This window comes from Chrysochloris asiatica, unplaced genomic scaffold, assembly GCF_000296735.1.
Source record: "Chrysochloris asiatica unplaced genomic scaffold, ChrAsi1.0 scaffold00010, whole genome shotgun sequence".
NCBI lineage: Eukaryota > Metazoa > Chordata > Mammalia > Afrosoricida > Chrysochloridae > Chrysochloris > Chrysochloris asiatica.
Genome location: NW_006408528.1, coordinates 4,333,934 through 4,406,022, shown reverse-complemented (window position 1 = coordinate 4,406,022; position 72,089 = coordinate 4,333,934).

Genomic DNA, 72,089 nt, shown 5'->3' with positions numbered 1-72,089 from the left:
TGATGAATTACACTATATCATGCATTAAAACAATGGATTGTCCTTCAGAATACCAAAGACTTTTTTTGTAAACATGATGGAAAATATATAGCCCTTTATCATTTAGCAAAAAGTGAGAGTTACAATGATAATTTTGAGAATTCTTAAGTCTCAGAGGATATTGTGGTGCCAGCACTGATGAGAATGTACACAACTTGTCCTTGCTAACAGGTTCAGCTTATTTTATTGTTCTTTTACTCTGCAGTACTGTTCTGTACTGACCTGTAAGCGTTTTGAACTCTGGGTACTTTAGCTTGAAGTGGACCAAGAACTCTTCTACCCTTGGGGGTATTAGTGGGATTCTAAAGATTCTGTTTGATCTACCATGTTAAACGCAAATGAAATAAATCAGGGGAAATACACATAGTGAGTATATCAAAGAGTTATTTCGACTTCTGGGCAGAAGGCAGTTGCTAAGCAACCTGTATCAGGCTTCTTGGTCATCTGTTAAGAAAGACACAAAGTCAATGCTCACTCAAGACATATAAGATCGTAAATGAAAAAACTATTTTGCTGGATTTTTAAAAAGGTTTCTTCAATGAACGTGTAATGCTTTCAGGATATAAGACATCTGTTTGCAGGTGTGTGCAGAGGAACAATGATATTGAGGGGAAATTTCAATCTACAATTAATTCAAACAGGCTGGGAGGGCAAAGAAAATCAATTAAACTTAATAAGAATTGTTCCTAGGTCTCAGGACCTAGCTTTAGAATATTGTGTTCATCAGTGGAGTGGACTAGCCTCAGTAGGCCATGCTATGACCCTTCGAACAGCAGGAGACTCCACAGCACACCTTTGGAATTTGGAATTTTATTGATATCACTTACCGTCTTTTCTCATACCTTTCTTTAATGCCACAATTTAAGACATGAACTCAGTAGCCTAGAAGAGCTTTTTCAAAGAAAGTGATATGAGATGGGTTTGAACTGAGGTTACCCAGTGCAAAAAGGGTGAAGAAAACTGGTTTTTGCTTGTTGAACCTACATATTTCAGAATCTTATAACTGAAGATTTTTCTTCCTGATTATTTTTCTAGATAAAGTTTTTTTTTCTGATATTGAAATAGTCCTTGACCAATCAAAGCATTTTATTTCATAGTGGCATGCTCACCTGCAAGGTATTTGTCAATGTTATTTATAGCTGTAAGGTCTTGTTGTTGTTGTTAGGAAGTATCATCCTGTTGGTTCTGACTCATAAAAACTCTATACATACAGAAGACTGAAGCACTGCCCAGTCCTGAGTCATCCCCACAATTGTTTTTATGTTAGAGTCCATTGTTGCAGCCACTACTAGGTCAATCCATTTTGTTGAGGCTCTTCTTTTTCATTGACCTTCTACTTTATTAACCATGTCCTTTTCCAGGAACTGGACCCGCCTGACATCATGCCCAGAGTCCCTGAGACAATGTTTTGCCATCCTTACTTCTAAAAAACATTCTGGCTGTACGTCTCCTGAAAGATTTGTTATATTTTCTATATGGTATTAGCCAAAAGTTACTTAACCCCTTTGAACCTCAAGTTTCTCAAATGTAATGTTAAGTCATCTCTTGGAACTTGTGAGTATTAAATGATATAACATATTTTTAACATACTAGTAAATTATATGCACTCATTTATGATAGCTGTTATAGACTACTAAGATATTATTGCAGTTATCAAATATTTCATTTTACTTTGATCCACAATCAATACTCATAGATAGAGCAATCTAGAAGTCAAACAGCATCCTGCATGCAAAAGACCTCTTTAAAGTGTTAAGGAGCAAGCCAGGGTATTTTCAAACGCCTCATATGCATTCAAAAGCTGAACAATAAATAAGGAAGGTTAGAGGAGAATTGTTTAATTTAAAATGTGATTTTTTTTTTGAAGGGGGGGAGAAGGGGGAAGAATATTGAAATTACCATGGACTGCCAGAATAACAAATAAATGTGTCCTAGAAAAAGTCCAGTTAGAATGCTTCTTAGAAGTGAAAATGGCAAGACTTCACCTCACATACTTTCGACACATTGTCAGGAGGGACCAGACCCTAGAAAAGTATATCATGCTTGGTAAAGTAGAGGGTTCGTATAAAAGAGAGAAAGACCCTCAACAAGATGGCTTGACACAGTGGCTGTGACAATAGTCTCAAACATATCTATGGTGTAGGACTGAGCAGTGTTTCCTTCTGTTGTACATAGGGTGGTTCTGAGACAAAACTGACTCAATGGCACCTAAGAGCAACAACAACTAGGATACACTCTAAGGATATTGTTGTATTTTTCTACTAAACGAATAGACAAATATTTCCAATGTGAAAGTACATTATGCTTTCTATTGAAATTTTTTTTAATTTTTTTAATTAATCATATTTCATTAGGATCAAAATTATTACTACACTGAATTTTTTTTTAAATATTGCATCTGTGTTTGAAGTATCAATGGTAGTACATTTTCTTTTTGCAAGTATAAACTACATAAGACTTGCCAATAAGTGAATATTTCCTTCTGTTACATTATTTGGAGTTCCTCGGTGGCACTATAGCTAAGTACTCAACCACTAAGCAAAAGGTTGGCAGTTTGAGCATACACATGACACATGAGGTCATCCTGAGTCGAAATCACCTCCACAGCAGCTAACAACAATACTATACTTCACTGGAGGTCCTCGGTGGTACAACCAGTTAAGCACTCCATTGTCAGACCAAAATAAACCGAAACCACTCACAGGTGCTTACAAGATAGCCTGAAGATCTGTTTCCAAAGATCACAGCCTTGAAAACAGTATAAAGCAAATCTACTCTGCACACTTGGGGTCATCATAAGTCAGAATCAGCTTGACAACAATAAACAACAACAACACTTCATTGATCCCATTATAAAAAGCACTGTTTTAAAAATATCAAGTCAAATTGATGATATGTCCAATGGGGGAAGACAAGCATCTTACCAATGAATCAATAATACTACTAATAAGAGGTTATAATTAAAAGGATTAAACTTACTTGTCTGCTCTAGTTATTAAGTTAGTTTATACCCATTGTCATTGAGTCTGTTATGAATCATAGCAACCCTACAAGACAGAGAAGAACTGCCCCATAGGGTTTCAGAGGAACCAAGCCAATGACTGTGCATTCAAACTGCTGACCTTTGATTACCAACCTAGTGTTTAACCACTACATCACCAGAATGCCATAAATTATTTAATAAGGCATTGCAATGAGTTTCCAAAGATAATTAGCCTACTCCTATATCAAACCCTATCAAACTATTCCATTTTGTTTTCATAATTTGCTGTTGTTAGGTGCCATCAGCACAGTTTCAACTCATAGTAACTCTATGCAAGGCAGAACAAAACACTGTCTGGTCCTGCACCATCCTCACACTCATTGTTTTGTTTGAGCGTATTGTTGCTGCCACTGTGTCAATCCATCAAATTAGCGGTCATCCTCTTTTTCACTGACCCTCCACTTTTCCAAGCATGATGTCTTTCTCCAGGAACCGGTCCCATCTAACAACATATCCAAAGTAGAACAGGTGAACTCTCACTATCCTCACTTCTAAGTAGCATTCTGGCTTTATTTTTTCCAAAAAATATTTGTTCTGCCAATTTTCTTCCCAAACACCATAATTCAAATGCATCAATTCTTCCATGGTCTTTCTTATTCATTGTAACTTTCAAATTCATATAAAGTAATTGAAAATATGATGAATTAGTGAGGTGTATCTGTCTTCAAACTTTGCTCTTTAACATTTCTAAGAGGTCTTTTGCATCAGATTTACCTAATGCAAATACATCCTTTGATTTCTTGACTGCTGCTTCCTTAAGTGTTGATTGTAAATCCAAGCTAAATGAAGTATTTGACAACTTCAATCTTCTCTCCATTTATCATGAAGTTAGTTACTGTTGCAGTTGTGAGATGCAATCCATAATGAAAGCTGTAGTCTTTGATCTTCATCAGTATTTCAAGCTCTCTTCCCCTTTAAGCAAGCAAGGCTATGTCATCTGCATATCACAGGTTGTTAATGAATCTTCCTCCAATCCTGATGTCACATTCTTTTTCAAATAACCCAACTTCTTGGATTACTTACTCAGCAGACAACTTGAATAAGTATGGTGAAAGAATACAGGCCTGGCACATACCTTTACTGATTATAAACCATTCAGTATCCCCTTGTTCTATTTGAACAACTATCTCTTGGTCTATGTACAAATTCCTCATGAGCACAATTGAGTGTTATATCAATTATTATATCAATATCCATTCTTCCTAATGTTATGGATAGTTCATTATGATCCAAACAGTTCAATGCCTTTGCATAGTCAATACAGCACATGTAACTATCTTTCTGCTACTATCTGCTTTCAGCCAAGATCCATCTGATATCAGCAATGCTATTCCTTTGTTCCATATCCTCTTCTGAATCCAGTTTAAATTTCTGGCAGCTCCCTGTCAATGTACTACTGCAACCACTTTTGAATTATCTTAAGCAAAAATTTATTTGCATGTGATGTTATCTGATGATTTCCACATTCCATTGGGTCAAACTTCTTTGGAGTAGGCAAAACATGAATGTCTTTCAATGTATTGGCCAGGTAGTTGTCTTCCAAATTTCATGACATAGACAATGAGTACTTCCAGCGCAATATCAGTTTGTTGAAAGATTTCAAATATTCGACATAAATTCCTGGAGCCTTGTTTTTTGCCAGGGCCTTTAATGCAACTTAGATTTCTTCCTTCAATACCATGGGCTCTTGAGCATATTTGTGAAATGACTGAACTTCAACTTGTGTCCTCCATTTTCTTTTGATGCTTCCTGAGTCATTCAATATTTTGACCATAGACTCTTACAGTATTGCAATCCTAGGCTTGAATTTTAATTCCATTTTTTTCAGCTGGAGAAAACCATGTTCTTCCCTTTGGATTCCTAACTCCAGATCTTTGAACATTTCATTATAATACCCAACTTTGTCTTCTCCAGTTATCCTTTGAAATTTCCTATTTAGCTCTTTTACCTCTTCATTTCTCCCATTTGCTTTAGCGTCTCTATGTGTGAGAACATGTTTCATAGATTCTTCTGGCATAGATTTTGGTGTTGTTTTTTTTCTTTCCTGTCTTCCTAATGAATGATCTTTTGCTTTCTTCCTGTATGATATTCTTGTTGTCATCCCATAGCTCTTCTGGTCTTTAGTCATTAATGTCTAATGCATCAAATCTATTCTTGAGGTGATCTCTAAATTCAGATGATACATATTCAAGGTCATATTTTGGCTCTAGTGGATTTGTTTTAATTGTCTCAGCTTCAACCTGAACTTGCATGTGAGCAATGGATGGTCTGTTCCACAGCCAGCCCTGGACCTTGTTTTGACTGATGACATTTAGTTTCTCCATCATTTCTTCTAATAGTTGTAGTAAATTTTATCCCTGTGTATTCCATATGGTGAGGTCTATGTGTATAGTCACCATTTATATTGTTGAAAAAAGGCTTGGCAATTTAGAAGTCATTGGTCTTGCAAAATTCTATCATGTAATCTCCATTATCATTTCACTCACCAAATCTATATTTTCCAGCTACGATCCTTTCTCTTTTTTTTTTTTTTTTTTGGATACTACTCAGTGGAGATTCTACCTTCCTCCATGCCCTCTGGCTCTAGGCTCCCTCTTGAAAGTTTGTAACCCAGTCATTTCTTGCCTTTGTAGCTCTCTCTCCCTGCCACCCCATTTTGGGTAGCCAATGTCTGATCCTTTCTCTTTGTTTCCAACTTTCACATTCCAATTATCAGTAATTACCAATACAACTTGAATGCATGTTTGATCAATTTCAGATTGAAGAAGATGGTAGAGTTCTTCAATTTCATCATCACTGGCTTTTGTGATTGGTACATGAATTTGAATAATAATGGTATTACCTTGTCTCCTTGTAGGTGTATGGATATTATCCTATCATAGACAGCATTGTACTTCAAGATAGACCTTGAAATGTTCTTTTGGCAATGAATGTGACACTATTCCTCTTCAATTTAATATTTCTAGCACAATAAACTACATGATTGTCTGATTCAAAATAACTAATACCGGACAATCTCAGCTAACTAATGCCTGGGATAGCTACTGAGGATATCATTTTTGACAACTTTCAATTTTCTAGATGCATACTTTGTACATTCCACATTCTGATTATTAATGGACGTTTGCAGGTATTTATTCTCATTTTGAATGGTACCACACCAGCAAATGAAGGCCCCGAAAGCTTTGCTCCATTCATGTCATTATGGTTGACCCCATTGTGAAGAGGCAGCTCTTCCCAAGATGCATTTGGAGTGCCTTCCAATATGAGGGACTCATCATCTGACAGTGTATCTGACAATGTTCAACTGTTATTCAAAAGGTTTTCAGTGACTAATCATTCAGAATCGGTCCTTCTTTCTTCCCAGTCTTACTTAGTCTGCAAATTTAGCTGAAACCTGTCCACCATGGGTGACCCTGCTAGCTGGTATTTAAAATACCAGTGACATAACTTCCAGCTCTCAGCAACACACAAGCTACTGCAGTCTGACAAACTGACAGAAGAGTGGTGGCAGAGATGACTCATCAAAGGTTTATGCACCAGGAGTCCCTGGATGGTGCAAAAGGCTGTTTGTTAACTGTAAGGTAGGTGATTTGAGTTCAGCCATAAGTGCCTTGTAAGAAAAGTCTGACTAAAGCTGGATAAAGGCATGGGAAAGCCCTAAAGACTAAATCTGTGCCACTTTCACCTATGCTTACTTATTTGAATGAGATATGTGAAATTTATGTGAATATTTATATATGTGTATGTATATGTGTCTTTGTTATCCATGGTGAAACTACTTTTTAAATACAACTCTAATTTTAGAAATTAAACACAAAATTGGCATATGCTATTTTAACACAATGAGATTAATTAACTCTTTCATGGAATCAATATACTAAAATCTTTACTATATACCACATTTCTACAAAAAGGATTGTTCCACATATTCTACAACAGAGTAAATGAATCAGTGAACTTAATTGTTTGAACAATCAATATAAAATTCTGTTGATCTAACTGAGGTGAGATGCACAAGGCCCAAACTTGTAGATAGTACTCATTCAACCTAGCCTCGATAGCTTGATGATCAGATCATGACTAGAGAAAGATTAAAAATTTTTTGATAAAGGAAACAGGTGCAAATTGCTAAAATTTGATGAGCATGACCTATACTTATGGCTGTAGTAGCTCAAAATACCAACTGAGAGGGAAGGAGTCTTCACAACAAGTATCATTCCTATCCCCTTTGTATACAGGGTTGATAGGGACAGGCAACTTAGACACTGGCAACCTAAAATTGGGAGGCAATAAAGGCATGAAGTGACTGGTTTACAAATTTTCAAGAGGGAATTTAGTTTAAGAGTGTGTGGGGAGGTAGAACCCCCACTGAATAGTTTTCATCTTGTCTAGACGGGTCTGGTGAAAGGAGATGGGGATAAGATTCTTGTGATTCAATAGTGAATAATTGTTATCATGACTAATTGTGACTGTCACAACTATAAAAGTAGAAGTTTTGTAACAAAAAGGGGGGAGTGGTTAATTTTACAGTCCAGGAACTGATGACCTTAGAATCATCAAGGCAGAAGAGCACTAGCAGAATGTGGGACCCTAACCAGAGAAGTAGCAACACCAGAGATGGAGACAGAGATAAGGACATGGAGAAAAAGAGGAGCTGAGGACTCTAGACAAAAGACTGTGACCAGGAAGCAGGATTTCAAAATGTGCCCTTGGATTGTGTAAATGATTATATATTTCTGAATGTTTTTGTGTACCCCCACCGGCCCCCCAAAAAAAACAGAGGGAATAGAAGCAAATACTGTTGAATGATGATGCACAAAGGAAATTGTAATCATTGCAAAGGAACAATGATAGAAAAAGCGATATTCTCCCATGTAAACTATCACTCAATGAACAATAAAAACTTATTTAAAAAAAAAAAAAAAAAAGCATTCTAACTAACTTAGAAATGCTATCAGAGTCCCAATTGAGTTACTTCAACATGGTGATTTCAGTCAGCAATTTGTTATCTCTGAGTTGAATTCAGATGTCCAAAGAGTAACAACATCAAGTGAGCGAAATAAAATAAGCTCTAAAATGTATTGGTGAAAACCAATTTGATCTGTAAACTTTTACCCAAAACACAATAATTTTTTTTTTAATTCTGTTGATCCATTACAACAAAAATTGACCTTACACAATTTCACATTAAGGAGCTCTAGTAGCGTTGTTGTTGTTGTTGTTATGTGCCGTGGAGTCGGTTCCGACCCATAGCGACCCTGAACAGGGTTTCCGAGGCTGTAAATCTTTACGGGAGCAGATCGCCTCATCTTTCTCCCGCGGAGCAGCTGGTAGTTTCGAACTGCTGACCTTGTGGTTCACAGCCCGATTCGAGTGGTTACAAATTAAGCTGCAAACCGCAAGATCAGCAGTTCGAAACTACCAGCTGCTCCATAGGAGAAAGATGAGGCTTTCTGCTCCTATAAAGATTTACAGCCTAGGAAACCCTGTTCAGGGTCTGTATGGGTCGGAACCTACTCGACTGCACTTAACAACAACAATAATAACAATTATACATTAAATAGTTTATATTTAATTTTAATGCTTATTTTTTAAAAAAATAATGCTATAATTATAAAGGGATAAATGTTGTTGTTGTTATGTGCCATGGTGTCAGTTCTGACCCATAGTGACCCTGTACAGGGTTTCCAAGGCTATAAATCTTTATAGGAGCAGAAAGCCTCATCTTTCTCCCATGGAACAGCTGGTAGTTTTGAACTGCTAACCCTGAGGTTAACAGCCCAATTTGTAACCACTAAATAAAAATACACAATTAAAATTTTCATGTTCAGGCAGCAAAAATTCATACAAATATTATAATAAATTGTTATAAAGTATACATCTGCTATACAGTGACTTTAGTGGTTGGTGCATAAATTTGAATAATAGTGCCATTAACTAGTCTTCTTTGTAGGCTTATGGATTGTACTTCAAGATAGATCGTAAATGCTCTTTTTGACAATAAATGTGATGCCATTTCTCTGCATAGAAAGCCATATTACTGTTTGATTCAAAATGCCCAATACAAATCCATTTCAGCTAACTAATGCCTAGGATATCAATCTTTATGTGTCCCATTTCATTTTTAATGAATTCCAAGTGTTCTAAAGTCATACTTCATACATTCACGTTATTTAACGGATGCTTGAAGCTGTTTCTTTCCACTTTAAGTTGTGTCCCACCAGCAAATGAAGGGTCAAAAGGTTTATTCCAGCAACTTAATTAAGTTCAACTAAACTTTGAGAAGGCAGCTCTTCTCAGTTTTATTTTGAGTGTCTGCAAACCTTATGGGTTCATCTTCCATCACAGTATCTGACAATGCTATGCTGCTATTCATAGGTTTCCAGGGTTTAACCATTGCATATGAGGTGATTGAAAATACTATAGCTTGGGTCAGGTGCACCTGAGTCCTCAAACTGACATCTTTGCTCATGGACACTTTAAAGAGGTGTTGTGCATCAGATTTCCCTAATACCATTCATTCTATGATTTCTTGACTGCTGTATCCATGAGTGCTGATAGTGAATCCAAGCAAAATGAAGTCTGATAACATTAATCTTTTCCCCATTTATCATGATGTTATTTGCTGGTCCAGTGGTGAAGATTTTTGTTTTCTTTACATTGAGGGGCAACCCATAATGAAGTCTGTGAGCTTTGATCTTCATTAGTAATTATTTTAAGTCATGTTTGTTTTCAGCAGGCAAGGTTGTATCATGTACATTTTGCAAGATGTTAATGAGTCTTCCTCCAATCCTGAAGCCATGATCTTCTTCAAATAATGAAGTTACACAAATACAGATTGAATAAGTATGATGAAAGAATATAACCTTGGTGCACACTTTTTCTGATTTTAAACCATTCAGTGTCCCCTTGGTCTGTTCAAATGATTGCCTCTTGACCTATGTACAGATTCCTCATGGACATAATTTAGTGTTCTGGGATGCCCATTCTTCGCAATGTTATCCATAGCCTTTCATGGACTTTTTAAAATTTTCTTCAGTTTCATCCTGAACTTGCATATGAGCAGTTGATGTTCTCCACAGTTACAGACAGCATGTTTTTATTTCAAGATACATCTTAAATGCTGCCTTTGACAATTAATATGACATCAAATCTCTTCAGTTTGTCATTCCCTACATAGCAAACCATATTACTGTCCTATTCAATATGGCCAATGTCAGTTCATTTCAGCTGACAGCACTCAACCGCAAGGTTGGTTTGAATTGCAGAGTCGGTGGTTCAAACTTACCAGCCGCTCCTCAGAACCCCTATACAGAGTCACTGTGGGTCAGAACTGGCTCAATGGCACTTAACAACAACAACAACAACCCTGTGATATCTATTCTTATGTGTTCAATTTCATTTTTGATGACTCCCACATTATTAATGCATGTTTGTAACTGTTTCTTCTCATTTTGAGTTGTATCCCATCAACAAATAAATGTACAGAAGTCTTTACTCCATTCATGTCATCGCTGTCAACTCTTCTTTGAGGAAGGAACTCTTCTCCAGTCGCATTTTGAGTGCCTTCCATGCCAAGGGGCTCATCTTCTGGCACTATATATGACAATATTCTGGTGCTTGTCATAATATTTCAATATTCGATATTATGGTGCTAACTGACAGTGTTCCATTGCTATTCATAATGTTTTCAGTGAGTAAGCATTCAGAACTAGTCTGCCACTCCTTCTGCTTATTCTATCATAGTCTGGCAGCTCCACTGAAACCTGCTCACTGAAGGTGTACCCTGATGGTATTTAAAATACCAGTGGCACAGTTTCCAGCATCATAGCAACATGCAACCCACCACAGTAAGACAAACTGCCAGACAAGGACAAGTGGCACGTCTTCATCAAAGAAGACATTAAAGAGTCATTTACCATATTTTTCAGAGATATTAATATGTTGCTAACAAGACTTTGTAAATTTACTAGGATCAGCTGTAACATTTTTTAAAATTAACCTTCAAACTGTTTTTCACAGAACATGCATTATTCACTGGATACCAGCACTCCCAACTGGTATTTGGGAAGCACAACTTGGGAAGAATTAGACTAAAAGTTCTTGCTTAATATAAACATGAATACACATTCTTACCTCACCAAAGAGCACAAACAAATTCTCAAGATAGATCAACTAGAAAGTGAGTGGAGGCAAAGCTACTGATACCCAGAGGCTAAATTTATATTAATCTATCTTTTACCTTTGCTTCTGGGTGTGGAACATGCTTTGTTGTGCCAATCTTGTTTTTGCTTGAGGGTCCCTAATATGTTCTAATGTTTTCAGCAGTTAGCTGTATGGTTTTAGATAAGGTCTAAACCTGGGCTCTCATCTTCAGATTTTTTTATCCTATGGTCAGCTTGGAACTGCCGCCATTCTTGTCTTCCAGCTAGCTTATCTTGCAAAGATCTAAGTTAACATTCCTTAGGACAGCATTTTTAGTCAATGAGACTTCAAAGGATAAAAGAGAATTTTACCATGATCAAAAGACTAAAGTTATAGTAAAAGAAATAAAATCTAAAGGTCTTTCACCTAACAAGTCTCTACAAAAATGGAAAGGACTAATGGCTGATTTTTGATGTTGTTTAAAGGAAAAGAATTTTTATTTAAACATAGATCAAGACAAAATTAGAATCCCAAGGGCCAATAAAGCCACCTACTGACAGAAAGATGGGGAAGTAGCAATGGTGATGAATTAAAGCACCGCAGGCTAGAAGAGTGAAAGCACGGGCTCTGGAACACAGCAAAACTGTGATTTGTTTTTAACACACTACCATATGTGGCACTATAAGGTAATGCACTGGACCACAAAATCATTTTTAATCATAAGGTCAGTAGTTCAAACTCACCAAACCCTGTGCAGGGTTGCTATGAGTCACAACCGACTCAAAGGCACTTAACAACAACAACCATAAGGTTGGAGTCATAGTGTGGCACTATAGGAGAAGTACTAAATTACTAACTGCAGGTTAGTGGTTCAAACCCACCAGTCACTCATTAGAAACTCTATACAGGATCACTATGAGTCAAAACTGACTCAACGACACTTAACAAGAAGAGGAAGGTTATAGTCCTAATGTGGCACTATAGGATAATCAATAGACTGCTAACCACAAGGTTGACAGTTCAACTCCACTAGCTGCTCCTCAGAAACCCTATGCAGGGTCGCTATGAGTCTGAACAGACTTGACAACACTTAACAACAATAACTACAAGTTTGGCATCTCAAACTCATACCAACCACTCTTTGGAAATCTTTTATAGGGTTACTATGAATTAGAACCAACTGGATGACACTTAACAGTAACAACAACAACCTCTTGGTGGGTTACTTGATGGACTGCTAACTGCAAGGTCAGTAGTTCAAATCTACCAGCTGTTCCATGGGGAAAAGATGAGGCTTTCTGTTCCCATAAAGATTTACAGCCTCAGAAACCCTGTATAGTGTCACTAGTGAGTTGGAGTTGACTCAATGGCACATAACCACCACCACCATATTTGTAATTGGTAAAGAAATTGCGATCACTCGTTTTAGCCAGGATAAGAGAATGTTTGATAACTATGGTACTGTGAAGAGTGTTCTTTTTATCTGTTTGTTGTTGTTGTTGTTAAGTGCCATGGAGTCGGTTCTGACTCATAGCGACCCTGTACAGGATTTCCAAGGTTGTAAATCTTTATGGGAGCAGAAAGCCTCATCTATCCCCCACGGAACAACTGGTAGTTTCGAACTGCTGACCTTGCGGTTTACAGCCCAACCAGTATCTGTGTTTAGACATGATTGAAGTGTTGTCTTGTTTTTGTCTTGTTCATCTTAATCAAAGTGGTCTTGTCTTATATTGATGTTTTATGACAATATTTATGCTTGACAGGAAAGCACCATGACTGGGTTATCAGTGCCACATTAATTCCTAGCAATCCAGCAGAAGGAGCTAGCAGATCCTGGCTGTCGGGGATTGTATTTCTCTTTCTGCTCTTTTTATAACTCAGAAATGATTAGATTTAGAACGCATCCTACTCTGGTATAAGCTCATTAACACACACACACAAATAAAGTACCGTATCCAAACAGGGACCAGGAATTCAATATACATTTTTGAGAGGTACAATATAACCCATAAGAGTTGAGATACACGTAATAGTACTTATCCTCATCTTAAAGATGCAGAAACTAAGGCAAGTCAGCCATAAAACACCAAGTATAAAATTTGAATCCAAACAGGTCTTGATGAACCAGTGATCCTGATCTCTGTTCTATTCCACCTTTTAGTGTGGTGTGGTGCTGTAAGACTGCTAATCACAAGGTCAGTGGTTAAAACCCACCAGCTGCTCTTTGGAAACCCTGTACTGGGTCAAAACTGACTCAGTGGCACTTAAAGATGTTTAAGGACAGCTGGTGGCACTGTAGAAAAAGCACTGGGCTGTTAACCACAGAATGTTGGTGGTTCAAACCCACTAGTCACTCCTTGGAAACTCTATACTGGGTCGCTATGAATCCAAATTGACTTGATGACACTTAGCAAAATCACACCCACAAGGTATTCTTAAGATTGGATCTGATGCATGCCTAGTTCAAATGCCTGGTTTTTTGTCAAGACGTGGACAAAAAAAGTGTTATCTATTACTATCATATAAAGAAGCTAAAACATTTTTAATTTAGTTACTTTTTAGTTCCTCAGAAACCTTTGCCTTATGAATTGAGCATCTCAGGGGGAAAAGGAAACTTGCTTCTAGATCATATTTGCCACTGATGAATTGTTATAGATTAAATGTGTCTCTCAAAGTCCTGGCCCCTTTTTGTGATCCTGTTTGGACATAGGACTTTTTTGTGTGTGTGTTAATGGGGTTATACCAGAGTAGGATGGGTTCTAAATCTAATCACTTCTGAGTTATAAAAAAAAGCAGAATAGACACGGACACACACAGGGGGAAGACAGATGCCCTGTGAGGACTCATCACAAGCAAAGGAATGGCAGACATCAGCAACTTTTACTCCACAGAACTGTGAGAAAGTAAGTCTCTGTTCTTTAATATTATCCACTAGTTCTGTTACAGCAGCACTAGGTAACTGAGACATTAGCCATGCAAATACGAACTACACAATTCTGTAAAACCCAGTAATGTTCTGTTTCCTTTGGAGTTCTAAGTGTTTTTATTCAAAATTATTTTAATTCTGTTTTTAATGATGCTCTTCTCTAAATATTCTCTGGATACAAACATAAAATAGAAATATAATGAGTTTTTTCATACATAAGACCAAAGTATTTTTTTAATTGTTTATCCCTTAAGAAACATAAAATTACAATTTCATTTTATTCTAGTGGTGATTGCTATATTAAAAGCAAAGTCTAGCAATAAACAGTGAGAGCCCATCAGTGCAAGAAGTAGGTACAAAATTATAGCTCTTTCAAATAATGTTGCTAGAGGCTTGATCATCCTCAAAATACTAAATATGAAACAGCTGTTGTTATTCTTAAATGCCATTGAGTCAACTCCAACTCATAACAACCCTGTATTGAGTTTCCAAGGAACACATAGATGGTGGGTTCGAACTGTTGATGCTGCAGTTAGCAGTTCAGTACTTATCCTACAGTGTCACACCAAGATTCACATATGGAACTAGCTTGAGAAAAATTATGAGGAAGAAAACTGCTTTCTGTATCATTCCTCATAAACAAGAAGTTTTCAAAAAATTTGTGGAAAAATTAAAATGTAATTTAATTTTTCCATGAACTTTTTGAAGTCCCTTGTATTCTCTGACTCCAACTTTAAGCTCCTGGTGTCTTCACAGTAACTCTGCCATTATTGGTCATTGGGGTAGTCTGAGTTCCATTATCCTTCATCCTACCACTCTCAAATTCAATTGTTCCTATTTCTCATCCCTACTCTCTGCTAGTTAACTTTGTTAACTAAATAGTTCATGTTAATTTTGTCATATTTATAATAAAGCATTGTGTTAACTGGCCAAGATGGCACATTTACCTACTTTCATTTTTAAAAAGAGGGTGATACAGAACTTCCAGAATCATGGCAGGGAATGGCAAGAGATCATTTTGGTTTTGTATACAGAAAGGGGAAAGGAGAATCCAAACTAGTGCTATGAGTAAGAGAACTAATAGGTAGTTTATACTTTTTCCTGGGAGTCCTGATGTGGCATTGTGGGTTAATGCACTGGAATGCAAAGTCTGTTTGAAATGCAAGCTCAGCAGTTCAAGCTCACCAGTCAGCCGCTCCTCAGAAACCCTACACAGAGTCTCAATGAGTCAGAACCAACTCAATAGCAGTTAACAACAAAACAACCTACTTTGTCCTGGTGTGTCTTTGTAGGGTAATCACTGGACTGTTAACCACAAGGTCATTGGTTTAAACTCACCAGTCTCTCCTTTGAAACCCTATACAGGGTAGCTGTGAGTTGGAACTAAGTTGGCAGAACTTGAGGAGTACTCATATAGTTTCCTAGTTCGACATCTAAAAAAGTATATACTATAACATGTTCATGGTTAAGGAATGGGGATGGAGACTTATATAATCAGCAAATACACACATGTACAATGTTGTTATTTGGTTTCAGAAATAATAATTTTATGTTTTGCAAATAAGTCAATATCTAATAAAGTTTAAATAATGAAAAGACAGTTACATCAAAATGTAACTGTTACTTACTGTTTAAACACATTATTCTCTTGACTCTTATTCTTGAAGAATTCCTAAAAGAAAAATAAAAGTAAGAAGCATTACCTTTGAATTTATTTTCCAGGAAGCATCTAGAATTTGGTTCTTTGAATCTAATAGCTATGTTTAGTTTAAGTATTATCTTAAGGGGGAAAAACATGAACTGTTAAATTCACATTTTGTGAGAAGTATGAATTTAACTTCATTCACTGTCATTGTTGTTTTTGTTAAGTAAAGTACCATCAAGTCGGCTACCCTGTATAGAGTTTCCAAGTTGTGGCTGGTGGGTTTGAACCACCAACCTTGCAATTAGCAGTCCAATGCTTATCCTACAGCACCACACATTCACTCTCATAAGCTAGAATTAATAATCTTAAAGAAGTAGAAACATCCAGAATTTTAGGTAGAATACCAGACTTGTATCAGTGTGACTCTAAACAGATGATTGAGGTACCCACCTGAAGATGAAGAGAGCCAGAGAAAAATAGTTCTCCAAGGCTCCAGGTTTATAGGAGTCCTGAAGCATTTTTTGTTTTGTTAACTTTGCAAAACTGTAATAGAATCAATGTATTTGCTACAGCAACACTGCTCTAAATACACCATTTTGCTAATCTGGTTGAAATTCATTGTCTCTGAATGGTATTATTGGTAAACCCATGCTAAAGGAACCAGCAGTTGTATTTCTGATTCATTTCAAATGAAAAACCTAATTATCAATTAAGGAGTTCTTTTTATTTGGAAAGTAGACAAAGCATTTTGAAATGCTCAATTTTAAGACAAAAAAAAAATATTTAAGAGATTGCTTGGCTGTGAAAAGCTCAAGAATTACTTGTTTCAAACAATGTCCAGGATATCTTCTATTTCAGTTTGTCTTATTGTGGTAGCTTGTGTGTTCTTGTGATTCTGGAAGCTATGCCATTGTATTTGAAATACCAGCAAGGTCACCTATGGTGGAAAGGTTTCAGATGAGCTTCCAAACTAAAACAGAGCAGGAAGAAAGAAAGACAGACTACTTTAGTCACTGAACCTTATGAATAACAGTAGAACACTGTCAGGTAGCACTAGAATATTGAATATCAACCATACATATGGACCTCACCAGATAGAATACACAGAAATCAAATTATCTAGTTCTGTGGAAAGAGATGGTAGAAAAGTTCCATATCATCAGCCAAAACAAGGCTAGGGGAAGATTGTGAAACAGATTGCCATTGCTCATATGCAAGTTCAGGTTGAAGCTGAAGAAAATTAAAATAGAGCCAACATATGACCTTGAATGTATTCCAACTCAATTTAAAGGTGCAAGATTTGATACATTAGACACTACTGACCAAAGACCAGAAGAGTTTGGGGATGACATCAAGAACATCATACAGGAAAAAAGCAAAAGATCATTAAGAAGAGAAGAAAGAAGGAAAGGACCAAAATGAATGCCAGAAGAGTCTCCAAAACTTGCTCTACAGCATAGAGATGCTAAAGTAAATGAAAGAAATTAAGATGTAAAAGAGCTGAATAGAAATTTTCCAAGGGCAGCTCAAGAAGACAAAGTCAAATATTATAATGAAATGTGCAGAGAAACGGAGTTAGAAAACCAAAAGAGAAGAACTTGCTCATCATTTCTGAAGCTGACAGAGCTGAGAAAAATTTCAAGCCTTGACCTGCAATATTGAAGGATTCCATGAGTAAAATATTGAATGACACAGAAAGCATCAAAAGACTACACAGTGTCATGATACCAAAAAGAAATGGTGCATATTCAATGATTTCAAGAGGAAGTATATGATCAAGAGTCATTGATACTGAAGAAAAAAGTCCAAGGTGCACTGAAGGTATTGCCAAAGAACAAGGCTCCAAGAATTGATGGAATACAAATTGAAATCTCTCAGTAAACTGAGGCAGCATTGGAAGCACTCCTCTATGTCAGGAAATTTGGAAGACAGCTACCTGGACAACTTATTGGAAGAGATCCATATTTGTGCCCATTCCAAAAAGAGGTGACCCAAAGGAATGTGGAAATCATTGGATGATATCATTAACAGCACATGCAAGTACAATTTTACTAAAGATAATTTTTAAGTAGCTGGAGCAGTATACTGACAAAGAGCTGCCAGAGGTTCAGGCTGGATTCAGACAGGGGCATGGACTGAGGGAAACCATTGCTGACATAAGATGGATCTTGACTGAAAGCAGCGAATACCAGAAAGATGTTTACTTGTGCTTTATTGACTACACAAAGGCTTTCCATTGTGTGGATCTTAACAAGCTATAGACAACATTGCAGAGAATGAGTATTCCGGAACACGTAATTGTGCTCGTGAGGAATATGTACATAGATCAAAAGTCATTTGTTAAAACAGAACAAGGGAACACTGAATGGTTTAAAATCAAGAAAGATGTGTTCTGGGGTTGTATTCTTTCACCATATTTACTCAATCTGTATACTGAGCAAATAATACAAGAAGCTAGATTATATGAAGAAGAATGTAACATAAGGATTGGCAGTGGATTCATTAACAGCCTGCGATATGCAGATGATACAAACTTGCTAGTTGAAAGCAAAGAGGTCTTAAAATATTTACTGATGAAGATCAAAGACCACAAACTTCAGTTTGGGTTGCACCACAGTGTAAAGAAGACAGAACTCCTCACAACTGAAACAATAAATAACATCAAGATAAATGGAGGAAAAAAATGGAAGTTCTCAAAAATTTCATTTTGATTGGATCAACAATCAACACGCATGGAAGCAGCAGTCAAGAACTCAAATAACTGATTGCACTAGGCAAATCTGCTGTACAAGATCTCTTTAAAATGTTCAAGAGTGAAGACTAAGATGTGCCTAACCCAAATCATGGTATTTTCAATATAAATGTGAAAATTGGACACTGAATAAGGAAGACTACTTAAGAACTGATACATTTGAATTTGGTGTTGTACAAAGATATTAAAAGTACTATGGACTTCCAGAAGAACAGACACATCTTCGTTGAAAGAAGTGCAATCAGAATGCTCCTTAGAAAACAGGATGGTGAGACAACATCTTTCATACTTCCGGCATATCAGAAGGGGCCAGTTCCTGGAGAAGGACATCATGCTTGGTAAAGTGGAGGGTCAGTGAAAAAGAGGACGACCTCTAATGAGATGGCACAGAGGCAGAATCAATGAGCTCAAACATAGCAAAGACCGGGCACTGTTTTGTTTTGTTGTGCATAAGGTCACTACATACCAGTACGAATTCCATGGAACCTAACAACAACATTACATTTTTTGTATAAAATTGATGAAAAATTGGCCATTTTTTATTTCCAAGCAGTTTCAAAGTTGTTTAAAATTGTAAGAATGTGCTGTAATTCCATTCTCCTGTGTGTACTCACAAGCAAGTTGTTTCTGTTTGCTGTTGTTAAGTGCTTTTGAGAATGTTCCAACTCATAGTGATCCTATAAGTGGTTTCCAAGGAGCAGCTGGTGGGCTTTAACTGCCAACCTTGTGTTTAGCAGTACAGTGTTTACCCTACAGCACCATATCAGGACTCCTCACAAGCAAGTTGTTGTTAAGTGCCATCAAGTCGATTCTGACCCACAGTGACCCCTATATAGTGTTTTCCAAGGAGCAGCTGGTGAGCTTGAACCACCAACCTTGCAATTCAAATGACTTTGCAGCCTGACACATTAGCCCACAGCACCACACAAGCAAGTTGTTGTTGTTGTGAAGTGCTGTCGAATCGATTACAACCCATAGCAACCCTGTATAGGGTTTCCGAGGAGCAGCTGGTGAGTTTGAACCATCGACCTTGCAGTTCAAACAGCTTTGCAGTCTGGCGCATTAGCCCTCAGCGCCACACAAGCAAGTAGAACTCAGTAAATGCTGGTAGTCTAATGACTATAAACAGTCTCTCACATTTATCTACTTACTGAACTGTTCTGTAAAGGTATAAAACTGAAATAGGAACAACTTCCATTTTAAAAATAGATTTTCAAAGAAATTTAGAGAAAAAAAATATACAATGTTGTAGGGGAAAAAAGACATGATGAATATTTTGACAATGTTCTTCATCTTCATTATCTAGTACTTTATAACTCAAAACTAAGTTCTGCCTAAAGAAATCTAAAATACTCCTAAAATCTTCATAAATCTTTCCAACTCCATGACTCAATGTCAGAATAAATTTTTATGCATTCTTACATATTCCATAATCTTACTAAAACAAGATAAATAATCCTAGGAAACTTTTCTCCTTCTTCCTGTTACAGATACACAGTCATTTGGATATAGTTAAAGCACTCTGGTATCTTCAACGTCATCCAGTTCAAATCACTGATTTCTCCCTGAAAAACTAGTAAGAGATTTTTTTCAGTCATATAACTAGTTGATAGTTAGTCCTACAAGGTTATTTGCAGAACCTCTGACTAGTGTTCTAAGGCAGCAATGGCAATGAATCAACCTGACTTAGAAACTGTTTTACTAAAATTGTCATTATTCCTATAGTTTCTAAAGGGTCTCGCTCCATTTGTCCCACACATTTGGTTACTTATTGCCCCGGCACGTGCAGTCTTTGAGTGGAAATTCTTCTCAGAAGACATCACTGCCAAGTTGTCATAGTCCTCTGATATCCCTCATTCTGATATTGTGAGCTTGAAATTTTATGGTAGCCTTAACTCTACTGTCTCTTTCAAATGGATTGTCTGTAAATTCATGACTTTTTTCTTAAATTTGGGAACCCTTTCTCAATTATTACTTCCAATCCTATCTTTTTTTAAAAAAAGATCAAAATAAGGGCCTGTTAGGCACCCATTCCTCTTGGTGGCGGTGTGGTAGTGTGCATTAGAGTCGGTTTTCACTCATGTGGTAGTGGTGGTGGTACTTAATATTCTGTGGAGTTGGTTCCAACTCATAGCAAACCTACGTAGGCTTTCCGGGGCTGTAAATCTCTATGGGAGTAGAAAGTCTCATCTTGCTCCCGCGGAATGGCTAGTAGTTTATAGCAACCCTATATAAGGTTTCCGAAGGTACGGGAGCAAAAAAGCTCATTTTTATCCCAAAGAGCCACTGGTGAATTTGAACTGCTGACCTTGCAATTTAGCAGCCCAACGTGTAACCTACTACGCTGTCAGGGCTCCATTACTTAACCCGTTTAACAAATTTTAGTTTTTGGTGGCCTCTCAAGTTACAATAGAACCTTTTTTGTAGACTTTTTGATCCCAGTCTTCTGTCCTAGACCTAAACAGATGGCTCCCAGGTCCTGGCAGAACTTCATCCTATTCAAGAGAGTGTTTTTCCTGTCAGTTCTTGGCTTCTGCTGCCCTCTAGCAGTCATTAGTAGCATGACAGACCTTGAAGCACTGTAACTATGATTTCAACAAAAATTACGCTTTTACTAAATTGAATTGCTTGAGTTGTTTTGGAGTCATATAAGTACAACCTAAAACTAGATATATTTGGTACTGCTATTCTGTGATTTCCCCAGACCTGAGTTAGAGCTCGGTTTTAAAGTTACTGTTGTTAAGTGCCGTCTAGTACTTATCCTACAAGGTCATACCAGGACTCTGTTTAAAGTTAAATGATAATATCTATACATGCAATAGATTCATTTATACTTCAATTTCATTTGCCTAACTCTGATACTCATTGGACCCTCTCAAGAGTCCAATTTTTTTAAACTTCACTCAATTCACATGCTCACTTGAAATCCTGGCATGCAAATATTTCAAGAGGTAGCAGTAACAAAAACAACCTAAATGCCCAACAATCTTGGATGGCTTAAATCCTTTCGTTGTTGTTAAGAGTGACCCCGTGCATAGCACAGAGAAACACTGTCTGGTCCTGAGCCATCCTTATGATTGTTGCTTCTGTTTGAGCCCTTTGTTGTAGCCACTGTGACATTCCATGTCATTGAGGTTCTTCTATTTCACTGAGCCTCTCCTTTACCAAGCATGATGTCATTCCACAGAGCCTGGTCCCTCCTGGTAACTGTCCAAAGTATGTGAGACAAACTCTCACCATTCTTGCTTCTTAGGAGCATTCTGGCTGACTTCTTCTAAGGCAGATTTTTTAAAATTCTTCTGACAGTCCATGATATAGGCAATATTCTTCATCAACACTATAATTGAAATGCATCAATTCTTTTTGATTTGTGGTACATGCCTACGGTGATACATTTTGACTATTTAAAATAATATTTTCCAAAAAATTCTAAAACTGGGTAAATGCTTATAATATTAAATGCAAATAGTTAAACATAAAAGAAAAGAATTACAGCAATGTCCCAGTAGGAAAGAAATGTTAATTTGGATGTTTTGTCATTATCCAATATGCATTGTTACATTGCATAATCATTAAAGCTGCATCTCTAGATATTAGGAATATAAAAGTAAGAGGGTAAAATCTCCAAAGAGAACTACTGTGGCCCATGTAGGTCATCATAGTGACAGCAATGGCATCATCATACCCAAGGACATGGTTCAGACTAGGTGCGATGGTAAATGTTATGTGCCAATTTGCCTAGGCTCTGATTCTCAGTGATCTTGCTAACACTTGATTGATTGCTCTTCTGTAATGTAATGTAATGTAATATAATATAATATAATATATTCATCCTCCATTTTGTCATCAGATCTGAGCAGCCAATCAGTTAAAAGTCAACCTATCGAAAAGCAAATAGTTGAACATCACTAACCTTAAAGATATGGCCTGTGTCCAATATATATGGAAGTTCTGGAAAATCTCGCTCTCTCAATCCTTCATCTGACTGATCTACAATTCTTGGACTGTGATCCAGCAGCCTGACATCAGGCTGGGTTTGTCGTCCTGCAAACACGTAAGTTAAGGGAAACGTCTACCTTGGCGTCTGACCCACAGAGTTGAGAATAGCAACCTCTCTGTAACTCTGTTAACCATTTCCTTGTGATAGGTAGATAGATAAATAGATAGATAGATAGATAGATAGATAGATAGATAGATAGATAGATAGATAGAGATATAGACATATGAAATTAAAAAATAGTAAAATCCAAGTAAAAAGCAATCAGTACTAGCAACTAAGTAATCTAATTGCATGAAGCTCAAAGAGTGGCTGGCAAGAGGATATAAAAGATGGGATTCTGAAAGACAGTAGGAGTTAGTTTACAATGTGGCACATAACTCCATACCCTACACTTATGCTTCAAATGCTAAATACTTCATCATGAAATATGAGTCCTCTCACTATGATTGTTGTTGTTAAGTGCAGTCAAGTTGGTTCTGACTCATAGTGACCCTGCATAGCATTTCCAAGCTGGTGGATTTGAACTGCCAACCTTGCGGTTAGCAGCCCAGTACTTATCCTACAGCACCACACCAGGAGTTCTCTCTGTAATACTCTCAAATCTGGGAAAAAATGAACTGAGTCATGTTCGGATGAGAAGGACAGAAAACAGCTACAAGGAAGAAAGAGTGAAAGCTTTTGAAATGAACAATGAATCTGAGAAGCTGATCCCCTCTAATGGAAGCAAAGCTCCAGAGCTATACATGTAATGGGAGTCCTGGTGTGGCGCTGTGGGTTAATGTGCTGGACTGCAAGTTCGCTTTGAACAAGGTCAGTGGTTCAAGCTCACCAGCTGTTCCTCGGAAACCGTATACAGGATTGCTATGCATTGGAACCAACTTGACAGCACTTATCACCAACAGCAATATCTAATGATCATGAACACTTCTTCATATTTTGTTGGCTGCCTAAATGTCTTCTTTGGTGAAGTGTATGTTCATGTTCTGTGCCTATTTTTCAATTGGGTTCCTTGTCTTTTTCTTGTAAAGGTGTTGTAGTTTTCTATAAATTTTAGATATTAGTCCCTTTTCTGACATGTCATTGCAAAAAAATATTTTCCCAGTCTGTTAGCTTCCTTTTTACTCTTTTGTCAAAATCTTTTTATGCACATAGGTGTTGAATTTTTAGGAGGTCCCAGTCATCTGTTTTGTCTTCTACTGTTTGTGTGTGTGTTTTTAATGTTTCATAGTATATTTATACCATGTATTACAGCCTCTAAGTTTGTCCTTATTGTTTCTTTGATGATTTTTATAGTTCTAGGTTTTACATTTAGGTCTTTAATCCACTTTGAATTTGTTTTCGTATATGTTGTGAGATATGGGTCTTGTTTCATTCTTCTGCAAATGTTTTTCAATTTTGCCTGTACACTTTGTTGAAGACACTATCTCTTCCTCATTTAATGTGTTTTGACCCTTTGTCAAAGATCAGCTGATTGTAAGCAAATGGATTTACTTTGGGGTTCTCAATTCTGTTCTACTGATTTATGTATCTTTCATTTTACCAGTACCAGGCTGTTTTGAGCACTGTGGCTGTGTATTAAATTTTGATATCAGGGAGTTAAAGGTATCCAACTTTGTTATACTTCTTAAGCAGGGATTTGCTTATCCAAGGTCTATTTCCTTTCTGTCACTATAAAGTTAGTAATCATTTTCTCCATCTCTTTAAAGAATGATGTTGGAATCTGAGTTGGGATTGTGTTATATCTATAGATTTCTGTGGGTAGTGTTGACATTTTCACATGTCAAATCTTATTTTCCATGAGTATGGTATATTCTTCCATTTTTGTAAGTCTCTTTTGGTTTCTTGTAGTAGTGTTTTGTAGTTTTCCTTATATAGGTCTTTTATTTCCCTAGTTAGACTTATTCCTAAGTATACTTCATCTTTTTGGTGGCTTTTGTAAATGACATTGGTTTCCTAATGGTCTTACAGAGCTATCTTTATTAGTTTATAGAAATCCAACTGATTTTTTACCACTTTGATGAATCTTTCAATGAGTTCCAATAATTTTCTTTTTTGAGTCTTTGGGATTTTCTATGTATAGGGTCATATATCTGAAAATAGAGAGGTTTTTATTTTAAAGACATTTTTGATAAAAGAAAACATTTAAAAGTATGTTTTGGTTGGCCACAAGTCCCTTTTATTGTGTTCACTTCATATTTTATATATTGTTGGCTAAATATACATCTCCAAATATATTTCAGTGAAAATTTCTACACCTCCCTAAAAGAGATGTGAATTCCTCCAGAAATGACAAAAACTAAATTTCTTCCTTACTTTTTATTCATTCATTTAAAAAATCCTACAACTCTATATTGAATATCTACTCTATGCAAGGAATTGTTCTAGGAATTGGTGGTATAACAGTGAACAAAACCAACCAAAAAGAAGAAAAAGGAAAACTTGCTAGTCTCATTAAGCTTACATTTCTGTATTTTACTCACGTGCTGTTTTTTAATCCACAGTAAAACCAATCATGCTTCTCAGAAATAGATGATATTTCTGACCAAGCCAATTCTCTAAGAATACATGAAGCATGTGACACAGGGTTATGGAGATGTGGTTGTTGTTGTTGTTATGTGCTGTGGAGTTGGTTCCAACTAATAGTGACCCTGTACAGGGTTTCCAAGACTGTAAATCTTTATGGGAGCAGAAAACCTCATCTTTCTCCTTCGGAACAGCTGATAGTTTCGAACTGCTGACCCTGAGTTTAGCAGCCCAATTCGTAACCACTATGCTACCAGAGCTCCTTATATACGGAGATACAGAAAAAAATATGAACTTTCATTTTTTGTAGCTGTAATTTGAATGCAAAATTCATATATAAAAATAAACTTAAAATGAATCTAATTGAAAAAAATATATACAATATTATGGTTTATTCTTAAAAGGTGCATTCTGGTAAAACTTTGCATGTGAGATCTTATTTTCTGCAACTCACATTAACATGCCCTTTAAGTGATATAAGTGTAAAGCTATGACTGAATTTGCAAAGTTAATGTATGTTGGAAGCACAAATTGTATGTAGAAATTATATTTTATTTGAAATTGATTTTTATAATATGACATTTTATTTTCTTTTGCACATATTTTGCCTCTCACTGATAAAAGAATTTTCCAAATTCTCATGAATTTACCATCTCTGTTTAATATAAGGATAACAGTCAAATTGTTTTTGGACTAATTTACATAGTAAGCATGTTGTTGTTGATAGGCTCTCTAGAGTCGGTTCCAATTCAACAAAACACTGCCCTGTCCTGCTCCATCCTCACAACTGTTGTTACATTTCAGCCCATTGCTGCTGCCACTCTATCTCATTGCGGGTCTTCTTCTGTTTTGCTGACACTTCACTTTACCAAACATGATGCCTTTCTCCAGGGATTGGTTCCTTCTGATAATGCATGAAGTATGACAGATGAAACATTATCCTGGCTTCTAAGGAAAATTATACTTCTTCCAATACAGATTTGCTTGGTCTTCTGGTAGTCCATGGTATTTTTAATATTCTTTTTCAATACCATAATTCAAGTGCATCAGTTCTTCTACATTCTCCCTTACTCATTCATTGTCCAACTTTCACATGCATACAAGGTGATTGAAAACAATATGGCTTGGGTCAGGTTCAAACTGATCTTTCAAGAGATATTTTGCAGCAGATTTGCCTAATGCAATCCGTCATTTTATTTCTTGACTGCTGCTTCCATGAGAGTTGATTGTGGATACAAGCAAAATGAAGTCTTTGACAACTTCGATCTTTTATCTGTTTACCATGCTATTATTTACTGACCCAGTTGTGTAGATTTTTGTTTTCTTTATATTGAGGTGCAATCCATATTGAAGGCCATAATGTTTGATCTACATCAGTATTTTAAGACCTCTTTTCTTCTAGCAAGTGTGGTTGTGCCATCTACATATCACAGGTTGCTAATGAGTCATTCTCCAATTCTGATGCCACACTTTTCTTTATGTTATCCAGCCTCTCAAGTTATTTGCTCAGAACACAGATTCAATAAGTATGGTTAAAGAATACAATCCTGGCACATACCTTTCCTGATTTTATACCATTCAGTATTCCCTTGCTCTGTTCTATACAAAATATCAGATATAAATACTTTGTTATTGTTGTTAGGTGCCACTGAGTTCATTCTTATTCATAGTGGCTATGTACAAGAGTATGACACATTTCCCAGTCCTGAGCCATCCTCACACTTCTTGCTACCTTTAAGCTCATTGCTGCGGTCACTGTGTCAATCTATCTCATTAACGGTCTTCTTTTTTATCACTGGCCCTCTACTTTACCAGGTACTTCTTTAACATGTCTAAAGTACGTGAGACAAAGTCTTGCCATCTTCACTTCTAAGGTGCATTCTGGCTCTACTTCTGAGACAAACTGGTTCCTACTTCTGGCAGCCCACAGTATATTCAATGTTCTTCACCAACACAACACCATAATTCAAAAGCATCAATTCATTATCAAGCTTTCACATGTATCTGAGGCAACTGATAATACCAGGCTTAGATTAGCTGCATCTTAATCCTCAAAGTGACATCTTCACTTTTGAACACTTCAAAGAAGTCTTTTATGGAGGAACCTGGAGATCATTACGCTAAGTGAAATTAGTTGATTGCAAAAGGATAGATATTGAATGAGACCCCTCTCTAAAAAGTCAAGAAACTATTTTGCTCTACAATAAACTTTATGTAATGGTTACTAGGGGTGGGAGAGAAGGGAAATTTATTCACTGAGTAAAGTGTGGACAAGTGCTAATTTGGGTGATGGGGACTGCAGTTAAATGAACTTCATATAGTTCAGCTTCTTGGATTATTTGCTCAGCATAGAGATTGGATAAATCTGGTGAAAGATACAACCTTGACACACACCGTTCCTGATTTTAAATCACACAGTATCCCCTTGTTCTGTTTAAACGATATTGATTTATGTACAGGTTCCACATAAGCACAATTAAGTATTCTGGAATTTCTATTTTTTCACAATGTTATCCATAATTTGTCATGGTCCATACAGGTGAGTGCATTTGTATAGTCAATAAAACACAGATAGACAGCTTTCTGGTATTCTCTGCTTTCATCCAGTAGCTATCTGATATCATCATTAATATCTCTTGTTCATGTTCTCTTCTGAATCTAGCTTGAATTTCTGATGGTTCAGTTCCCTGTTGGGAACTGAAACTTTTTTTTTTTTTCAGTAAATTTTACTGGTGTGTGATATTAATAAGGGGGTGGTTGTATGCCTCTTTATGGTAGCAGAAAGTCTCATCTTTCTCCCACAGAGCTTCAGCTCTAGGGTAAGTATTTATTGCTCTGTCAGCTCTGGAGAAAAATCCTTGTCTCCTTTCAATGGTTGTGAAGCCATTGTCCCTTGGAGATCCCCATATGTGTCCTGGTACCAATCTTCCCCAGGGTCTAATAGGTTTTCATTGCAGGAACTTTGGACCCAAAGAATGAGCTGTGCTTTGGGTTCTTCTTTCATGGTGGTATTGATGTCTCACTTTCTATGATTACTTCTCTCTTCCATTATTGCTTGTAGACCATATAGCAGGAAAACCCCACTTACATCAAATCAGGGCTGTGATCTGAACAAGGATGTAGTATTCCATCCTAAATCCCCCACATACAACTGATTGGTGGATCACATCATGAGGGATGATTACATCATTATGTAAATGCAACATCATTATTACATAACTTAACATCCTCTCCAACATGTGCTGTTTTCTGTTTTTGTTTCTTGTTTTCTTAACTTTGCTATTAATGCTGGGAATTAGTTGATATCTCATTGTTGTTTTGGTTTGCATCTCTCTAATGGCAGTCCTGGCATGGTGCTGTGATAAGCATTGGACTGCTACCCATAAGGTTGGCTGTTCAAACCCACCAGTCACTCTTCGGAAACCCTATACAGGGCTGCTATGAGTCAGAACCTACTTGACGGTACTTAAGAAAAACAGTGGCAAGTGATCTTGAGCATTTCTTCATACATCGTTTGGCCACCTAATTGCTTTCTTTGGTGAAGTGTCTGTTCATGTTCTCTGTTCATTTTTCATTATTAATCTTATTATTATTGAGGTGTTGAAATCTTCTACAAATTTAGGACAGTGGTCTCTTTCCTGATGTCATTGCCAAACATTTTTTTCCCAGTCTGTGAGTTCTCTTTTTATCTTTTGGTTTAATCTTTTGATGCACATGCCTAGTTTTTAGGAGGTCCTACTCTTCTATTTTGTTGTCTGCTATTTGTGTGTTTTCAGTTATGTTTGCTAGTGTATTTATTCCATGTGTAAACAAAGCCCCTAAGTTTGTCCCTATTTTTTCATTGATGATCTCTATGGTTCTAGTTTTTACATTTAGGCCTTTAATCCATGTTGAATCCTTATTGTACATGGTGCAAGATATGGGTCTTGTTTCATTCTTCTGCAAAAAGATTTCCAGTTTTGCCAATACCAATTGCTGAAAAGACTCACTTCTCCATTTAATGCATTTCAGTTCTTTGTCAAAGATCAACTGAACATAGGTTTTCAATTCTGTTCCATTGATCTATGTGTCTTTCATTGTACCAATACCAGATTGTGTTTTATTACTCTGGCTATGTAGTAGGTTTTGAGATTTGGAAATGTGAAGCCTCCTACTTTGTTCTTTTTTAGTAGTGCTTTGTTTATCTGGGGTCTCTTTCTTTTTCATATAAAGTTGATGATTTGTTTTTCCATCTCTTTAAAGAATGTTGTTGGGACCTGGACTGGTGTAACTGCATTTTATCTATACATCACTTTGTGTAGTGTTAACATTTTCACAATGCAAAGTCATCCTATCCATGAGCATGGTATATTCTTCCATTTTTGTATGTTTCTTTTGACTTCTTGTAGTAGTGTTTTGTAGTTTTCTTTGTGCAGGCCTTTTGTTTATCTGGTTAGATTCATTCCTTAGTTGAGTTCATTCATTATTTATCTTTTGGTTTCTCATCATCTCTTGCCATCTCTGGTGTTACATCTTTCTGTCTCTTGGGTCTAGGAGGTTCCAAGTTTAGGGACCCTGGGTTCAAAGAACACAGTCTGTCCCTGTCTCTTTTTCTTGGTGGTAGTCAAGCACCCCCTTTCTGACTCTAACATGTCTCATTTTAAGGCAAACAGGACAGCAAAATTGACCAATTTCATCATTAGGGTTTCAAACACCTTATTTGCATAGCTCCACCCCTTCAGGGCTCCATGTACTTTATTTGCATTATTACCAACTTCTCAATCCCTTGATGAACCACAGCACCTTATTTGCATAGTCTCACCCAATCATTTGGTGGGCGTTACAAGACTATGACTATATACAACATATAAAAGTGAGCCATTGCACTGAAGTTACTGATACTTCTAACAAGCTTCAATCAGAGCAAAGTCAATGTAGTGAAACAGTGTAGCATTTTGTGGAAGGGAAAGGATATCACAGTACTAAATCATAACATATTTTGTTGTTAAGTGCCATTGAGTCAGTTCTGACTCATATCCACCCTGTGTAGGATTTCTGAGGAGCACCTGGTGAGTCTGAACTGCCGACTTTGTGATTCATAGTCCAGTGCTGATCCTATGGCCATAATTCTAGAATTCATATGCCTCTTAGGTAGGATAGTAAAGGTGCATTGCTAGCCTTTCAAAGTACTGCTGGTTATCTTTCAAAGCAGGTATGGAGAAAAAAGTTTCAACAAAAAGCAATGATTTCATACCAACTATCTCAGAAACACTATACAGGGTCACTATGAGTTGAAACAGACTCAACAGCTCTTACAACAACACAAGGAGAAATATTTATCTCCTCAAATAATGAAACCACACCTGAAAGAGCAACTGCAATTAGGATCACTATCTGATTAAAATTATGTTTATCCACTATCATTATCCAAGATTCATCTCTTTGTTGAACAGGCCAAATAAACAAGAAATGTGGTTGGAATTATCTCTCCTGTTTCCTTCAAATCCTTGATTGTGGCATTCATCTCTTCAATCCATATAAGAATATGGTATTGCTTTTAGTCTATTATTTCCTAGGTAGGGACAGTTCTATTGGCTTCCACTTAGCCTTTTCTACCATAATAGCCCTTACTTCACATATCAGGGATCCAATGTGGGGGTTCTGCCCATTGCTGAGTATGTCTATTCCATTTAGGAACCCACTGTGAGATGGAGCTGAGCTAAGATTCTATAACCTGACATCCATGCAACTGGTGGGCCACAGTGACATTTTGGGTCTCCTGGAACTAGTGTCAGTTCAGAGCTACTATCCAGTTGTTGTTGTTGTTGAGTGCCATAGAGTCGGTTCCGACACACAGCGACCCTATATAGGGTTTCCGAGGAGCAGCTGGTGAGCTTGAATCACCAACCTTGCAGTTCAAACAGCTTTGCAGTCTGGTGCATTAACCCACAGCGCCATACCAGGACTCCAGTACTCTCTGGAAAATCTGATTCAGTCACTTTCTGAATAGGTCACAGATCCCTTTGGTAGAAAGACTGAAAGTGTGACATTTTAGACAATGTAGTGGGGTCTTTCCTCTAAGGGAGCTGGTCTCCCCTTCATTCATGAGGTTGTGGATCTATAAATTGGCTCCCATGTGGGAATTGGTTAAGGAGCCATGACTTTCTATTCTGATGATTCAAGTTATATTGCTGTTCACTTGACTTAGAATTATTCTTCTAATACAGGTCAAGTAAATATTTAGTAGGTTTACAACCTATTTGACTCCTAGAGACACCATGCCTAAGTAGCTAGCACCATAGATCCCTTTGAGACAGACTATTCTGAACACTACTTTGATTCTGCTGTCCATTATGGTAACTATAACTACTTTGTACATTAAGTCTCATATTTGTAAGTCAGATGACAGGATGACAACTTCCAATGACTCACATGGTTGACTCAAGAGGATGACAAGCCTAAAATCTGCAGGTCAGGCAACAGGCTGAAGGCCTCTGGTGGCTCACAAGGTTGCAGGTTGAATCCAAAATCCAAAATCTGTAGGATCAGGCAGCAAGCTGAAGGCCTAGAAACTGGATTTACATCACAGGTACGGAGGTCAGACACAGGAAAGACTGTAGGATTGGTAAGAGATTGAACTTTGTTAGAACATTCATTCATATCATGGATGCAGGCCACACCCCAAAGGAAACTCCTCTTCGAATTGATTGACTTCTCATCAGATCACAAAATGGGAGGTGATTACCAAATCACTGAGAATTGTAACAGCCAAACGGACACATAACATTAACCACCACATATCACTTGAAGTAGCACCCTTCCCACATTTCTTCATGGTCTCTGGCTCCACCTTCTGAGATACTTTTCATTTCCCACAGTTTCTTTGTTGTTGTTAAATATTGTCACTTCCAAATCATGGCAATACTCTACAAGGTTTTCAAGAAGTGGCCAGTGGATCTAAACCACCAATCTTGTGGTTAGCAGTCCAATGCTTATCCTACAGCGCCGCAGCAGTTTGGTGGTAGTCATGTGCCATGGAGTTGGTTCCCACTCATAGTGACCCTGTACAGGGTTTCCGAGGCTGTAAATCTTTACGGGAGCAGAATGCCTCATCTTTCTCCCATGAAACAGCTGGTAGTTTCAAACTAACGACCTTGCAATTCGCAGCCTGATTCGTAACCACTACTTGGACATCAAGATATATAACCTCCTTGGAACCTGGCTATTTCTTCTGCCTCAAATAGTCACAAACATTTAAGTCTAAGCTAATGATTTATCATTCATATCTCACAGTCACCCTATGAATCGGTGTCAGCTCCGTGCAGACAAGAGCAACAACACCGATTCCTTGGTGCCATTTTATTATAAACCAACAAATTTTTTATCAATTTAATTCCAGTTAATATCTTTTGCCAGTAGCCACACCTGGAATATATTTCTAGGCATATTTCTTGGCTTTATTTGTTTCTGTTTGAATACTTTCTTGCCACCTCTAATATAATTATGTATTCCATGGGCTTTTGTGTTTCAGGCATCCATGTTCCAGCATATTGGAAATAAAGGGATTATTAAGGTCATGTGACAGGCACAGCTGGAGGTTATACCAAAAAGATGTATCATCAAAAATATTATTCATGATTGATTTGTCCTTTTAATGGCCACCGAGTTAAGCAGAAAGAATTTGCATTTAAAGATTTCTCCAGAAAGATTTAATTGAATCTGAAATCTTGTCTCATGATGTCAAACAACTCCATTACATTTTTCAATTTAAATAAAGAAAAAAAAATTAAGCTGATTTCAATTCTAGTCAAATTGAACTGTCTTAAATTTTTTTTTTTTTTTTGCATTTTTTACTAAGCAATTATATGAATAAAGTGTATCATCAATAATGACTCAATAGTTTAATGGGATCTTCACCTAAGTCTTAAGTGTCATTTAGTCAATTTCAGGTCATAGTGACTCACGTGACAGAGTAGAGCAGACTTGATGGAAAATAACAACAATAAAAATACCTCAACTGCCATAAAAACATTTATTCCTGTTTTGTTTTCATGCTATAGAGTAAAAAGGCTAGGAAGGCATTGTTTTAAATCTGGTGTTCAAACTTTTGGAGTAAGCTCTCATTAAAAATACTGACTTCTACACTAAAAATGGGTTGGAACCAACTTGACGACATTTAACAACATAACAACAACACTAAAAATACTATATTCTTCCTGCCCTCAACCTCATTGTCTCATTCTTGGCTATATATAATATGCCAATTCCTGATTCTGCTTAATTCCTGGCATTTATACAAATTCCCACTCTCAGACTGATGTCTCTTGCTTGGGAAAACAATCAAAGTGCGATAAATGTGTACACATTCCTTTCCTTCCTTATAACTCACCAGGGAAGGCATTCTCTTATCTTAAGAAGAGAAAAATCATCCTATAGGAGTACCATATTTAGTCATTTTTGTATATTTTGCTGTGTCTGAAGGCATTCTATCTTTTTTATTTGTCTTCCTATTGAGGCAAGGAAGGTGGGAAAAGAAAAAAACACAACACATCCATGTTGCACAAGACCTCTTTAAAATGTTCAAAAGCAGAGATGTCAGTTTGAGGACTAAGGTGCACCTGACCCAAGCCAAGGTATTTTTAACAGCCACATATGCATGTAAAATTTGGAAAGTGAATAAGGAGGACTGTATAAGAATTGATGTGTTTGAGCTATGGTGCTGAAGAAGAATATTAAAAGTACCATGGACTGCCAGATGAACAAACAAATCTAATTTGGAAGAAGTACAGCCAGAATGCTCCTTAGAAGCCAGGATGGCAAGACTTTGTCTCTGATATTTCAAACATGTTATCAGGAGAGACTAGCCCCTAGATCATGCTTAGTAAAGTGAAGGGTCAGTGAAAAAGAGGAAGACACCCAATGAGGTGGGTTGGCACAGTGGCAGCAGTAATGGGCTCAAAGTAGTAACAATTGAGTGGATGGCCCAGAACTGATCAGTGCTTCCTTCTACTGTGCTTAGGACCACTATGTACTGGAACCAACTCAACGGCACCTAACTACAACTGCAACAACAACAACCACAATGGAGGAGAGAAAGTTGCAGAGTCTCCTCTTACATTCATTTTGTTCTTTTCTTACTTTCCTGTATTTTTAAAGACCTGTTGCTTTCTTCCTTTATGTTCTTGATGTCATCCTACAGCCTGATGGCCTTCAGTCATTGGAGTCTAATGCATTAAATCAGTTCATGAGATAGTCTCTAAATTCAGGTGGGATGTGTTGATGGTCACATTTTGACTCTCATGAACTTGTTTTAATTTTCTTCAGCTTCAAACTGAACTTGCATATGAACAATTGATGATCTGTTCCACAGTCTGCCCCTGGTCTTGGGTTTGAATCACTGACTTTGTGGTTCACAAGCCAATGTTTATCCTACAGCGCCACACCAAAAGTCATATATATGTTTATGTATATGGACTCCCAGTGTAGCGCTGTAGGATAAGCTCTGGACCGCAAGGTTGATTACAGCCTCAAGGTCAGCTGCTTCTCAAAAACTATACACAAGTTTACTATAAGTTAGAACTGACTCAACAGCACTTAATATATATATATTATATAACCTTGCAGTTCCAACTGACTTTGCAGTCCAGGACATTAACCCATATATGTTATATATATATATATATATATATATATATATATATATACTGTATGGAGTCACTGTGTAAGGAGTGCTCCCTCTATGCTATGGAGCACAGGTGATTCTGCACAACAAGCACTGAACTATGAACCACAAGGTTGATGTTAGCCCACAAACCACTCTGTGGGAGAAAGATGAGGTTTTCTGCTCCCACAAAGGTGTAAAATCCTTGGAAATCCTAGACAGAATCTCCATGAGGAACTGTCTCTGTGGTAGCAATGGTTATGGCTGACTGTTAACCAAACTGTGGGAGTTCAGACCCACCAGCTGCTCTAGAACAAAGATGTGGCAATCTACTTCCATAAAGATTTCCCGTAGTAGAAACTCTGGGGGCAGTTCTCCTCTGTCCTCTAGGGTCACTGTGAGTCGGAGTCAGCTCAAAGTTATGGGTTAGGTTTTAATATATATGAATATATATTCTATTTTCTGTTTCTGAAATACATATATAATTTGTCAAATGCATCCTCTCAATCCCCTCTGATATCAGCTGAGTCCAAATAATATTATGTCTTGGCAAAACGATTGATTTTAAATGACCTTTAACTAATCTTGCTTCACTCTTGCCTTCTTCATTATATTCTCTAAATAGTAACCAGGTGGTGATTGTGGGCCGTGGAGTCAGTTCCAACTCATAGTGACCCTGTATAGGGTTTCTGAGACTGTAAATCTTTACGGGAGCAGAATGCCTCATCTTTCTTCCAAAGAATGGATGGTAGTTTCGAATTGCTGGTCTTGAGGTCAGCAGTCAGACTCGTGACCACTACACTACCAGATCTCCTTAGTAAACAGGTAGCTTTTCCTAAAACCAAGTAGATTATATAAAAATCTACTAAATAAATATTTTTCTATCATCAAAATAAAATGGAACTCCTTGTCCTAACCTGTCTCTTGCCTCCCATCTCACCTCTCTTTGTACCCAATGTTAAACTCTACCACATTGGGTTACTTACTGTTGGTTCCTCAGTGTCTCTACACTTTCTGGCACTTGTGCCTATAAGGTTATTCTACCAATTCATTCTTATCCTTCAAATTTCAACTTCTATAACCTCCTCACAGAAAACTTCCCTGATGAAAATATTCAAACATTTTCCCAGCCTCCTCTTTGCCCTGTCTTTTAACTCTCTTTGTTATTGCTGTTGTTTTTAAGAGCCTTCAAGTTGGTTCCAACTCAGAATGACCCTATGCACAACAGAATGAGACAATCCGCCACCATCCTCACAATCATTGCTATGCTGGAGCACATTACTGCTATCACTGTGCCGATCCATCTTATTGTGGGCCTTCCTCTTTTTTGCTGATCCTCCCCTTTACTATGCATGATATCCTTCTCCAGGAACTGGTCCTTCTTAATAATATGTCCAAAGTATGAGGAATGAAGTGTCTCTGGCTTCTAAGGAATACTCTGGCTGTATTTCTTTCAACATAGGCCTGTTTGCTCTTCTGGTAGTCCATGTTGTTGTTGTTATGTGCCGTGGAGTCAGTTCCAACTCACAGTGACCTTGTATAGGGTTTCCGAGGCTGTAAATCTTTACAGGAGCAGAAAGCCTCATCTTTCTCCCATGGAACAGCTGGTAGTTTTGAACCGCCAAATTTGAGGTTCGCAGCCCAATTCGTAATTACTACGCTACCAGAGCTACCAGTCCATGGTACCTTCAATATCCTTCCAAACTGCTACTCAAATACATCAATTCTTCTATGGTCTAGCTTATTTATTTTCCAATTTTCACTTGCATATAAGGCTATTGAAAATACCATGATTTGGGTCAAGCTCACCTTAAACTGAAATCTTTGCTCTTTGACACTTTAAAGAGGTCTTGTGCAGCAGATTTGCTTAATGCAGGTCTCATCTTTCTCCTACATTGTTTGATTTCTTGCCTGCTGCTTCCCTGTGTTGATTGTGGATCCAAGAAAAATGAAATCTTTGACAACTTCTATCTTTTCTCCATTTATCATGATGTTATTTATTGGTCCAGTGGTGAGGATTTCTGTTTTCTTCATATTTAGGTACATTCCATACTGAAGACTGTAGTGTTTGACCTTCTTCAATAATTATTTTAAGTCCTCTTTACGTTCAGCAAGCAAGGTTGTATCACTTGCATATCGCAGGTGTCTTCCTCCAATCCTGATGCCATACATATAATTCTTCTACATATAATCCAGTTTCTCAGATTATTTGCTCACCATACAGATTGAATAAGGATGGTGAAAAAATATAAACCTGACATACACCTTTCCTGATTACAAACCACTTCAGGATCCTCGTGAGCACAATTGAATGCTATGGAGTACCCATTCTTGATCCACAGCGTATTGTGATCCACAGTTAAAAGGCTTTGCATAGTCGATTAAGCACAAGTAAACATCATTCTAGTATTCTCTGCTTTTAACCAAGAGCCATCTGATATCAGCAGTGATATCCCAAGTCCCAAGTCCTCTTCTGAATCCAGCTTGAATTTCTGTCAGTTCTCTGTCAATGTACTTTTGAAGCTGTTTTTGAATTATCTCCATAAAAATGTTACTTCCATGTGATGTTAATGATACTGTCCAAAGACTTCCGCGTTCCATTTGGTCACCTCTCTTTGAAATAGGCACAATTGGATTCCTTCCAATTGGTTGGCCAGGTAACTGTCTTCCAAATTTATTGGCATAGATGAGTGAGTTCTTTCAGTGTTGTATTAGTTTGTTGAAATATTTCAAGCTAGAGAAAGAATGAATAGATGCTACTGACATAAATATCCAGAGAAGAGAAAGTTTAAGACCAAGAGTAACAGATACAGAAAGCAACCAGATGAGAATGACAAAGAACCGAAATATAGTAAATCTAAGTATGTCTAGAAAATAAGTGTGTGTGTTTGTGTGTGTGTGTGTGTGTGTGTGTCATGGGCATAAAGAAGTTACCAGAATTGTGTTGGAGTCCTGGGGTGGCAATCTATGCTAAGAACTGAACTGCTAACCACAAGGTTAGTGGTTCAAACCCACCAGCCACTCCTCAGAAACTCTATGCAGGGTTGTTGTGAGTCAGAATTGACTTGAAGGTGCTTAACAACATCAACAACAATTCTGACTAATAGTAATTTTATATCAAAGGCTTTAGATCTTTGTGGGAGCAGAAAGTCTCATCGTTCTCCTGCAGAAACTTTACAAGAGCATTTTTTTGTCAAGTAAACCATGTTGTTGTTATTAGGTGCCTTCGAGTTGGTTTCAACTCATATGCACAACAGGAAAAAACACTACCAGGTCCTGTGTTATAGTCACAATCATCGCTAGCCATAGACTCATTGCTGCTGCCACTGTTCAGGTTCATCTCATTGGGGGTCTTACCTCTTTTTTCTGATGCTCCACCTTACCTAGCATGATGTCCTTCTCCAGGGACTGGTCCGTCCTGATAATATGTCTGATAATAGATACTTTTTCCAATACAGATTTGTTTGTTCTTCTGGAAGTCCATAGAACTTTTAAGATTCTCCTCCAACACCATACAAAAATGCATCTATTATTTTATTGTCTTCCTTATCTATTGTCCATTTTCACAGGCATATAAAGTTATTGAAAATACTATGGCTTGAGTAAGGCACACCTTAGTTCTCACACTGACATCTTTGCTCTTGAACACTTTAAAGAGGTTTTGTGCATCATACTTGCCTAATGCAATATGTCATTTGATTTCTTGACTAATACTTCCATAAGTGTTGAACAGTAGATTCAAACAAAATTAAGTCTTTGCCAACTTTCAAACTTTTCTCCATTTACCATGATGCTATTTATTGGTCCAATGATGAGGCTTTTTGTTTTTTTTACATTGAAGTGCAACCCATACTGAAGACTGTGGTCTTTGGTCTTCATTAGTAAATAGTTTAAATATTCTTCACTTTCAGCAAGGAAGATTGTATCATCTGCATACCACAGATTGTTAATGAGTCTTCCTCTGTTTCTAATACCACGTTCTTCTTAATGTAATCTAACTTTTTGGATTGTTTGCTCAGCATACAGATTGAATAAATTTGGTGAAAGAATACAACCCTAGTGCACACCTTTCTAACTTTAAAACAATCAGTGTTCCCTTTATAACAATCAGTGTTCAAATGATTGCCTCTAGGTCTATGTACAGATCACAATTAAGTGTTCTGGAATACTCATTCTCTGCAATGTTGTCCATAGCTTGTTGTGATCCACACAGTCAAAAGCCTTTGCATAATCAATAAAGCCAGGTAAACGTCTGTCTGGTATTCTATATTTTCAACCAAGATCCATTTGATGTCAGTAAAGAAATCCCTTGTTCCACATCCTCGATTGAAAACCGGTTTGAACCTCTGGCACTTCCCTGTCAATGTATGGTTGCAGCCTTTTTTTTTTTTTTAAGTTATCTTCAGCAAAATTTAACTTGCATGTCATATTAATGATATTATCTGATAAATTGTACATTCCTTTGCATCACGTCTCTTTGGAATGTACACAAATAAGAATCTCTTCCAATCAGTTGAGCAGATAATTGTCTTCCAAATTTCTTGGCATATATGAGTGAGTATCTCTAATGCTGCATCACTTTGTTGAAAGGTTTCAATTTGTATTCCATCAATTCCCAGAGTCCTATACTTTCTCATTGCCTTCATTGCACTTTGGACTTCTTCCTTCAGTACCATTGGCTCTGTTGATCATATGCTACCTTCTGAAATGGTTGAAAATCGATCATTTCCTTTTGGTACAGTGACTCCTTTCATCGTCTTTTGATACTTCCTGCATCAATCAATATTTTGCCCATAGAATCCTTCAAAATTGCAAGTCGAGGCCTAAATTTTTTTCTTCAGTTCTTTCAGATTGAGAAATGTTAAGCGTTTCTTTCCTTTTTGTTTTCTAACTCCAAGTCTGTGCACATTTTACTATAATACTCAACTTTGTCTTCTAGAGCTGCCCTTTGAATCTTCCCTTCAACTGTTTACTTCCTTATTTCTTCCATTTGCTTTAGCATTTCTATGCTGGAGTTTAAGTTTCAGAGTCTCTTCTAACACCCATTTTGGTCTTTTCCTTCTTTCTTGTCTTCTTAATGACATTTGCTTCCTTCCTGAATGATGTTGTTGAGGTCATCCCACAATTCTTCTTGGTTCAATTATTAGTGTTAATGCATCAGATCTGTTCTTGAGAAGATTTCTAAATTCAGATGGGATATGTTCAAGGTCAAATTTTGGCTTTCATGGACTTGTTTTAATTTTCTTCAACTTCAGACTGTTCTACAATCTGTCCCTGGACTTTTTTCCAACATCTCTTCCCACAGGTGTAATCGATATGATTTCTGTGAATGCCATCTGGTGAGGTCCATGTTGTATAGTAAACTTTTGTGTTGTTTAAAGAAGATATTTGCAATAAACAATTCATTGGTCTTGCAAAATTCTATCATATGATCTCCAGCATCATTTCTATCATCAAGGCCATATTTTCCGACTTCTGATTCTTCCTCTTTGTTTCCAACCTTTGCATTCCAATCACCACTAATTATCAATATATCTCGTTTACATGTTTCATCAATTTCAGACTGAAGAAGTTGGTAGAATTCTTCAATTTCATCATCACTGGCTTTAGTGGTTAACGTATAAATTTGAATAACATTGGTATTAACTGGTCTTTCTTGTAGGTGTGTCAATTTTCTCCTGTCACAGACAACAGTATACTTAAAGACAGATCTTGAAATGTTCTTTTTGATGATGAGTGTGATGCCATTTCACTTCCACTTGGCATGGCTGGCATAGTAAACCACTTGATTGTCAGATTCAAAATGGCCAATATCAGTTGATTTCAGCTTACTAATGCTGAATCTAGAGCTTTGTGCATTCCATTTGATTTTTGGCAAATACCAATTTGCCTAGACTCATACTTCATACATACCATATTCTGAGTATTACTGGATGTTTACAGCTGTTTCTCCTTATTTGAGTTGTGCACCTCCAGAAAATGAAGGTACCAAAAACTTTATTACATTCATGTCATCACGGTCAACTCTACTTTGAGGAGGCAGCTCTTCCCCATTCGTATTTTAGTGCCTTCCAACCTGAGGGGCTCATCTTATGGCACTATATATGGCAAAGTCTGATACTATTCATCATACTTCATTATTCAATATTCTGGTGCTATCTGACAGTGTTCCACTGCTCTTCAGAAGTAGACCATCTCTCCCTCTTCCGAGTCTGTCTTAGTCTAGAAGCTCAGCTGAAACCTGTCCACCATGGGTGTAGCTTGCTGGTATTTAAAATACCAATTGCATAGCTTAAAATATCAGAGCAACATGCAAGCCACCACAGTACGACATACTGACAGACTAGAGGTGGAATGAGCTTACACTAAAAATGCTTGTGACTATCTGAACCTTAAAATATTACCCTTCACCTCCAAGCTTTGTTGGACAAGAATCAGGCTGAATAATTACTCAGCAGCCAAAATGGGCATGTGCTCCAAAATTCACTTTATATGATACCAAAGGGAATACTAGGAAAGGAAGAATCTTCAAAACAAAATAATTGAGTGACAGCAGTGGACTGGGCAGTTTCTTCCAGGTAGTAGAATCAACCTAATCACGGAGTATTCCCTATTCCTATGCTAGGAAAACTTTATAGGATACGGTTTGAGAGATTTCAGAATTTTAATGGGACAGAGACTATGTGTGCTCCTATTCTCCCTCTGTATGAATGGAAATGGTGATTATCATCTCTGTTTTTTATGATTAGGCATTGAGTGTTTGGGGTGCAAATAGCTTAATTTTAGTTCTGAAATCTCTAAATTAGGAGGATCAGTTACTGCACCAGGCTGCAAGGTCAGTGGAAATCATCAGACAATATCATTAATATTACAGGCAAGTAAAATGTTGTTAAAGATCATTTAAAAGCAGCTGCAACAGTACATTGACAGGAAATTGCTAGAGTTTCAAACCATATTCAGGCAAGAATGCTGACATCAGATGGATCTTGGCTGAAAGCAGAGAACACCAGAAAGATGTTTACTTGTTCTTTAATGATTGTGCAAAAGCTTTTTACTGTGTGGATCATGACACACTATAGACAGCATTGTGGAAAGTGAGTGTTCCACAACACTTAATTGTGCTCATGAGGAATCTGTACATAGACCAAGAAGCAACAGTAGAGGACACTGGTTTAAAATCAGGAAAGGTGTGCCCCAGAGTTGGTATTTTTCCCCATGCTTAGTCAATCAGTATGCTTAGCAAATAATACAAGAACCTGGGTTAAATAAAGAAGAATGTGGCATCAGGATTGGAGGAAAGCTCATTAACAAACTGCAATATGATGCAACCGTGCTTGCTGAAAATAAAGAGGACTTAAAATACTTACTGATGAAGATCAAAGACCACAGCCTTCAGTATGGGTTGCACCTCAATGTAAAGAAAACAAATATCCTCACAACTGGACCTATAATATCATAATAAATGGAGAAAAGATTAATAGCTGTCAAATACTTCACTTGCTTGGATTTATCATCAGCATTCATGAAAGCAGCACTGAAGAAATCTAAGGACGAACTGCATTAGGCAAATCTGCTGCACAAGACCTCTTTAAAGTGGTCAAGAGTAAAGATGTAAACTTGAGGACTGTGGTGCACCTGACTCAAGCCATGGTATTTTCAATAACCTCATATGCTCGTGAAAGTTGAACAGTGAATAAAGAAGGCCATAGAAGAACTAATACATTTGAGTTATGGTGTTGGAGGAAAATATTGAAGTATCATGGGCTGGAGAAGAAAAAAAATCTGTGTTAAAAGAAGTACAGCTAGAATGCTCCTTAGAAACCAGGATGGCCAGACTTCGTCTCTCATACTTTGAACATGTTGTCAGGAGGGACCAGTCCCTGGAGAAGAACATCATGCTTGGTAAAGTGGAAGAACAGTGAAAAATAGGGAGAACACCAATGAAATGGATTGGCACAGTGGTGGTAAAAATGGGCTCAAACATAGCAGCAATTGTGAGGATGGTGCAGGACCAGGTGATATTTCATTCTGTTGTGTGTAAGGACACTGTGGGTTGGAGCCAAGTTGACGGCACTTAACAACAACAAAGGATACAATGTGGTGGTTATGTCATGATCCCACATGATGTGATCTAAGTAATAAACAAATAAGAGGACTTAGGGTGCAATGCAACACCCTTACTCCCATCACAGTTCTGATTTAATGTAAGGGTAGTTTCCCCGGAGTGTGGCCTACAATACCTTTTACTTACAAGAGATAAAAGAAGGGAGAAGTGAGCAGAGATAAGAGGGACCTACTACAACCAAGAAACAAGAGCTGTGAGTGGGGTGTGTCCTTTGGACCTGGAGGTCTCTGGACTGTGCAGCTCCTAGACACGGGGAAAAACTGATGCCAAAACAGAAGGAAATCCCCAAGGAATGCTGGGCCTCCCAATGCTTAACAAATACAATAGCCTTTCCTGAGAATCTACAGAGAAAGAAAGCCTTCCCCTTTGGACTGGTCTCCAAAACTGTGAGACAATACATTTTTTTTTGTTAAAACAATCCACGTGCGATATTTCTGATATAGCATCATTAGGTACATGAGACAGCCTCTAAAACCTCTCTCATGCATGATCTTACATTCTCTTTACCCATTTGTCAAATGAAAGCAGAAGACTCCAAGGCCCCTAAGAAGGTGAAATCACAATACAGAAAAAGTCCTTTAATGACCCAGATTGAAAACTTGCTGCTAATCAGGTACAACTGTTTAGATTTCACTAAATTATATTGTTAACCATGGAGATTTGGGGGATTTATCAGTGTTAACAAGAGCCCTGGTACCATACTGGCTTAAGCATTCAACTGCAAACTGAACGATCAGCAGTCTGAATCCACCAACCACTAAGCTGGAGGACAGGCCTGGTGATGTGTTCCTACTGAGATTTCAGCTAAGGAAACTCTATGGGGCAGTTCTACTCTGTCCTACAGTGTCGCTTTGAGTGGGAATCAACTTTACTATGAACAATAAATATATATTAATTACTAAAATAGTCATTGTTAACACAGATGTTACTGCCATTTTGTGCCATTTGAACTGCTATCCTTTTTGTTCACAGCCAATTGCTTAACCACCGCACCACCAAAATTCCTTAACACCTATGTATTATTCCTTAATATATTTAACAATGTTGTTCTTAAATGCCTTTGAGTCAGTTAATACATGTATATAGCATAAATTTTGTTAAATAACTTCTCAGTTGAGATTCCTGTTTCTGTTATCTCTTCTCTCCAATTTACCACATAAAATTATTCCATAATAATCTCTCAAAAGTAAACCTCTGACTGTCCCACATAAATGTTCCAATGGTTCCCCTCTATCATATAAAATCCAGTTTTCTAATCCTTCCTGATCTGCCCTGAAAACTCACCTTCACTCTTTATTTTATATTATTTTTCACCTTTATTCTTATATCTTACTAATACTCTTGTTGTAGTGTGGATGAAGTATCCTGGTCCAGTCTCACTATCCCTTTGAAGAATCAGTAGGGTGTAAGAACTATCTGTACACAAAAGAAGCCAGGAAGATAGAAATTCAAGCAAGCAAAATATCTGTTTAAGTATAGACTTTCTTACGAAGATGAGAACGGGGTACCACCTCACGAGAGAGGGAGCCCTAGTGAGTTCCTGGTTTACTTTTTATGCTGTTTTTCCTCCAGAGCGGTCTCTGGGTCTCCTGATCCCTATATGCTCCTATCATAAGTTAGGTCTGATGTCCTTCTTTCCCAATACATCAGCACAGTCTTAGCCTTTCCTCTGCATGCCTGACTTGGGGAAAGTCCCCTTTCTCTATCTTTCCTTTTACTGGATTCTCCTCTGGTAGCGTAGTGGTTACAAGTCAGACTGCTAACCTCAAGGTCAGCAGTTCAAAACTACCAGCCATTCCATAGAAGAAAGAAGAGGTTTTCTGCTCCCGTAAAGATGTACAGCCTCAGAAATGATATACAGGGTCACTATGAATCGGAACCAACTCCACAGTACACTACCACCACCACCTGACAGTTCAGGCAGGTTATTTCCTGCATTCTGTGTGGTTGATCTGTGGTTAGCCCCTCTTCCCTGTTCTAACTGCCTAACACTTTAACCTTATACTGCAAACATCCCTATTTACCACTACTCAGATAAACTTTTGGTTGTCTGCCTCCCACAACATATAAAAAGATAAAGTGTGGACAATGAAACAAACACTAGGTTAATGAATTAAAGAATTGCATTTGAGTTATCTTCCCTATTCACCCAGGAGTTCTGGTAGCATAGTGGTTATGAATCGGGCTGCGAACTTCAAGGTCAGTAGTTCGAAACTACCAGCTGTTTGTGGGAGAAAGATGAGGATTTCTGCTCCTGTAAAGATTTACAGCCTCAGGATCCCTGAGTTGGAACCGACTCCATGGCACATAACCACCACCAATTACCATTCACCGCACCACTCACGGTATCCACACTATCTCCACAGCTACCTTTCCCAACTCATTTTTCCTTCTCTAGGAAGCCTGGAATTTTAGCACCGGGGTTAAGCATGTACGCTGTGGAGTGACTGCCTGGGTTCAAACCTCAGTTTAGCTATAGGTGTCCTGTGCAAACTCCTTGGCATCCAGTCGATTCCTATTCATATAGGATGGAGGAGTACGACTGTCCCACAGGCTTTCCAAGGCTGTAAATCTTTACTGAAGTCCATGGAGCAGCTGCTGACTTCAAACCAATAACCTTTAGGTTAATAGTTGAACACTTACACTATGCCAAAATTACTAGCACTTTTTCAAGGGCTGACCCAATAAGCTTAGCTTCAAGTGAAGAAGATTTTGCCAGAAAAGAGATTGGATAATGCAAAGAATAGGATTTTGGAGTCATTTAGAGCTGGATAAAAATGTCAGTTTTTGTAAACTGGTAAAATGACTTTGAATCACTTATTCAAGCAGCCTCCCTGAATCTTGTCATCCTTATATGGAAATCAGGGAAATAATTACAGCCCAAGGAGCTCTGGTAGCGTAGTGGTGCAAATCGGGCTGCAAATCTCAAGGTCAGCAGTTTGAAACTACCAGCTGTTTCGCGAGAGAAAGATGAGGCTTTCTGCTCCTGTAAAGATTTACAGCCTCGGAAACCCTGTACAGGGTCACTATGGGTCGGAACTGACTCAACGGCACTTAACAACAACAACAATAAGACTAATGGGAGAATAAAGATTGAGCTAACCCATTGCACACACAAATGTGAGCGCCCTGCTCTCCAGTCTCTATTACAGAAGCAAGAGCCAAATTAACTTTCCCAATTCCTTAAGCTTTATTTTTACCTTTACCAGTCTGATTATTCAATGTTTCCCCATGTTCTTTGCTTTCTAAACATTTCTTTCCTGATTCAATATTTTGTTAAGTTTGTACTTTTTTAAGAAACAATATAGATTAGGTAAAATGTGTCTCTGTTTTCTTTTCAGTGAACTCATTCTCACTGCATTCTAATAAACAAATAATGCTGCATTTCTTGCAATTGTGCATGCTCTATGATCATGGCTGCATATTGACATGCCAGCAATTGTTACACTCATTTGTCACCCTGGACACACTTATTTGAACTTAAAACTATACTTATTTGAAACCTGGAGAAGCCCAATGGCACCATGGTTAAAGCACTCAGCTGCTAACCAAAAGTTCATTGATTAGAACTCACCAGCTGCACGGCAAGACAAAGATGTGGCAGTCTGCGTCTAACAATGTGCAGCCTTGGAAATTGTGTCCTATAAGGTCTCTATGAATCAGAGTTCAAAACTAAAATTAAAATAGTTTTTGTAGTAATATTGAATAATCATAAGATCCATTTTTTAATTTGTTCTGGACCTAGGAATGAATAACATGCATATTCTCTTCTTTCCTTATAGAGTAATTTATTCTCATTAGCTAATAGTTCTTTGTTTTATTTGCCTGAATTAAAGAATCTATGAGGACATTTTATGTTCTTTGTTATTTTGCTTCAATATGAAAATTTTATAAATTAATTCAAGATTGTTAGGCACTATGTGATTCTAGGGGGAAAAAGAGAGGGGGTATCTTCACATTATAAATGATAAATTATATGTGCCCATATACATTATTTCTCTAAAGTAATTTAAGTTAATAGCATCTGCCTAGAAACATCATATGAGGTGGCTACATAGTAAACAACTATTAGTAATTAGGGTTTCTTTAACAGCTATTTTATTGCAATTTTATATGTGATCCCTTTAGGTGCTTATAAAAAACATTTTACTACATTTTATTTTCATTTTAATAAGCTATAAGTACATGACTTTCCAGTTCTAAACATTCATTCAAAATTCAACTACCATCTATAAATAAAATTATGCTTTCACTGAGAGCATGTGTATCTATCAGAAACCTCTGTAATCACATTATGTACTTTATATTCAATACTGTATCTATCTTATTTGATTGTTCCTGTACTGCTTTCCTAACTTCTTCCTTATTTTTCTCAACTCCATTGTAAAGTGTTTTGAAACATTTTATTATCATTTTTCTGAATTCCTTCTCAGGCATTTCCAAGGCCTGCCCTTCCAGAATGTAGTCCAGGTCTACCTCTAGGTCATTTAGAAACCCACAGATATAGACCCTGTTCCCATGTATATATATAGAAAACTTCAGAGCTGCACTGAAAATGTGTAAGATAACATGCTAAAAGAACATTCTTGGATGGGTACCAGAAATGAGAGGAAAGAAATAATAATTCACAGGCTAGAAGGTAGACACATGCTAATGTGGATAACAGGGAAGGCAATATACAACAAAAGGGATGTTGGCAGAAGAATGATGAAAACAGGGAGAAGGCACAGGGAGGCGTGCAAGAATTAAAGGGAATAGAGATAAATACTACTATATAATAAACAAACTGAATGGGTATGGGAGGGAGAATGGGAGTATACCCACAAATATCTAATGGTTTGACAGAGGGTATTTGTACATTGACTTTGCTGGGGGGCAGGGGAGAGGAAGATGTGTGTGAAGTAGGATTTATGCATGACATTTGTGTACCCATAACAAAGAGAAAATTCATGCCCATGTGTTATGGGAACTATAAGGGAGAAAACAGTTTACAGATTGCCTGAAAGTCACACACAGATTTTAAAAGAGAAACAGTACAAGAGCTATAAGTAATGTCTGCCAAAAGAATACATTCATGAGATGTTACTCTGTTCACATATTTTCCCCACCATTTCTCCAGCACTCATGGAATTTCTGGGTTGGGTCAAATAGATTTTACAAACCGAGTTGTAAGTGACCATCATTTTCCTCTCTTTGTTGGAAAGATGTCTAGAATCCTGTCTTTCTGCCAAAGTATTGCTTCTAACCCCAAACCATAATTGAAATGCATCAATTCTTTTATGGCCTTCCTTATTCATTGTCCAGCTTTCACTTGCATATTACACTATTGGAACTACCATGGATTGTTGGGTCAGGCACACTTTAGTCCTCAAACTGACATCTTTGCTTTGGAACACTTAAAAGAGATCTTATGTAACAGATTTGCTAGACAGGTGCTTCCATGAACGTTGATGGTGGATCCAAGCAAAATGAAGTCCTTGATAATTTCAATAATTTCTCCGTTTATGTGGGTGTATTTATTGGTCCAGTGGTGAGAATTTTTGTTTTCTTTACATTGAGGTACAACCCATACTGAAGGCTGTGGTCTTTGATCTTCATCAGTAATTGTTTTAAGTCCTCTTCACTTTCAGCAAGCAAGAGAGTGTAGAATAGCTCCAGATCATCAGCCAAAACAGATGATGGGACAGGCATCAACTGCTCATATGCAAGTTCCAGCTGAAGCTGAAGAAAATTAAAACGAGTCCATGAGAGCCAAAATATGTCCTTGAACATATCCCACTTGAATTTAAAGACCATTTCAAGAGCAGATTCAATGCATTAGACACTACTGACAGAAGACGAGGACATTTGTGTGATGACATCAAGAATATCATACCAGAAAAAAGCAAAAGGTCATTAAGAAGACAAGAAAGAAAAAGAAGACCAAAATGGACATCAGAAGAGACTCTGAAACTTGCCCTCCAGTGTAGGAATGCTAAAGCAAATGGAAGAAATAAGGCGTTTTGACTCATAGCAAACCTGTGTAGGGTCTTCAAAGAGCAACTGGTGAATTTGGACCATTGACCTTGTGGTTAGCAGTCTAATGCTCATCCTACAGCAGCACTAGGAGTCCTGATTCTAGAACATAAAAGACAAAAGAAATTCATCACAAAATTCATCATTATCCCAGGCAGGCTATAAAAGTGGGAAAGAGGCCAAGGTTGGGACATGTACACTACTGCAGATTAGAAGAGTTCACAAGATTGGTTCTGGGTCCTTCAGATCACCTTGGTCAGAGTATGACTCATGGCCATGCAAGCAGTACCTCAGTTTTCATTAAGGACAGGCCCAAACAAGTCCCTGAGGGCAAGTCTACCCTTCTCAGGGCAGACTAAGGGAGTCATAGTAATCTGCTGTCAAACACACTCTGCCTGAGGACAAAGGTTTTTACATTACTGGTTAATGGTCAAAATGAACTCAGTGGAGGCTGAATTTATGGCAAGACTCAAAAGGGAGTGAATTTATGCTGCACAACATTTGTTGTTGTTGTTTGCAACCCTGTATAGGATTTCAGAGGAGTGACTGGTAAATTTGAAATCTCCAACCTTGCAGTTCAAACTGACCTTGAGGTTCAGTGCTTATCATTTAGTACCACACCAGGACTCCAAATACAGTATTTAACACAACAAAAATCAACAAGTGCTATACAAATCAAAATTACCCCCTACCCCCAAACCCCACCCCCTCCAGATGATTGTTAACTATTCCCCATACATCAATACCTATAATTAATTATGAAAAGCAGCAGAAAAATCCCTGATAAAAATTATAAGATCAAGACAATTTAACAAGATTTTTTCTAAAAACCTGCTTTATAACTTAAGATGTTTAAATAAAGTTTGTCATTGAAATGCTGTCCAATTTGTTTGGATTCATAGCAACCCTGTGTAGGGCTTTTGAGCAGTAGCTGGTGGGTTAGAACCATTGACCCTGAGGTTAGCAGTTCAGTATTTATCCTACAGTGTCACACCAGAATCCCCAAATAAAGTAAAAAAGGGCTTCAAATTGTTCATGGAAATTTCCATTATCTTTTTATTTCCATTTGTCCACAAACTTTTTAAAGCCCTCTCATACGATAGGGATGGATAAATGAGTTGTGGTCAGTTTAAAACATCTAAGTTTGCAAAGTATCTTTACTAAAGATGAGGCCTGAAAATCTGGGTAACATTAATTTTTTTTCTCTTTACAGTCAGGAACAAAGAGAAAAGGTTATTATAGAATATACAAACTGCTGTCTTTTAAGATTAAAAAGCAACAACAGGGGAAGAGACCTGAGATACATTTTTTCAGATGCTATTTGTCATTCATATAACATTAAAGAATTCTTTCAATATCAGGCATGAATTAACTCAGTATTATTTTCAAGCTAGGAGAGATGACCTGCATATCGAGATTTTAATTCGCTGAGTCATAATGCAAATCAGAGAAGGTGGAACATAATTGTGGCATGCTATGTGGGCAGGCATTGCTTTAGAAAAGCTATGGAGAAACATAAATCACACCGCTTCTTAGTCTCACAGCTTGGTGTAAAAGGCATTCACCTTTTCCACATGTTGAAACCAATGCCATTTATAATAAAAGATCATTTGATCAGATTGTTGATAGTTGGATATGTCATTTTCTTTCTTTAATTTTTATATAATATGACTCTCGAAGTTTTCCATGAAATTTTCTGAAGTAAGGAAGGGAAGCTAATATTTAAGTAGACACTTGACATTAGATAATTTGTTATAGTATTAATATATCATACTTGATGAACTGGCCTTTGTTTATTAAACAAATATTTATTGGACACCAATTATATTCTAGATATTGTTCTATATGTCAAGGATACCTCAGTGAGCAAAAGAGACACAAATGCTTGTCCCCTTGGAGCTTATATTTCAGTTAGCAAAACATTTCAAACAAAGTACAAAAACTAATTATATAACATACTAATATGGGTTGAATTGTGTCCCTCCAAAATATGTGTCAACTTGGCTAGGCCATGGTTCTAAGTATTATATAATTGTCCTCGATGTTGTGATCTAATATAATTATCCTGTTGTTAAGTGCCATCAAATTGGTTCTGATTCATAATGTTGTAGTTCTCCTTAGGTGTTGTCAAGTCGGTATGGACTCATAGTGACCTCATGCACAACAGAAGGAAATATTGCTGAGTTCTGACTCACAGGCACCCTATATAGAGTTTCTGAGGAGTGGCCAGGAGTACCAGAATATGTTGTAAATTCTAATCTCTGTGATTCCAATGAGACAGAATTAAAAGCAGATATATTAATGAGGCAGAATATACTCTACAAGATTAGGTTATATCTTGAGTCAATCTCTTTTGAGATATAAGAGATTAAACAAGCAAGCAGAGATCAGAGAGACCTACTATCACCAAGAAAGAAGAGCCAGAAGTGAAGGGTATCCTTTAGACCTGGGTCCTTGCACTGAAAATCTCCCAGATCTAGGCAAAGATTGATACCAAGAGTCATGGAGATCTCTCAAGAACAGACAGCCCACAGATATTGAAAGGAGACAAGGACTTTCCTTAAAGGTAACACAGAGAAAAAGTATGCTAGCTCTTTATTGTTGTTGTTAAATGCATTCAAGTCAATTCCAACCCATAGCGACCCTGTATAGGGTTTCCAAGGAGCAGCTGGTGAGTTTGAACCACCGACCTTACAATTCAAACAACTCTGCAGTCTGACGCATTAGCCCACAGCGCCACACCAGGATTCTAGAAGTATGCTTTTACTTTCTTTTGACTTTGGGTCTTCTTCCTTGGTGATAGTAGGCCATAGATTCCTGGTGTGGTGCTGTAGGATCAGCACTGGAATGCAAACCACAAGGTCAGCAGTTCAAACCGTCAAGTCAGTTCCTACTTATAGGGAATCTGTATAGGGTTTCCGAGAATCATATGGTAAGCTTGACCCACCACCATCTTTATAGTTCAAACCAACTTTGTAGTCCAGCGCATTGTCCCCCACCGCTACACCAGGCCTCCAAGATACATACTTGGAGATAGTATGTATTTCGTTAGGAAAAAAACAGCAGTAAGAAGGAGACTCTTGTAAGAGTTGGGTAAGAAATGAAATTTTGGTCAGGGAAATCTTCACAGATAAAGTAGCACTGCATTAAATCCTAGGAAGAAATGACTAAATGACCTATACATTTTTTGGAAGAGAATTATAGGCAGAGGGAACAAAAAACACAAAAGTTGAAACAGGAACATGCTGTTTGCAGAAGAACAAGTAAGTCCATTTGAATCCACTTGGCTAGACATCTGTGAGAATAGTAGAGAGCAAAAGATGGAGTCAGAAAGGTATTGTGAGGAGAGGTAGCGGATTTCGTAGGACTTGTAAGATTGTTTTTTGTTTTGTTTGTAGTGTTTAGCTTTTATTGAGTAAAATGGTTATGGATTTTGAGCAAAGGAATGTAATATTTGATTTTATGTATTAAAGATCACTCCAGCTGTTGTATTGAGAATACACTGTAGAAAGGTTATTTTAACTAAGGTAAAATGATGGTGACTCAGAACCAAGACAAAAATGGAGGAGGTGTGTTGAGAAGTAGTAAAATAGGTATATAGCAGTGAGGTAGGACAAACAGGATTTACCACATATATTGGTATATATGATATATTGGATGTGAGGTACAAAAGAATTGATGAAGGCACTTAGGCTTTTTGGTCTGAAGCACTGCAAGAATGGTGTTCCTACTGACTGGTATGATTAAAGAGGAGTAAAATTTAATTTATATATTGTTATTGTTAAGTGCCGTGGAGTCGTTTCCAACTTATAACGAACCTGTATAGGGTTTCCGAGGAGCAGTCGTCCAGTAAAAAGTCCTAGTGTGACGCTGTAGGGTAAGCATTGGACCATAAGGTTGTCTGAATTGCAAGGTAGGCAGTTCAAACTCACCAGCTACTCCTCGGAAACCCTGTTCTAAATATTGTTGCTTTTAAGTGCCATTGAGTTGATTCCATAGCGTCCCTGTATAGGGTTTCCAAGGAGCGGCTGGTGAGCTTGAACCGCCAACCTTGCAGTTCAAACGGCGTTGCAGTCTGGTGCATTAACCCACAGTGCCACACCAGGACACCGTAAAACTGCGTGGAGAGGGCCATATGTGACTTCTTCTGGCTTCACAAGGAGGGAGGAAACTCAAACTCAAAAATCAGCTCAAGGCCAATTCCTATGAAGTGGAGGTCAGACAAGTCTCCACCCCACAACATTGTTTATCATTGTCTGACACCAACTATCCCTCCCACAGCACTCTTTGCTTCACAGCTGGGCTTGATAATTCATTGCAATAGCTACACAAAACACATAGACAACACTCAGGATTATAAGGTTTATTAAGGACAGAGATAACTCAGGATGCAGCAGTTCTCCAGTCAGGAATGCCTCTTTTCAGTGGTACATACGGCCCCTTGACCTGGGCGCTGCTCAGCTAAATGTTATAAAGCTCTTTAAGCCAGTCTGTAAATGTGCATAGGACACAAACTGCGGCCAGCCTCCTGCCCTTAGGCACTAGGCTTTAGTGGGTCCCTTGGCCAGGAAGCCTGCAGCTGCTCTGTCTCTCGTGCCACCACTTATGCTGCCAACACTTTTTCCAAGTAGTCATCTCATGCTCTGCTCACACTCTTCTTTCTTGATGGTCCTGGTATTGCCTGATCCTGCTTCTAAGATGGCTCCATTTAAACCTAACAGGATGGCAAAACTAACCTTTCCTGGCATTGTTGTTGTTGTCAGGTGCCATCGAGTTGGAACCGACTCATAGTGACCCCATGCACAGTATAACAAAACAATGTCTGATCCTGGGCCAACCTCACTACCGCTGCCACACTTGACGCCATCAATGATGCCACCTGGCTGATCCATCTCGTTGGGGGTCTTCCTCTTTTTCTCTGACCCTCCATCTTACCCAGCATGACATCCTTCTCCAGTGACTGTTCCCTCTGGACAATATGTCCAAAGTATGAGAGACGAAGCTTAGCCATCCTAGCCTCCAAAGAGCACTTTGGCTGCACTTCTTCCAAAACAGATCTATTGGTTCTTTTGGCAGTCTATGGCACTTTTAGTATTCTCCTCCAACACCACAACTCAAAGGCATCAATTCTTCTACGATCTTCCTTATTCACCGTCCAGCTTTCGCTTCCATATGAGGTTATTGAAAATACCATGGCCTGGGTCAGGCGCACCCGAGTCCTCAAGCTGACATCTCTGCTCTTCAACACTTTAAAAAGTTTCTGTGCAGCAGATTTTCCCAATGCAATACGTGTCTGATCTCTTGACTGCTGCTTCCGCGAGTGTTGATAGTAGATCCAAGAAGAATGAAGTCCTTGACAACTTCAATCTTTTCTACACTGATAAGAATGTTGTTTATTGGTCCAGTGGTGAGGATTTTTGTTTTCCTGACATTGAGATGCAACCCATACCGAAGGCTGTGTTCTTCGATCTTCATCAGTAAATGTTTCAAGTCCTCTTCACTTTCAGCAAGCAAGGTTGTATCATCTGCATATCGCAGATTGTTAATGAGTCTTCCTCCAACCCTGACACCACGTTTTTCTTCATAGAACCCAGCTTCTCATATTATTTGCTCAGCATATAGGTTGAATAAGTATGGTGAAAGAACACAACCAGAGTCCTACATACTCTATTTGCATGTCCCACTCAATCATTCCACCATGTGTCTTTCAGTTTGTCATACTGTAGTGCCTTGCACATTGCTGTGATTCTGGAAGCTATGTCACAGGTATTTTAAGTGCCAGCAGGGTCACTTATGGTGGACAGCTTCTAGCAGAGTTTCCAGACTAAGGCAGACTAGAAAGAAGGAGAGGCAGACTGTACTGAATGGTTACCCACTGAAAATCTTATGAATAGTAACAGAATATTTTCAGATAAAGTGCCAGAATATGAAACTATTATGAATAGCAGTGGAACATTGTCAGCTATAGGACCGGAAGATGAGACCCTCAGGTTAGAAGTCACTCAAAATAAAACTGGTGAAGAGCTGCTGCCGCAAGTAGAGTTCACCATAATAACTTGAATGGAGCAAAGCTTTTGGGACCTTCATTTGTTGATGAGGCACAATTCAAAATGAGGGGGAAAAACCAACTACCAACATCCATTAATAATCAGAACATGAACTGTATTATGAATGTAGAAATATTGAAATTGTCAAAAATGAAATAGAATGCATAAAATCAATATCCTAGGCATTAGTGGGCTGAAATGGACTGGTATTGGCCATTTTTAATCCAACAATCATTTCATTTACTATGTCATGAATGGCAAATTGAAGAGGACTTGTATCACATTCATCATCTAAAAAAATTTTCAAAATCTGTCTTGAAGTACAATGTTGTACATGATAGGTTAATATTCATAGGCCCACAAGGAAGACCAGTTAATACCATTATTCAAATTTATGCACCAGTCACAAAAACCAGTGATGAAGAAATTAAAGATTTCTACCACTGTGGGTTAATACACTGAACTGCAAGGTCAGTTTGAAACACAATGTCAGCAGTTCAAATTCATCAGCTGCTCCTCAGAAACGCTATACAGGGTTGCTATGAGTCGGAATCAACTCAATGGCACTTAACAACAACAACCAACTTCTTCAGTCTGAAATTGATCTGGCATAAGTCAAGATGCATTGATGTTGTTGTTGTTGTTAAGTGCTGTCGAGTCGGTTCCGACCCATTTCGACCCTGTACAGGGTTTCCGAGGGTGTAAATCTTTACGGGAGTAGAAAGCCTCATCTTTCTCCCGCGGAGCGGCTGGTAGTTTCGAACTGCTGACCTTAAGGTTCGCAGCCCGATTCGTAACCACTACGCTACCAGAGCTCCTTATAATTACCGGTAATTGGAACGCAAAAGTTGGAGACAAAGAGGAAGGATCCCTAGTTGGAAAACATGGTCTTGGTGATCGAAACTATGTTGGAGCTTACATGATAGAATCTTGCAATACCAATAATTTATTCATTGCAAATACCTTTTTTTAAATATTGTAAAAGGCAACTATACACATGGACGTCACCAGATTGACTACACAGGAATCAAACTGGCTACATCTGTAGGAAGAGACATTAAAGAAACTAAATACCATCAGCTAAAACAAGGCCAGGGATAGATTGTAGAACAGACCATCAATTGCTCATATGCAAGTTCAGGCAAACCTGAAGAAAATTAAAACAAGTCCACTTGAGCCAAAGTATGACTTTGAATAGATCCTACCTGAATTTAGAGACCATCTCAAGAACAGATTTGATGCGTTAGACACTACTGACAGAAGACCAGAAGAGCTGTAGGATGACATCAAGATCATACAGAAAGAAAGCAAATGAACGTTAAAAAGATAGAAAAGAAACAAAAGACAAAATGGATGTCTGAAGAGACTCTAAAACTTGTTCTTGAACACAAAAAAGCTAAAATGACTGGAAGAAATGAGAAAGTGAAAGAAATGAATAAAACATTTCAAAATATAATAATGTCATGTGCAAAGACCTAGAGTTCGAAAACCAAATGAGAGGAACACGCTCATTTCTCAAGCAGAAAGAACTGAATAAAAAAAAAAAATTCAAGCCTCAACTTGCTATATTGAAGGATTCTATGAGCAAAAAATTGAATGATACAGAAAACATCAAAAGAAGATGGAAAGACAAAGATATCAGTTTGAGGACTAAGGTGTACCTGACCCAAGCCATAGTATTTTCAATTGCCTCATATACATATGAAAGTTGGACAATGAATAAGGGACTGGAGAAGAAGTGATGCATTTGAATTATGTTGTTGGCAAAGAATAGTGTGAAGTACCATGAGCTGCCAGAACAACACACAAGTCTGTTTTAGAAGCAGTACAGCCAGAATGCTCTTTAGAAGCTAGTATGGCAAGACTTCGCCTGTCATACTTTGTACATGTTATCAAAAGGGTCCAAGGCCTGGAGAAGGACATTATGCTTGGAAAAGTGGAGAACCAGAGAAAAAAAGACCAAACAAGGTAGTTTGATACAATGGCAGTAACATACAATGGCTCAAACATAACAACAACTTTGAGGATGGCCCAGGACCAAGCAGTGTTTCTTTCTGTGGTGCATATGGTTTCTGTGAGTTGGAACTGAAGCAATGGTACATAACAACAATACACTCATTATCTTCAGTTTTCATAGAGTCAACTCTGACCCATGACATCAAGGACATCAAAGGGCATATGTGTCGTAATAGAGCTTCACTACATAGGATTTTCAATGGCTGATTTATTGGGAAGTAGATTGGCAGACCTCTGGGTAGACTTCAACCTCTCACCTTTGGTAAGCAACCAAGGGTGATAACATTTGTACCACTCTGTGAGTCCTTATACTATATAATCAGCTAATGTTAAGTGGATTCCATCTGATGAGAACCCCTCAATGAGTCTATATCTATTCAGACATGTTTAAAAAAAATGAACAAAACATTCATTCTATATTTTGTGAATTAATAAATAAGTTTAAAAAATGAAAGAAATAAAAAAGAAGACGATGGAAGGAATACAGTCATTATACCAAAAAGAAACGTTGATATACAACCATTTCAAGAGGTAGCCTAAGATCAAGAATCAATGATATGAAGGAAGAAGTACTAACTGCACTGAAGGCATTGCAAAAAAATATATATATATAAGGCTTCAGGATTGACATAATTCAAATTGAAGTCTTTCTATAAACTGATGCAATGCTGGAGGCATTCATGCATCTATGCCAAGGAATTTGGAAGACAGCTACCTGGCCAACCAATTGGAAGAGATCCATATTTGTGCCCTTTCCAAGAAAACGCAGAAATCATTTAATGATATCATTACTATCACATACAAGTAAAATTTTGCTTAAGACAATTCAAAAACTATTGCAATAGTACATCAACAGAGAATTGCCAGAAATCCAAGCCAGATTCAGAAGAGGACATGAAACTAGGGATATGACTGCTGATGTTCAGGAGATCTATGCTGAAAGCAGAGAACACCAGAAATATGTTTACTTGTGCTTTATTAACTATGCAAAGGCTTTGTGGATCATGACAAACTATGAATAACATTGTGAAGAATGAGTATTCCAGAACACTATATTGTGCTTATGAAGAACCTATATATAGACCAAGAAGCAGTTTTAAGAACAAGGTGATATTGAATGGTTTAAAATTAGGAAAGATATGTGCCAGGGTTGTATCCTTTCACCAAATTTATTCAATCTGTATGCTGAGCAAATAACCTAAGAAATTGGATTATATGGTGAAGAACATAATATCAGGATTGGAGGAAAACTCATTAACAACCTTCAATATGCAGATGATATAATCTTGCTTGCTGGTAGTGAAGAGGATTTTAAATACTTACTGATAAAAATCAAAGACCACAACCTTCAGTATGGGTTGCACCTCAGTGTAAATAAAACAAAAATCCTCACAACTGGACCAATAAATGACATCATGATAAATGGAGAAAAGATTGAAGTTGTCAAAGATTTCATGTTTCTTGAGTCCACAATCACATTGTGCACAGTGTCTGCAGCAATGGACTCAAGCATAATAATGATTGTGAGGATGGCATAGGACCAGGCAGTGTGTTTACTGTTGTGCATAGGGTCGCTATATGTCAGAACCAACTGGATGACACCAACAACAACAATCAACACTTACACGGAAGCAGCAGTCAAGAAATCAAAGGACGAGTTACATTGGGCAAATCTGCCGCTAAAGACTTCTTTAAAGTGTTCAAGAGCAAAGATACCATCTTGAGGATTAAGAGACAGGGTATTTTCAATACCCTCATATGAAGTCTCAGAGTCCTGGTGTGGCACTGCAGGATAATGTGCTAGACTGCAAGGTCAGTTTGAACTGTTAGGTCAGTGGCTCAAACCCACCAGCCGCTCCTTGGAAACCCTACACAGGATCCCTGTGAGTTTCTATGGCACTTAACAACAGCAACAACAACAGCATATGCATGTGAAAGTTAGACAATGAATAAGGAAGACCACAGAAGAATAGATGCATTTGAATTACAGTGTTGGAGAATAATATTAAAAGCACCATGGATTGCCAGAAAAAAAAAAAAAAAAAAACCTGTCTTGGAAGTAGTGCAGCTAGAATGTTCCTTAGAAGTTAGGATGGGGAGACTTTGGGCATGTTACCAGGTAGGACCAGTCCCTGCAGGACATCATGCTCAGTAAAATGGAGGGACAGTGAAAAAAAGGAAGAACCCCAACAATATGGATTGACACAGTAGTAAAAACAATATGCTCAAAAAAAAACAATTATGAGGATGGTACTGACTGAGTGGGGTTTCTTTTTGTTGCCCTTAGGGTTACTATGATGGGAATCAACTCAACAGCACCTCAGCTCAACAGCAATCACCTCAACTCAACAACAATAACAACCCAGTCATCTGGTGGGAGTTAAGGAGTCTTCAGATAGAAAACCATATCAAGTAAGCTCACAGTACCACTGATGCCTAGCTTATTAGACTTTCATGTGGAGTGATCATGTGGATAGATATAGAGAGGAAATAGAAGGAAAAAAACACTCGGCTTGAAAAATTACTTTGAATACCCAAATTGTGATATTTGAAAATATGAGATTGCAGACAGTGAAAAGATTTTAAAAAGCAGGTTTTGGGTTGCTCCAATATGAAGAGTCCTGGTGTGGTGCTATGGGCTAATGCGTCAGACTGCAAAGTCGTTTGAACTGCAAGATTGGTGGTTCAAGCTTATCAGCTGCTCCTAGACAGGGACTCTAGGGGTCAGAATCGACTCAACGGCATTTAACAGCAACAATAATATGAAGAGATCAAGGAGACACAGGTGCATAAGCAAAAGAGACTGACTAGAAAAGCCAGCAATGTAGAAGAAAAACAATACAGGATGGTGTCATAGAGACCAAAGGACAAAAGTGTTTCAAGTGTTAAATGTTACTACTGGGTCAGAGTACTGATTACTGACTTTTGAATTTAGTAAGATGGAGGTCACTGATAAATTTAAGAAGTATTTTTCATGGAGTAGGAGGGGTAACTCTGGAGTCCTGGTGTGGCGTGCAGGTTAATGCACTGGTTAGTTTAAACTGAAAAGTCAATGGTTCAAGCTTACCAGCTGCTCCTCAGAAACCCTATACAAGGTCACTACAAATCAAAATTGACCCAACGGCAGTAAAAAAACAACAACAGGAGTGATTCTGGTGCAGTGCTGTAGGATCGGTACTGGACTGCTAATAGCAAGATTGACAATTGAAACCCACCAGCCACTCCTCGGAAACCCTATACAGGGTCGCTACAAGCTGGAACCTACTTAACGGCACTTAACAACAACAGGGGATAGCCTGATCATAACGGGTTAACAAACTTGAAAGTGAAATTTAGTACAATTTTTGCTTAGTTTTTGTTTGTTTTTCCCTTGTGTTTAACAAACGCTGACAAATGCAACTTTTCAAACATGCATAAATGCTAATCCAACACAACACCTGTGTTTAAGGACAGCTTTGCCTGTTGTCATTAACAGAAGAAATTGACAAAGTAGTCTGTTACCTGGTGAAATGTAAAAGCACAGTTCTAACCAAATACATTTAAGAAAAAGAAATGAGTGTCATTTTCTTGACATCACTGACGTCTGATGAATTACTAAAATGGTACAAGGGCCCAACTGGTATGCAATGGTAGCGATCAAGGTCACTGATAAACATCCTAAAATGCAGAGGACTGTCCACTACAACCAAGAACTACACGATTTTAAAAGGTCATCACTGAGAAAACCTGCGCTGTATATTAAATTATGCATGAAGAAACACAGGAGTTTATAGAATTAAGTAATTAAATTGCACTCTACACACCTGTATTCAAGATTTAAGTGCCTGGAGCTCATTTTCGGCTCATAGGGACCTCATGTGACAGAGAAGAACTGCCACATAGGGTTTTCTAGACTTACAATTGTGAGGCTGGCCCAGGATCAGGCAGTGTTTTGTCCTGTTGTGCATAGAGTCACTATGAGTTGGTACCAACTCGATGGCAGCTCACAACAACAACCACCTTTCTTAGAGCAGATGGCTTGGTCTTTCTGCTGCCCAGCTGCTGGGTGCATTCAGGCCACCAACCTTTTAATTAGTAGTCAAACACTTAACTGTTGTGCTACTCTGTCATTTGACTAGCTGAATGAATTTGGATAAGCAATGTAAAGAAAACAAAATCCACACCATTGGACCAATAAACAACATTCTTATCAACAGAGAAAAGATTGAAGTTGTCAAGGACTTCATTCTTGCATCAACTATCCACACTCATGGAAGCAGCAGTCAAGAAATCAGACGACATATTGCATTAAGCAAATCTGCTGCACAAGACCTTTTTAATGCACTGAAGAGCAAAGATGTCAGCTTGAGGACTAAGGTGCGCCTGACCCAAGCCATGGTTATTTTCAATAACCTCATATGCATGTGAAAGCTGGACAGTGAATAAGGAAGACCATAGAATTAATGCTATTAAGTTATGGTGTTGGAGAATATTCAAAATGCCATGGGCTGCCAAAAGAACCAATAGATCCGTTTTGGAAGAAGTGCAGCCAGAGTGCTCCTTGGAGGCCAAGATGGCCAAACTTCGTCTCTCATACTTTGGACACATTGTCAGGAGGGAGCAGTCACTGGAGGATATCATGTTTGGTAAGGTGGAGTAAAAGAGGAAGACCCCCAATGAGATGGATTGGCCAAGTGGCAGCATCGATGAACTCAAGCATGACAACAGTAGTGAGGTTGGCCCAGGATCGGGCAGTGTTTCGTTCTGCTGTGCATAAGGTCACTATGAGTCGGTACCGACTCAATGGCACCTAACAACAACAACAAATCCAAGTCTTAATTTTTCAACTGTCTAAAAACAAAAGGAAAAGAATTGAATCTGAATCAACATTTGATCTCAAAAGGACTTTGTATTGCAGATGGTGGTGGTGGTGGTTGTGTGCCATGGAGTCAGTTACAACTCATAGTAACTCTGTATAAGATTTCTGAGGTTGTAAATCTTTACAGAAACAGAAAGCGTCATCTCTGTCCCACGGAACTGCAGATAGCTTTGAAATGCTGATCTTGAGGTTAGCAACCCAACACTTAACAACTATGCTACCAGAGAACACAGTTCAAATGGTTGGAGCACAGTGGCTCTTTAGGATTAAGATGGTGGTGGTGGTTGTGTCCAGTTCCGACTCACAGGGACCCTTTATAGGGTTTCCAAGGCAATACGTCTTTACAGGAGCAGAAAGCCTCATCTTTCTCACACTGAGTGGCTAAATAGATTCAAACTGCTGAACTTGCAGATAATGCATAATCCACTACACTACCAGTGTTCCTTGTAGGGTGAGTACTGGACTGTTAACCACAAGGTTGTTGATTCAAGGCCACAGTTGCTCTGCAGGAGAAAGATGGGACTTTCTGTTCCCACAAAGGTGGGAAACCCTATACAGGGTCTCTGACTCTGAATCAACTAACTGGACAGCACTTAACAATTCAAATGCTTAGTCTTGTTCCCAGGAAAAAAACAAACATATTTATATATTAAAATCCAAACTTACCTGAATTCATTGAAAGTTTCTATGTAATGAGCTAAAAACACGAATCATGTGAAAGCATGAAGTACAAAAGTAAAGCAAATTTTGGATCCACCATCACTGAAATATTCTTTTCATTAGATCAATTAAGGCTCAGCTGAAAGGTGTGACTCATGAGATGGGTAATACCAAATATTAATTTTCCTCAATGTAATTCCAATTTCAGAAGCCATTTCTAAGATAACTCTCCCACACTATTCTCACCTTAAAACTGCTACTAGTGTGCTTCCTGGCCTTTGAAAAACTGCCAAGACACAGCAGCAGTTTACAGTATCTCTGGGCCACTAGCTCCATGGTTTGTAGTAATAGGTCCAGAATCCAACAAATCCCCCCTCATATGGAGTCCAAGTAGTCCTAGAATAATGACACATTTAAGTTAGGACAAACAGCACTTACAGCCATCCACTTCTTTGAAATCTTTTTACTAAAAGTTGCAGCTGATGTTATCATTCTCAGATGTTGATATTCTATTCAAAACGCAGCTATATAGAAAGCTGTATGGTCTAAAATGAAGTCAGTGTCAGTAGTTCTAATAGAAAGCCTGACAATGTTCAACACTGAGGCAATTGAGCTGCACACGCACCTGACAACATGGTAACCACACCAACTTCATTACACAGTTATTGTTAGGTGCCTTCAAGTTGGTTTCAACTTAGAGCAACCCTATGCACAACAGATAATGCATCACCCTCCCTATTGTTGAGCCCATTTTGCAACCACTGTTAATCCCACCTGGTTATGGACCTTTTTCATTAATTCTTAATTCACACCAAGCTAACATCCTTGGTCCATCTCGATAACATATCCACAGTACGATACCAGGCTTAAACCAAAAGAAAGCCCACTGCCATAGAGACCCAATTATATGATCTTATTCTGTATTTTGTACCATTAGCAGCAGCAGTTAATTTGAATCCAAGGTGATCCAAGTTTCTCACACTTGCGCTGCTAATGACCCAAACTGTAAGTGCTATTGAGTTGGTTCCAACTCAAATAAACACTGTCAAATCACTTCTAACTCATAGCAATCCTATCTAGGGTGTCTGAGGAGCCACTGGTGGGTTTGATCTATCAACCTTGAGGTTCAAACCATCCTTGAGGTCCAGTGCACTATCTTTCAGTGCCACACCAGTGCTCCTTCAACTCAAGTACTTTCCAGCAAATTAACTCAGGCTACTGGACTCCCGGTGTGACGCCATGGGTTAATACGCCTGACTGCAAAGCCATTTAAACTGCAAGGATGGCAGTTCAAGCTCACCAGCTGCTCCTCTGAAACCCTATACAGGGCCACTATGTGTCAGAACCAACTTGACAGCACTTATTGGAGTCCTGGTGTGGCACTATGAGCTAATGTGCTGGACTGCAAAGTAGTTTGAACCACAAGGTTGGTGGCTCACTCACCAGCCACTCCTTGGAAACCTTATACAGGGTCACTACAGGTCAGAACTGACTCGACACTTAACATTAGCAATGTGGGTTAATGTACTGGACAGCAGTTTGAACCACAAGGTTGGCAGTTCAAGCTCACGAGTCATTCCTTGGAAATCCTATACAGGGTTACTGTGGGTCAGAACTGACTCTCTGGCATTTAACATAAGGTTTCTAAGGAGCAGCTGGTGGGTTTGAATAGCTTTGTGGTTCACAATCAATTGCTTATTTTGTAGTGCAACATTTGTTAAGTGCTGTTGAGTCAATTCCAGGAGTCCAAAATATGTTGTTGTGAAGTGCTGTAGAGTCAATTCCAACCCAGAGCAACCCTCTGTAAGGTTTCCAAGGAGTAGTAGCTGGCGAACTTGAACTGCTGACCTTGCAGTTCAAGCAGTTTTGCAGTCTGGTGCATTAACCCACATCGCCACACCAGGACTCCATGAGGAAGGACTATTTAGCCAAGGATCATTAAGGATAAGAATAGGATTTGGGAGCCAGGTAAATAAGTGATTGCAGGCAACAGATAATCTATGAAAGGAAGAAATTGTTGATTTGTAAAGACCAAATCCAGGATTCCTTAAGCTTACTGCTAGTTCAAAGAAACACATGGAAGTTTTCTGAAAAAGTGAAAGTACAGGAAGACTGCCACAAGTACTTGCTTCAAAAGCAGATTTGGCTTAAATGTGTACTAACTGGGGAAGAAGCGCCGATGTTGAAGCTGCCCCCAAAAATTCAACGATGGACTGGCTAATATAAAATGAAAATCTACCACACATTACAAAATGTTTCCAACCCCCAATGACAAAAATTAGATTTCTAAAGATAACTGATTAAAAGCAATAGTGAAAACTAAAGGGAAAAAAAGAGATATTCAGCTTGTGGCAGAACTGACTTACTAGTTGTCAGAATGGAACCTTGTTGTAAATCAGGGACTTTAATACCACAAAGCCCGATAGCCTAAAATCATCTGCAGCAAAGAAACTAACCTGGCAAAAACCTTTGTTAAAACCGGACACTCAACAGTAACAGAAACCCAGCTTTCTGTTTTGTCATCGTTAGCAATTCTTGAATATTATTGCCAATCTACCGCTATATGATTTCCAGACCCATGTCTCATGAAGTCACCAATGGTCTATACACAAAATCAGCGTGTTTTATTAAAGTAGCTTAAAGTCTTGTTTTCAAAATATGCTAGTAAACAAGGAACTCAAGAAATTCTTTCAGTTCTAAGAGTTTATTACCTAAATCCTAACTATACAGTTCAGAGCAGATTTCAGCATTAAATAAAGATACATATCAAGTTTCAGATATTTATTATTCAGTGTAAATCCCAACACGATACATCAACATGATTCCGTGCATTTAGGGAAGAAAGATATCCAGGTTAAGTGGGAAATTGTGCGGATGGCTTCTGGAAGACCTTCATTCTAAGCAGCTTTAAGGGAAAACCTTTCATTTAGAAGTCGGGGCCTTCTTTCTTCAATTTGCTGTAATCCACATTCACTGAGTAGAACTTGTAAGAGAAAAAAAATTTAGATTATTCAGTTTTCTAGTAACAATAAAGTGATATTAATGTTTTTTTTTAAAGAATACGTAATACTATAAAAGTCTTAAAAAAAGACACCATACCCAAGTCTTCAGTTCTTCAATGATGGTTTTGGGTAAGATAAAAATAATTTACCTCAGAAGAGCCATGTTCAAAAATCATCTTAGTAAGACCTTTAAGTAACTCTTATATTCCAAAGTCAGTAAATCATAATCCTTCCTGATACGTGCCTCCAGTTCTTTTAAGTGTTTCCTTCCACCTCTACTAAGTAAGCAAGCGAGTATCAGAATAGAGGAATACCAACAATCATCACTTCCACTTGAGAGTCTGATTATACCAAGGAGCTTTAAAAAATTCATAGGAAAAATGGAATTAAAAGACAGCACAAATTTTACTACGACTTTCGATGTCCACCTCTTAGAAGCTAATACTTTACTATGTGTTTTATTTAACTTTTCTTTCACACACAAACTAGCTTGTTTCAATGGCTTTTCTATTTTTTCCCTCTCTCTTTCACTTGTTGTTGTTGTTGTTGTTAAGTGCCATTGAGTCGGTTCCTCTTATGTGTCATTAATTTCATGGTGGGACCAACCCAGATTAAATCAGTATCAGACACTTACTTGATCATCTCTGGCACAATGGCTTTTAAATAATACTGTTATTTTTCAAAAAATTTGCTGATATTCAATTAAATAAGTTTTAAAAAATAAATCTTACTAGGTAGCATAGTGGTTATGAATTGGGCTGTGAACCGCAAGGTCAGCAGTTTGAAACTACCAGCTGTTCCGCAGGAGAAAGATGAGGCTTTCTGCTCCCATAAAGATTTACAGCCTTGGAAACCCTGTGCAAGGTCACTATGAGTCGGAACCGACTTGACGGTGTGTCAACAACAAACCTAATACTGAGGAAGAACACCAGCTCTGTAGGATAAGCATTGACTGCAAACCACAAGGTTGGCGATTCGAGACCACCAGTCACTCCAAGGGGCAAAGATGAAGCTTTCTGTTCCCACAAAGATTTACAGCCTTGGAAATCCTATATAGGGTCCCTATGAGTCAGAACTGACTCTACAATACCTAACAGCAACAGCAAAAAGAAAGCTAAGACAGCTTTCCTCTGACAAGCTAATAAAATGTTGAAATGAAGTTTTCAGAATCATCTGCAAATTATACAGAAAAAAAAATTTTTTAATGGTGGGCTCAAACTACCTTCATTATTAACAACCCTATTCACTCTTGGAGTTCTGGTATGGCGCTGCAGGTTAATGCACTGGACTGCAAGGTCAGTTTGAAGCACAGGGTCAGTGGTTCAAACCAACTAGCTGTTCCTCAGAAACCCTATACAGGGTAACTACAGGTCAGAATCAACTTGATGGCACTTAACAACACTTTGCTCTTAATTTATAAAGTAGCAGCTAAAGATCAAATTATATAACTAATAAAAGGAAGGACGAAGCCTCTAAACCCAAGCACTTTCCACTTATACCTACTTGCACCATGATCTCAAGAAACCAGCAAACTGCTTTGGCACTCTCTAGAAGTGTCATTACCAAACTGTATTGAGTGCTCAGAACCTTAGCAGGTTAGCGTTGGATGCTATCATTGCTGATAATGGCAACTTATGATGTAATTATGATCTTTTGTTAATTCAAAGCTTCCCAATCTTTCTGATTATACTTTGGCTTCCAAATTCCTAAAGATCTGCCTCCAAGAATCAAGTACAAATGCACTGGTCAAGCAGAAATACGCCATCAGATTTGCAGCACGCCACATTTTTCTCCAAAAACAAGCAGGCATTCAATTTCTGTATCACTCTTATAAATTTACTTAAATAATTCTAAAGAAAAATAATTCCTCACCCAAGAAACTTATTTAAAAAAAAGAAAGGTCTTGTTCCTTCTAGAAAGCATGTATTGGAGTCTTGGGTTAAGTGTAATATACTAAGATCCCCAGATGATTCTGACAATGAAGTCAGTTAGCAATCCCCTGGGACATGAGAGCAAAAGGAAGTGATATCAGTGTGAATCGGAAATGGAGCGTTATTGCAGCAAAACCTTAACATGTGTGGCTTAAACTAGAAAGATGAAGAATCACATTATGTAATGGCAAAATATTTAATAAACTGTCAATAGCCATAACTTAAGATATTATGTCCACAAAAAGCCTGCTGTAGGAAAAACTTAGGAATAACAGATGCTAGTGGTGGATAATGCTGGCTCTGTTTGCCAAGGTATTAAAGAAATGAGTTTGCAAAAGAGCCGGGCAACTTGTTATCAGAAATAAAAGGAAAGCAAGTCTCTATTTGGGAGTCCTCACCTAAGAGAATTTGTTTCTCTGATCCAAATTTGGCATGCGACTTTTTCTGGAAAATCGTTAAGTGAGGGGAAGAGATAGCTGCCACTTTTCCCTGACACAAGGTCAAAATTCACAGGTAAGAGCTACCCACCATTCACTCTATGATAGAATGACTAGAAGCAGAGGAGTGAACTTAAGAACAGTGAATATGAGTGAAAATTAAACCTGTTGTTGAAAACCACTAATATTTGGGGATTATTTGTTATATTATAACCTGGAGTCCTGCTGTAGCACTGGACTGGATAAGCACTGGGCTGCTAACTGCAAAGCTGGCAGTTCAAACCCACCAGCAGCTCCTCAGAAACCCTAAATATGGTCATTATGAGCCAGAAGTGACTCAATCGGCACTTAACAACATTACAATCTAGCAAAAACTGACTTGAACAAACTCAAGAGATTGCACTAAAACATTATTCAAAGTCCCAGGAACACTTTTCAACTGAATAAAATGCTTTAAAGCAAAGATAAGAATGTGTTGTGACCTTCATATCTACTGATGATCCAGTTGTCTTCAAGGTGTTTATTGTGAGGTGCCATAAAAATAAGTGTAACTCATGATGACCTCATGTACAAGAGAAAGAAATGGTGTCTGGTGCTGCATCATCTTCATAACCGCCGGCATGTTCCAGTCCACCGTTACAGTTATCGGGCCCATCTAGCTCACTGAGGGTCTTCCACAGCCTCGTGGCTCTCTTATTTCAAACATGATGACCTTCTCCAATAATTGTGATCCTTTCTGATATGCCCAAAGCAAAGAGCTGGACAATGTTCTGTTGAGATCCATAAAGTTTTCATTGACTAATTTTTGGAATAGCTCTCTATAACTTTCAATCTAGTTTGTCTTAGACTGGAGGCTCCTCTGAAACCTGTTCACCAAGATGATATATGAAATATCACCCTGAAACCCTAAACAGGGTCGCTATGGCTGGGAATCGACTCGGCAGCACTTAACAACTACAATATGTGAAATACCAATGGCATAGCTTCCAACTTCATAGCAACACACAAGCCACCACAGTACAACAAATTGCCAGACAGGTAGTAGACTCTCAAAGCAGTTATCATCAATCCAAGACAAAGAATGGGAGCATGGGGGCCAAAAAATTACTTCTAAAGAAAATTTTGTATATGATTACTGGCACATGGAACTGGTTATTCTCCAGACAGCCCTTTCTATCCTGTACATTTTATTCTGGAAGGCAATATCCTAGATGGCAGAACTACAAGATAAAAGGCAGCTTAATTAATCATTTTGATTTAACATCAGCCCTATTATGCCTGTAACTGTTTTCTGAATGTCAATTATATCTCCAACAAAAAAATACATAAATTTATATAAAAGCATGGTAGAAATGACATCATAAAAAGATAACCCATAAAATGGGGGAGGGGAAAATTTCACAAATGATGTATCTAAGAGATCTATATATAAAAAATGCATTAAAACTCAATAAAAATGAACCCAATTAAAAAAACAGGCAAAGGGTTTAGATATTTCTCCAAAGATGACAAATGACTAAAGTGCAAACCACTAGGCTGTTAAGTTTGAACTGCTGACCTTGTGGTTCAAACCAACTTTGAGATCGAGAGCTTAGCCTACGGTGAAAAAAATTAAGTACTGACCTAGTACAACATAAATAAATCCTGAAAACATTATGTTTAAATGACTGATTGGTAACAAAGGACAATATAATGCATAATTCCATTATATAAAATGTCCTAAATAGGCAAATCAATAGAAAGTAAATTAATGGTTGCCTGTAGTGGGAGGTAATGGCTAAGGGAAGCAAGGTTTCTTTTGGGGGTGCTGTAGAGAAAGTACTAGACTACTAACCACATGGTCTGTGATTCAAACCTACCAGCCACTCCTTGGGAACCCTATACAGGGTTGCTAAAAGTCGAAACTGACACCAACAGCACTTAACAACAGAAGTTGATTGTGGTACTAAAAACACAATTCTGTAAATATACCCAAATACCTTTTTTCCCCTCCTTTTTTTAACATTTCAAGAGCTATGTTTGTATGCCAAGAATTTTACACATAAGGGAGGTTTTCTTTAGGGAATGAATAAATGAATGGTCTTTGTGGTATGTTGGGTTTACTTGATAATGGCTTTTCTATCCAATGTCATAATTTCCACCAAGTGATTGGGTGGGACCATGCAAATAAGGCGTACAGGACTCTAAGGTAGGGTGGGACTGGTTAGTTTTGCCATGCAGCTAGGTTTAAAAGGAGCTATCTCAGAAGCAGGAATAGACTATTCCAGCACCATCCTGAAGGAACAGCTCAAGTGGAGCATAACATCCCTACCTAGAGAAACTGTGTCAGCATGGAGAGACAGAGCAGCTGTAGGCTCTAGGCCCAAGGACTGAGTAAAGCTGACTGACTTTGGGCAAGAGACTGGCTTGCAGAATGTGCCCTTTGGGCATTCACAGACTGGCTAAAGAGGCTTTATAACATTTGACCGAGCAGGGCAGAGACCCAAGGGGCCGCATAGCTGAGAAGCCAAAGACATGAGTGAGGCATGCCTGCAGTATTGTAGACAAGAGGTGTTGTTCCTGACTGGAGAAATGCATTCTTTCTGATCCTGAATTGTACCCTGTTTGCTTCCGTAGTAAACCCCACAATCATGAATACTGGTATGAGTTCTGTGTGGCCATTGAAATGGACTATCAAACCCCTAAGTGAAACAGAGAGTGCTGTGCGAGGGATGGCTGGAGTAAGAATAAGGAAAGAAGGTTGTAAGGTGGAGACATGCCCAACCTCCACTTCATAGGAGTCGGCCTTGGCCTGATTTTTCAGTTTGATTCTCTTGCCTTCTTGTGAAGCCGGAGGAAGTCTGACATGGCTCCCATATGGTTTTTGTTGGTCCCAATTCATGAAATCATTCCTTAGAAGGGAGTTAAAAACTGTATTTAATGGGTTCATGGGAAATCTTAAATTTGAACTGGTTTTGATTTTTTCTACTAATTCTCACCCAAAATATTTCAACCAAACCATTCACCACACTAAGTTGGTGCTACTTACAAGTAGGCCAGTAACATTGGCATCATCTAAAACCTTGTTAAAAATGCAAATTCTCCAGCCCCACAGTAGACAATCTGCATTAGAATCTCTGAGGGATGAAATTAAAGCATCTGTTTATTATAATAAGCACAGCAAGCGATGCCTATGTACAGTTTAATTTGAGAACAATTACACTAAACGATTAATCATGAAAATAGGAAACAACAGCAATACTATTTCTTGTTTCTTCTCTTCATCAGTAGAATTGAGACATAATCTTGATTTCAAAATCCAAAGTGTAAAGGCTAGGAATAAAATCCCTAGAAAGTAATTTATTAAATAATATACCATTCTAATTTCTCCTCTGGTAGCATAGTGGTTACAAATTGGGCTGTTAACCTCAAGATCAGCAGTTCAAACCTACCAGCCATTCCGCAAAAGAAAGATGAGACTTTCTGCTCCTGTAGATTTACAGCCTCGGAAACCCTAGGCAGGGTCGCTATGAATCAGAACCAACTCCATGGCACACCACCACCACCACAATTTCAAAACTACCCCAATGCGAAAATTTATTAAAATACACTTTCTGCAATTTTGAAACTTACCTTGTATTGCTCATTGGGACCCAGTTTGTTCCATGGTTCTGGGTTATTCTTTCTGTCCCAACTAAACAAAACATAATAAAACAATATCTTGTTACAGTAATAAACTATTTAAAAGCATTTTGTGCTACCTAAAAAGCTAACTTTTGAACAAATCATTATTATTTTCTATTACAAGATGGATACTTCGGATGTATCGTCAGGAGGGACCAGTCACTGGAAAAAGACATCATATTTAGTAGGGTGGAGGGTCAAAGAAAAAGAAGACAACCCCCAGCAAGATGGATTGGCAAAGTGGCAGCATCAATGGGCTCAAGTGTGGCAACAGTGGTGAGCTTGGCCCAGGACCAGGCAGTGTTTTGTTCTGCTGTGCATAGGGTCGCTATGAGTTGGTACCAACTCGATGGCATCTAACAATAATTGTTTGCATTATGGAGTTAAAACAGAGATAGGATCTATAACAAGCAATCCCACTTAATTTATTAGGAAAAAAGATAGAACACAGAACATTTGGGGCAGTTTTCCTTGACCGTATCTCTGTCACAAGATAATTCATATCTAGCTTTTATTAAAATTCTACTTTATCAAGATATGACAAAATGTACAAAACAGTAAGAAATTAATCTTTTCTTTGCCTCTTGTTTTCCAACTGCAAAAAGAGGCATTCCATATT